This window comes from Schistocerca gregaria, chromosome 5, assembly GCF_023897955.1.
Source record: "Schistocerca gregaria isolate iqSchGreg1 chromosome 5, iqSchGreg1.2, whole genome shotgun sequence".
Classification (NCBI taxonomy): domain Eukaryota; kingdom Metazoa; phylum Arthropoda; class Insecta; order Orthoptera; family Acrididae; genus Schistocerca; species Schistocerca gregaria.
The window spans coordinates 14485955-14558043 of NC_064924.1; positions in this window are offsets into that span (position 1 = coordinate 14485955).

The following is a 72089-nucleotide window of genomic DNA, read 5'->3' on the forward strand; positions in this document are numbered from 1 at the left end:
AAAGGATCCTTCTTTCTATGTATTCGCAATACATTACATTTGTCTATGTTAAGGGTCAGTTGGAGGACTGCAGCCTCGTAGCAGTGGACTCCAAGATGGCAGAGGGCTTGATGAGCCTTTTCCATATTCTCAAGTTTCCGCTGGCCTTCCATGGCTTCCGTGATGCAGATGGAATGGCCACAATCTGGCAATGGTTGGAGGAAAGGCGAGGTTTTATGGCGTGATGCCACCATACTCGCGACGGAAAATACTCCCATTTTCTGAGACTGTCGGCGTCCTTGGCAGGCCTAATGTTTATTTGTGAGCTTCGCAACGCTGTTTTAAGAACGCAGCCTGAAAGGCGTTCTTGTGGCGTCCCTAGAGGTGGTTACGACACATAGCCCCGTTCACAGAATAGTGTTGCATCTGATGCGTAGTGCTGTGGAGGTTCTGAATCAGCGGAAGACACTCTCTCTCCAGCAGTCTGTAGCAATGAGTTCACTCCTTGTCTGTGTTTCGTCACTCCCGAGTGCTGACATTGGTTACACCAATGTTGCATATGCGACGGACGTTCTCCACTTATCGTCCTCCCTGTTAGTTTCAACAAAATGCTGCTGTGTAACAACGCTACGGGAATTTTCACTCACCATGCAGCTGCGTTCAGGGAAGCATAGTCGTAGTATGATGGCAGGAAATTTCATAACGACTTGGACAACATTTACGCTTAGTGTGATGAATACAGCTCTCCTTAATTGAGTATAAATGTAATTTAGTGACTGAAACGGAGGGAACGAATAGCATAGCGTCTCTGATTCCTAGGTTACTGCTGAACAAGTCCACTACGTCGTGTCTTGAAAGTATGAAGATACGACGGGAGTGGGACGATCAATCAGTACTTGAGATGACGAGCCGGCCACGGTGGCCGAGCGGTTCTAGGAGCTTCAGTCCGGAACCGCGCGACTACTACGGTCGCAGGCTCGAATCGTGCCTCGAGCATCGAGGTGTGTGATGTCCTTAGGTTTAAGTAGTTCTGAGTTCTAGGGGACTGATGACCTCAGATGTTAACTGCCATAGTGCTCAGAGCCATTTGAACCATTTTTTGAGATGACGAATAGAGTCCTCGTTGGAAGTGTTCTGGGATAGTGCAGTGACGCTGTAAAGGAAATCCAATACAAGACGATAATCGGAGCCATTGTAGAACATTATTCCAGAGTTCTGAATCTTTATGCAGTAGGTATGACGACAGACGTCGAAGAGATTCGGTATCATTACAGATGGATTGTGTAAGCGAAAGGCTGGATGTTAAACAGGAATTCTCGAACGACGCACTTCTCGAGAAATCCTGTTCTGTAAATGTGGCGGACCTGTATTCGGAAATGACTGAGCGATCATTATGCTGGTATATCTCGCTTAGGCATCGAGAGCTAGAAATAAGAGAAATAAAGACTCTTACAGAGACATACAGACTGACAGTTTCCTCGAAGAATACGTAAATGGAATGGAAAAGAGAACTCGTAATGTCGGTGGATGTGTCCACTGCTAAGACTGTACAATGGGTTACAGAATATTTACGTAGTATGAGATAGGATGAAAACCAATATCGTACTTGTCATAGGCGAAACTCAACAGTAGTACCCTTTGAAAGTGAGAAGTTTCGTCTTGTTCATTTCAGTGCCGCTACTCACAGAACTTAAGGCAGTAGAATTATGTCGCGCTTGTCGACATTTGCAAGCGCCTAGCTCCCTCGGCGGATGAAGCTTTTCCGCAGGCAGGAGAACAGAGGGCAGGTGGTCGGAGGGGGCGCTGCCACCGCCGCCCCCCCCCCCCCCCCTCCTGGCGCCGCCACGCAGCTGTACTCAGGCGTGCTGTTCTGTTCCTATGTAATGCAATGGGGTCCGCCCGCTCTGGCTTTCTGCCAAAAAGTTTTGTGCCCAGAGCGCTGTCATCAGACTTAACGACAATGCGACCCGTCAATTTGGCTACAAATGCATGGTGGAGGAAACAAAAGTGAGGCAGTGAACAGAGTTGCAGAGTACAAAGAAACACGACAGGGAGAAGGAAATATAGCACTAATCCGACCATAGCAGATGCTGAAAGTGACCACTATTCATCTCTTGGCGTTGTGGGGCCCTGGTCAGCAAGTTGATGAAGGCAGATCAAAGGTGGACTGCTGGAATTCCTGTAGCCTTATACATCTACATCCATACTCGGCAAGCCACCTGACGGTGTGTGGCGGAGGGTACCCTGAGTACCTCTATGGGTTCTCCCTTCTATTCCAGTCTCGTATTGTACGTGGAAAGAAGGATTGTCGGTATGCTTCTGTGTGGGCTCTAATCTCTCTGATTTTATCCTCATGGCCTCTTCGCGAGATATACGTAGGAGGGAGCAATATAATGCTTGACTCTTCGGTAAAGGTATGTTCGAGAAACTTTAACAAAAGCCCGTACCGAGCTAATGAGCCTCTCTCCTGCAGAGTCTTCCACTGGAGTTTATCTATCATCTCCGTAACGCTTTCGCGATTACTAAATGATCCTGTAACGAAGCGCGCTGCTCTCCGTTGGATCTTCTCTATCTCTTCTATCAACCCTATCGGGTGCGGATCCCACACTGCTGAGCAGTATTCAAGCAGTGGGCGAACAAGCGTACTGTAACCTACTTCCTTTGTTGTCGGATTGCATTTCCTTAGGATTCTTCCAATGAATCTCAGTCTGGCATCTGCTTTAACTGCGATCAACTTTATATGATCATTCCATTTTAAATCACTCCTAATGCGTACTCCCAGATAATTTATGGAATTAACTGCTTCCAGTTGCTGACCTGCTATTTTGTAGCTAAATGATAAGGGATCTTTCTTTCTATGTATTCGCAGCACATTACACTTGTCTACATTGAGATTCAATTGCCATTCCGTGAACCATGCGTCAATTCGCTGCAGATCCTCCTGCATTTCAGTACAATTTTCCATTGTTGCAACCTCTCGATACACCACAGCATCATCTGCAAAAAGCCTCAGTGAACTTCCGATGTCATCCACCAGGTCATTTATGTATATTGTGAATAGCAACGGTCCTATGACACTCCCCTGCGGCACACCTGAAATCACTCTTACTTCGGAAGACTTCTCTCCATTGAGAATGACATTCTGCGTTCTGTTATCTAGGAACTCTTCAATCCAATCACACAATTGATCTGATAGTCCGTATGCTCTTACTTTGTTCATTAAACGACTGTGGGAAACTGTGACAAACGCTTTGCGGAAGTCAAGAAACACGGCATCTACCTGTGAACCCGTGTCTAAGGCCCTCTGAGTTTCGTGGACGAATAGCGCGAGCTGGGTTTCACACGACCGTCTTTTTCGAAACCCATGCTGATTCCTACAGAGTAGATTTCTAATCTCCAGAAAAGACATTATACTGCAACATAATACGTGTTCCAAAATTCTACAACTGATCGACGTTAGAGATATAGGTCTATAGTTCTGCACATCTGTTCGACGTCCCTTCTTGAAAAGGGGATGACCTGTGCCCTTTTCCAATCCTTTGGAACGCTTCGCTCTTCTAGAGACTTATGGTACAACGCTGCAAGAAGGGGGGGCAAGTTCCTTCGCGTACTCTGTGTAAAATCGAACTGGTGTCCCATCAGGACCAGCGGCCTTTCCTCTTTTGAGCGATTTTAATTGTTTCTCTATCCCTTGTCGTCTATTTCGATATCTACCAGTTTCTCAACTGTGCGACAATCTAGAGAAGGAAGCACAGTGCAGTCTTCCTCTGTGAAACAGCTTTGGAAGAAGACATTTAGTATTTCTGCCTTTAGTCTGTCATCCTCTGTTTCAGTACCATTGTGGTCACAGAGTGTCTGGACATTTTGTTTTGATCCACCTACCGCTTTGACATAGGACCAAAATGTCTTAGGATTTTCTGCCAAGTCAGTACATAGAATGAAATCTTCTGCAGCAGTTCTTGAAGACTATGTGCGTTGTTGCGACACACCTTAGACTTGAGGTCTAAGGTGACCTGGGTGGCCTGCAACAGCTGCGACCAAACTGACATCTGCTAACATATCTGTCAGGTGGGAAGGTAGTGTAGCTGTGCTCGAAGGCTTGGCCAGCTGTACGGGCAATTGTTACACCCTGTTGGAAGTAACTGTAGGTCTTTTCCTCCTCTGTTAATGCTGCCACAGATTGCTATAAAATGTTGGCAATATTACATGAACATGCCGAGGTCAGCGCCAGACGAAATAAGATATGACCAAATATGCAGCGTGCAGAAACTGCACACCAAACCCCAATTACTGATCATGGAGTGCTGTTTCATGGAAGTTACGTGATTTCCCTGCTGCACAGAACCTGTGTTTCTGCTAGGTGACGTAACCACTCTGGTGAAACCAGGCTTCATCACACAGAAAGAATAGATCCATGTTCAAGCCATTCATTGTTACCTCAGTGCAAAGCCAGTTACAAAACTGGAGCGCTTAGGAGCATCTGGTCGTTACAATCCATGATCAACACTCGGCAGGGATTGATGTGCTGTTGCAGTTGGAGTACTCGGATGTTTGACGTTTTTGTGTCATCTCGTTGTCACTGCAGGCAAGTACCATGTGAAGCAAGGAGAGAGTGTTGTTGGTGGCCAGCCCAAACTGCACACATGTAATAGTAGGGTTCTTTATTCATAAGAACAAGATGTTAGGATAGATCAGGTGTTGTGGTGCAAGCTCTTCCGTGGTCTATGTTAGCCTCACTGTTGGTGAAGCACAAGTCCCATTGTGTACACTGCTCTGGTCGCTAGGTACTGACTGACTCTGAGCTAGAGCCTGAGCTAACTGTGACTGCGACTCCCATTGGACTGCGATTGATGACTCGACTCGTTGACCGAGCGTGGTGGCGCAGTGGTTAGCACACTGGACTCGCATTCGGGAGGACGACGGTTCAGTCCCGCGTCCGGCCATCCTGATTTAGGTTTCCCGTGATTTCCCTAGATCACTCCAGGCAAATGCCGGGATGGTTCCTTTGAAAGGGCACGGCCAACTTCCTTCCCCATCCTTCCCTAATCCGAGCTTGTGCTCCGTCTCTAATGACCTCGTTGTCACGGGACGTTAAACACCAATGCCCTCCTCCTCCTCGACTCGTTGACTCACTGGATGACTGACTGACTGGGCCCTCTGTTCAGCGGCGGCGATGTAAATACTGTCGGTCGAAAGTGCGCTGGAGGCTCATTCTTTGAGAGCTAGTCTTTGGCCTCTCTCCTGACAGGCATGTTGCTTGTGCCTACTATCGATCTTCTCACAACCTCTTTCATGTCTAGCGTGCCGGCAACTTCTTTCACTAGCACATTCCTCCCCCTCCCCCCTCCCTCCGCCCACATTCCGCACTGCTGTCGTGTAGTGAGGCTGCATATGACGACGGGGAGGCAGGCAGCATGCTGGATGTGGAAATAAACCAGGGGTTGAAGCTGTGGAGGACAGTGTACTCTTGACCGTACCCTGATATCTGGGTTGTGAGGCTACAGGAACATCCTCTGGAAAACTGCTGCGGAAGGCACATGTTCAGGCTGAATGTGCGTTCTGGGGCGATGACGGTGATGGCGACGGCGACAGCGATGGCGGGTCCAAGTCTGTCAGGTCAGCGAGGGGGACGACAGGGACAAGGACGTATCGTCCATCCACTCCTCCCGGAGTGGCTGCTGCTGAGGCCAGGTGGTGCCGTGAGGCTGTGGTATCAATACTGACGGTCGAGTGAGCGTTGGTGGCGCGCTTCTTGGGAGTTTGTCTTTGGCCTCTCCCCTAATAGTCGCGTTGCTTGCGCCTACTATCGATCTCGCAACCTCCTTGCCACCTGGTATTCTGGCGGCAGCTTATGCCAGAACAGACATGATGTGCCAGTCCCTTCCAAAGAGACTTTGAAGCATATTCTGGTGTGTGGGCATGTTTTGGAATGTTTTTGGACTTGTTCAAAACAGATCCCGTCTTCCGTCGTTTTCGGACGAAGCGTTACATGCCTGTCTTTGCTGGCACTTTGACACTGATAAATTTCACAGAAACAATGGACCACGCCGTTTCCACGACTTTGTTTCCATGTAACTTTCCACAACGAACACTCACTGCCCCACTGGATCATTGGCCCTTTGCACTGCTCCACTTACTCTGACACAGCCCACACTATGCTCCGAATTGGTGTGAATGATGTGTCGTGCATATACGTGGCGTGCGTGTGACGGAGCGTGGTTGTGTGCATACATTCACGTCCAATAGTACCCACTCGTCTGGGCCACTTTTATTTCTCACACACTATATTTATTTATTTTTCACCAAAAAAGGAATCTATACACTTGCATTGTTTGATCTGTATATTTTATCAAATCATACAGTTTTTGTTCCATGTGTTAGGTGCATAACTGTAGAACATTTTTTTTCTTTTAGGCACATAATGCGGAATTCTCTCAATTAAATGTTAACTATAAAAGGTTGCCTGAATAAGAATATATTGTTATGTAAATCTTTATATCCCTGGAAGCAAACAGTGTCAAAAGGAAAGTTAAAAACGGTGGGATGTATTTTTTAATTAACTAGCTACACTGACAATTTTGTGTTTAATTATTTTTTTCATTGGATATAAGATTAGGACACAAGACGGCGAAAGCAGTAGATGAGTTTTGCTGTTTGGCTGTATAATAACGGTTGATTGCCGTGGTAGCGAGGATATAAAATATAGGCGGAAAATGGCAAGAAAAGCGTTTCTGTAGAAGAGATATTTGTTAACGTAAAATAAATTTAACCAGAAATCTTTTCTGAAAGTACTTGTATGGAGTGTAGCCACGTACAGTAGTGAATCATGGACGATAAAAAGTTTACCCAGGAAGATAATTGAAGACTAAGGACTCTCATGGATATGATGGCATACCTAGCAGAATATTAAAGTAGTGTGCTGCATATCTTAGCCCTGTATTTAGCCATATTTGTAATTTTCCCTGTAGGAATGGTCGGTATACTGAAAGATTAAGGTACTCAGTTGAAAAGCCCCTTTATAAAAAGGGAGAAGGGCATAATGTAGACAAATTTAGACCTATTTCTATGCCATCAGTGATTGCTAAAGCTATTGAAAAGGCTTTGTATTTAAGGATAATTGATCATTTTATATCACATAATTTGCTATCAAATGTACAGTTCGGCTTTAGAAGTCATTTAACACACTGATAAATGCTATATTCTCCTTTCTGTGTGAGGTACTGGATGGGTTAAACAAAAGGTTTCGAACGCTATGCATGTTTTAATTTATTTAACTAAGGCATATGATTGTGTTGATCTCAAAATATTGCTCCAGAAGTTGGACCATTACAGAATATGGGAAGTAGCTCACAACTGGTTCACCTCTTATTTTAACAACAGACAGCAAAGTTGGGTACGGTCAATTGGGGGGAGGGGGGGAGGGTGCTCCAGCGATCAGTTCTGGGGCCACTCCTGTTCCTTATTTCTAAAAATGATATGCCCTCTGGTATTATGGGTAGCTCTAAGATATTTCTGTTTTGCTGATGGCACTAGCTTGGTAGTAAAGGATGTTGTGTGCAACATTGGCTCGGTTTCAAATAGTGCAGTTCATGACATAAGTTCATAACTTGTGGAAAATAAACGCTAAATTACAGTAAGACTCAGTTTTTGCCGCTTCTAACACACAATTCAACTACACGCGTCGTTTTAATTTCACAGACTGGTCATATGAATGGTGAAAATCAACAGTTCAAATTTCTAGGTGTTCAGATAGATAGTACATTGTCATGGAAAGCCCACGTTCAGGATCTTGTTCGAAGACTTTATACTGCCATTTTTACTATTCGAACGGCATCTGAAACAAGTGATCGTTCGACACAAAAATTAGTCTACCTTGCCCATTTTCATTCACTTATGTCGTTTGGCATTAAATTTTGGGGTAACTCTTCCCATTCTAAAAGAATATTTTTCGCCCAGGAACTGGTGGTTTGGGCAATCAGTGGTGTAAGTTCGCGAACCTCTTGTCGACCCCAGTTCACTACTCTGGGTATTTTGACATTGACACCTCAATATACATATTCTTTACTGTCGTTTCTCGTTAACAATATTAGCTCATTCCCAAGAATAAGCCGCTTTCACTCGGTTAATATTGGGCAGAAATCCAACCTGCATTTGGATCTAACTCCGTTAACTCTTGTGCAGGAAGGTGTACAGTATACTTCTGCATTCATTTTCAATAAGCTACCATAACAATTCAAAAATCTTAGCAGTAATCCACACCCTTTCAAATCGAAACTGAAGAGTTTCCTCCTGGGTGATTCCTTTTATTCTATTGAAGAGTTTCTTGAAAAATTAAGCTGATTCTTATATTGTTGACTACTTTTACTGAAACTGATGGCTAGACTTCTTTTTGGATTCATAAATATTTTATTCTTGTCTTTTATTACTTTTATGTTGTAAAACCACGTAGTGACAAATTTCATGACCATGGAATTTGCTCTTCAATTTGGTCCTACAGAACTTGACGTGTAAATAAATAATTAAAAGCGTTTGAAACGTGAAGCTACAGAAGAATGCTGACGATTAGACGGGTAGATCAAATAAAAAATGATGGGGCACTCGATAGAACTGGGAGAAAAGAGGTTTGTGGAACAAATTGACTAAAAGAAGGGATCGGTTGATAGGACACAATCTCAGACGTGAAAGTATCGCCATTTAGTATTGAAGTGAAGTATGTGTGTGTGTGTGTGGGGGGGGGGGGGGAGGGGGTGTAAAAATCGTAGGAGGAGACCACAACAACAACAACAGTAAAGCTGATTGCTCCTAGCTTCTTTTACACGGCCTTAGGACACACGTGTAGAGTCTATATCGGTTTTAAAATATAGCTGTATATGCAGCCGATCATGCCGATTGGGAGCGTGAGATGTACGTTGTTGTGAGAAGAGCAGTTAAAAGTGGTTCAAATGGCTCTGAGCACTATGGGACTCAACTGCTGTGGTCATTGGTCCCCTAGAACTTAGAACTACTTAAACCTAACTAGCCTAAGGACATCACACACATCCATGCCCGAGACAGGATTCGAACCTGCGACTGTAGCAGCCGCACGGTTCCGGACTGCGCGCCTACAACCGCGAGACCACCGCGGCCGGCTGGAAGAGCAGTTAGTCTCGCTTTCTGCTTCCAACTGCGGATTGTCTCCAAGGCTTGCCAGTTACAACCGAAGCAGCAGCTTGAAGAACACGCGGTGGATACGGCACGCGTTCGGCCATTCCCATGTGAACCATCAGCTGGTAATGGGGCAAGAGACTGCTGTTGACAAGCGGTTCGGCAGTCTATTTTCTGTCTTTCCTTTTCTTTTCCGTTCATTCGGATTTTCTAATCACGTGTAACAACCAGATGAAACTTATTTCCCCGACCGTGGCAGCTATATGAGTCTTTTCACTCACTCTCCAGCATTAAGTAATTTCATTCACATACATTTTGTAGCCGCTTCAGCGTGCCTAGGGATTTCAATTTTCTTTTAGACAAATAACGTATCTTCCATCAAGGAGAGAGGAATAAAAGTATATCTCTAAAAACGAAATATTTATATGCAGGTGGTTTCTGTTCTATAGTACATGCCCGAAATAACAGATACCATCAGTGACCATTCTGGTTGTTAGAAAGAACTTACAATGAAATGAATACCCCTAGTTGCATACAGGCGTTGATATAAGTCAACAGGGACAGTTGAAAATATGTGCCCCGACCGGGACTCGAACACGAAATCGACTGCTTACATGGCAGACGCTCTACCCATCTGAGCCTCCGAGGACACAGAGGATAGTCCGTCTGCAGGGGCTTATCTCGGACACGCCTCCCGTGTGACCCACATCCCTAACTTACTGTCCCGCACTATATTCATTATACTCAATACTCTCGGCTTTTTGACGATTCCCATAAGAGTTCGGACAGTTTGTGCATCCGCACAGAAGAAGATTGTCAAATGGCCGGTGAGCCTTGTCCGAAAGAACAGATACCATCGATGACCATGCTGCTTGTTAGAATGAAAATGCACTGAAATGAATACACCTAGCTGCAAACAACTGATGTGCGGTTGCACAAACAGTGCCCGAACTCTCAAAGGATTCGGCAAAAAGCCGCGAGTGCCGAGTATATTGGGCAGTGGCACTATGAATATAGTGCGGGGAAATAAGTTGGGAATGTGGGTCTCGCGGGAGGCATGAAAAAAGTACGTCCCTGCAGTCGCAATATCCTTTACATCCTTGGTGGCTCAGATGGATAGAGCGTCTGCCATGTAAGCAGGTGATTACGGGTTCGAGTCCCGTTCGGGACACACATTTTCAACTGTCCCCGGTAAATTACATCAACGCCTGTGTGCAGCTAGGGGTATTCATTTCTTTGTAATTTCAAATGAAGTAATTTCAAAATTTATTTATTTATTTACATAAATAATTTTTTTCGTAATTCTGGCATTAAATTTGGAGTTTTTATTGGGTTTAAAAGGCTAATAATAATGCTACTTTATAAATTTGTGCATAATTAAATCAATATTAGTTATTTATTTAAATTTATTGAAGCTCTGTCTCTCTTTTGTTCTGCTTTGCACGCTTAGTCGATAACGCTATGGCGGTAAATGGGAAGGACGGAATATAAGATACAGATTTTTTTAATTGTTTGGTGAGTCAATCACTTGATTTTTAAGCATATATTGTCACTTGTCGGAAGTATTCTTTTTCGCGAAAAATATTCGTCATCATTGTTCACTTTCCTTTTGAATTTTTTTAATTAACATAGTTTCAAATTACGAATCATCCTTGCAGATAATACATGTCACACTAGCTTTATTCTGAGGATCACATTTTATCCAGTCACACGATTTCTTGCATCTCCACACCACTGTGCGTTTTGGCACGCTGCTTCGGAGACGAAGTTCGCTATGAATAAAACGTCCTTTCATAAACATGGACGAAAACGTAAACCAAAATCTACTCATTGAAACTTAGTGATAAGCAAATGTCCTAAGGGCAATAACAGTGACTTCAGGCGACATCAAAAGCGCGGTCAACAAGAACGGTTTAACGCGACTAAACGATCGAACGTTCACGTTCATAACTGAAAGCGCAGGATTTCCCCATTTGGTTTCACTCAAAACAGTTAATGAATAATTTAACCGATACGTGAAACTACAATCGACTGTGTTTTGCCGGCCCTTCACGACAACACTTAAGGCTCTCACCGTTTGCTTTGCTGCGCAGCCTTTCGCTGCACAGTACGATATTGTTAGTTTTCGTTTTCACGATATCAGGACTCAGCAGTTATATTATTTTTTGTAAAAAAGTGAACAAAATTCGAAATAAGGATGTCAAGAGTTGGGAGGAAGAGGTAGGCATCGTTCTGCTTTCCGTGATGCCCTACATCGGCGTAAGGCTTCAGAAATGGTTGGCACGTTACGGAAGCATTCACCATACGAGCACGACACAATGCATTCAACTGCAGAACATTATTCGGACCACAAATGACGATTCCAAATAATTGAGGGCATTGAACAAGCGCCGTTCGTGGTCAGGTACGACGGTGTAGCTTGCCTTGAGTGACGGCTGCCCGCATTTACCTCGAAGTGCGCATTTCGCTCGATATCCACCCACTGCCCCCTCCCCCCTCCCCCCATAAGTTCTGAGCAACTCCTGCTGTGTTTCTCCACAAACTAAATTGATATTGGAAAAACGTTTGGTGATACAATTGGTGGACCACACACCATTTCAACTCAATGCAGTTGATATGACCCCAAATTAATGGCAACATTGAAAAGAATAATCATAAATTTATCCTCTCTGCAGTCAAAGCAGTCACAAAAGGAGCTATAATGATGAACGGGAAAAATTGACGATGATTCAAAAGCAGCAGGGGAAGAGAATGGTGGAATGAAACTGATTTGATAAATTCAGCATCATTATTTCTTCAAATAACCGAATACAAGGTTACTTCGTTCTCGTGTGGTAGCGATGCAAGTCATGTCACGAGAGTTTTTCTACTGGCACCACAGAAATGATTAATAGACATATTCAGCAGAATGTTTGGAATCCGATACACAACAAACTTATATCTTTGACATTTTAATAAGAATGCAAAATTCAGGAAATAATTCAAATGAAGTTCATCGCAATATTTCATTCTAAATAACACGAAAGGAATATAACAATTTAATAGAATTGTCTGTATCAATACAGCTCACTGTAGTATAGCACCGATAAAAAAAAGCTCATACTTTCTGAATACATAAGGTTGCAGCAAGTATCATCGCGGCTGTACACCAAAAAGTGTCCTCTCATGAAGCCTATTAGTGGCTGGTGCATCCTGGTTATTTCAAACCGCTTACATCCCCTCCATTTGTCGATATGGAGAATAATACACTCCTGGAAATGGAAAAAAGAACACATTGACACCGGTGTGTCAGACCCACCATACTTGCTCCGGACACTGCGAGAGGGCTGTACAAGCAATGATCACACGCACGGCACAGCGGACACACCAGGAACCGAGGTGTTGGCCGTCGAATGGCGCTAGCTGCGCAGCATTTGTGCACCGCCGCCGTCAGTGTCAGCCAGTTTGCCGTGGCATACGCAGCTCCATCGCAGTCTTTAACACTGGTAGCATGCCGCGACAGCGTGGACGTGAACCGTATCTGCAGTTGACGGACTTTGAGCGAGGGCGTATAGTGGGCATGCGGGAGGCCGGGTGAACGTACCACCGAATTGCTCAACACGTGAGGCGTGAGGTCTCCACAGTACATCGACGTTGTCGCCAGTGGTCGGCGGAAGGTGCACGTGCCCGTCGACCTGGGACCGAACCGCAGCGACGCACGGACGCACGCCAAGACCGTAGGATACTACACAGGCCGTAGGGGACCGCACCGCCACTTCCCAGCAAATTAGGGACACTGTTGCTCCTGGGGTATCGGCGAGGACCATTCGCAACCGTCTCCATGAAGCTGGGCTACGGTCCCGCACACCGTTAGGCCGTCTTCCGCTCACGCCCCAACATCGTGCAGCCCGCCTCCAGTGGTGTCGCGACAGGCGTGAATGGAGGGACGAATGGAGACGTGTCGTCTTCAGCGATGAGAGTCGCTTCTGCCTTGGTGCCAATGATGGTCGTATGCGTGTTTGGCGCCGTGCAGGTGAGCGCCACAATCAGGACTGCATACGACCGAGGCACACAGGGCCAACACCCGGCATCATGGTGTGGGGAGCGATCTCCTACACTGGCCGTACACCTCTGGTGATCGTCGAGGGGACACTGAATAGTGCACGGTACATCCAAACCGTCATCGAACCCATCGTTCTACCATCCCTAGACCGGCAAGGAAACTTGCTGTTCCAACAGGACAATGCACGTCCGCATGTATCCCGTGCCACCCAACGTGCTCTAGAAGGTGTAAGTCAACTACCCTCGCCAGCAAGATCTCCGGATCTGTCCCCCATTGAGCATATTTGGGACTGGATGAAGCGTCGTCTCACGCGGTCTGCACGTCCAGCTCGAACGCTGGTCCAACTGAGGCGCCAGGTGGAAATGGCATGGCAAGCCGTTCCACAGGACTACATCCAGTATCTCTACGATCGTCTCCATGGGATAATAGCAGCCTGCATTGCTGCGAAAGGTTGATATACTCTGTACTAGTGCCGACATTGTGCATGCTCTGTTGCCTGTGTCTATGTGCCTGTGGTTCTGTCAGTGTGATCATGTGATGTATCTGACGCCAGGAATGTGTCAATAAAGTTTCCCCTTCCTGGGACAATGAATTCACGGTGTTCTTATTTCAGTTTCCAGGAGTGTAATTTCGGTATTATTTAATTTAATGTCCAAGATATATTTTAAATGCCTATAAAATTAAAAAATCTGTAATAATGTTAAACTACAATGTGTATGAATTTCATACAAAATCGAAGTAATAACACATGCGAGATTTCCGCTAAAAATATTTTGATGCCGGTACCACAGTTAGCCGGTTTTCTGTAACTGGCTTGCTGTAACCCTCGAGATCTCACATTGACGATGGGCCACAAAAATTGCTTCGCTATTGCGTGCTACAGGCTCTCTGCCGACGTCTTTCCAGCTATGGTCAGTGGATGGAAACTTTCCTGAGTATCCAGCGTCTTGTAAACGATGCACCGCTGCCGGTTTACTGTAATCCTCGAGACCTCAAAATGACAATGAGACACAAAATTGCTTTGCCCTTGCACTCCACGGGTACGGTGTGGACAACCCGCCAGATACGGTCATCGCAGGAAAGCCTTACTTGGTGTTAAGTGGCTTGTGAACGATGAACTGATGACACTTTACTATAATACTCGTGACTATACATTGACAATGAGCCACAAAAATTGCTTCGCTATTGCATACTACAGGCTCTCTGCAGACATCTCTTGATCTGCGGTCACCGCATGGAATATCTCCTGGGTGTCCATTGGCTTGTAAACGATGCAATGCTGCCTGTATACTGTAATCCTCGACACAACAAAAACGCCATGAGACACGAAATTAATTTGCCCTTGCACTAGACGAGCACTCTTCCGGCATCTCTCCAGTACGGTCACCGCATGGAAGCTTGTTGCTTGTCCTGATTCTTGTAAACGATGCACTGATGCCCCTTTACTATAATCCTCGTGACCACACATTGACGATGAGCCACAGAAATTGCATCACCATTGCATACTACAGGCTCTCTGCCGCAGTCTCTGCAGCTACGGTCACTGCATGGGAACTTTCCTGGGTGTCCGAGTCTTGTAACTGATGCACCGCTACCAGTTTACTGTAATGCTCGAGACCTCACAATGACAATAAGACTCAAAATTGCATGGCTTTTGTACTTTATGAGCACTCTTGCAACATCTCTCCCACTACGGTCATTGCATAGTAGCTCTGTTTGGCGTTGTGGCTTGTGAATGATGCACTGATGCCTCATTATTATAACCTTCGTGACCACACGTTGACGATGAGACAAGAAAATTGCATCATCATTGGATACTACAGGCTCTTTGCCAATATCTCTCCAGTTGCGTTCACCGAATGGAAAATCTTCAGGGTGTCCAGTATCTTGTAAACGATGCACAGCTGTCCCTTTGCTATAACTCTGGAGATCTCATATTGACGATGAGACCCAAAGATTGCTTTGCCATTGCATACTATAGGCTCTTTGCCGCTGTTTCTCCAACTATTGTTGAGAGGTGGCATGCCTTTGCGGTGCACACATTGACTTGCCCACTCTCATATTTATATTTTACTCTGAGTAATTCGATTTGGTGTAGTATAGCAGAGTATGGTCATGACAAGGCTAATATTGAGAACTCAGAAGATATGAATATTTTCCTCTCTAATTGCATGTGGTGAAAAGTTACTACTGCTTCACACGCAGACTTCCCACACCTGTACTTGAGTATTGCTCATTAGTGTGGGATCCATACCAGGTCGAGTTGACAGAGGAGATGGAGAAGATCCAAATAAGAGAGGCGCGTTTCGTCACAAGGGTTATTTGGTAAGCGTGATAGCGTTACGGAGATATTTAGGAAACTCAAGTGGCAAACTCTGCAAGAGAAGCGCTCTGCATCGCGTGTAGCTTGCTGTCTAGGTTCCGAGAGGGTGCGTTTCTGGATGAGGTATCGAATATATTGCTTCCCCCTACTTATACTTCCCGAGAACATCACGAATGTAAAATTAGAGATATTCGAGTGTGCACGGAGGCTTTCCGGCAGTCGTTCTTCCCGCGAACCATACACGACTGGAACAGAAAAGGGAGGTAATGTGAGTGGCACGTAAAGTGCCCTTCACCATACAACGTTGGGTGACTTGCGGAGTATAAATGTAGATGTAGATTATGTAATCCTAAAGACCTTACAATGACAGTGAGACAAAAAATTGCTTTGATTTGCACACCACGGGCACTCTGCCGACAACTCTCCAGCTACGGTCACTGCATGGAAACTTCCCTGGGTGTCCAGTGTTTTGCAAACGATGCACCGCTGCCGGGTTATTGTAATCATAGAGACCTCACAATGATAATGAGGCACAAAATTAGTTTGCACTTGCGCTCCACTGACGCTTTGCGACAACTCTCCAGCTATGATCACCGCATGGAAGTTCTATAGGGTGTCCAGTGGACAACAGCGATGCATTAGTGCCGCTTTTCTATAGGCATCGTAAACACACACTGAAGCTGATAAAATAAAACTGCATCGCCGATGCATACTACAGGCGCTCTGCCAATATCCCTCCAGTTGAGGTCATCTCATGGAAAATCTCCCTGTGTCCAGAGACTTGTAAATAATGCAGTGATACCGGTGTAGGATAGCCCTTATGACCACACATTGGCGGTGAGCCACTAAAACTGTTTCTCCATTGCATACTACAAGTTCTCTGCTGATGTCTCCCCAGCTATGGTCATTGCATGGAAGAACTGTTGGGTGTCCAGTGGCTTGTAAGCGATGAATTAATGCCACTTTACGCTGACCCACGTGGCCCCACATTGACGATGAGACAAGAAAATTGCATCGCCATTGCATACTACAGGCTCTCTGCCAGTATCTCTCCAGTTGCGGTCACCGCATGGAAAATCTCCTGGGTGACCAGTGCCTTATAAACAATGTACTGATGGCCGGTTGCTATAAACCTTGAGACCTCACATTGACGATTATCACAAAGATTGTTTCGCCATTGCATACTACAGCCTATCTGCCTACATCACCCCAGCAACAGTCAGTGCATGGAACAACTATATGGTGTCCAATGGCTTGAAAAACAGTGCTTTAATGCAGCTTTATTATAACTCTCGTGACCTCGCGTTGACGATGAGAAACAAAAATTGCTTCACCATTGCATGCTACAGAGTCTCTGCTGACGTTTCTACAGTTACAGTCACTGCATGGAAACTTTCCTGAATGTGCAGGGTCTTGTAAACGATGAACTGCTACCCGGTTTCTGTTATCCTAGATACCTCACAGTGACAATGAGACACAAAATTCTCTGTACTTGCTCTTCACAAGCACTCGGCCGACCACTCTTCAGCTACAGTTACCGCATTGGAGATCTATTGGACTTCCAGTGGCTTGTAAACGATGCACCGATGCCGCTTTACGATAACCTCCGTGACAACATAAGTGATGAGGCACAAAACTTTCTTTCCCTTTGCATACTACAAGCTCTCTGCCGGCGGCTCTCCACCTAAAGTCACTGCATGGAAACTTTGCTGGGTGTTCAGTGTCTTGTGAATGATGCACCGCTGCCGGTCAACTGCAAAACTCGAGACCTCACAATGACACTGAGACACAAAATTGCTTTGCCCTTGCATTCCACGGCCACTCTGGTGACAACTCTCCATCTGCCGTCACCGCCTGGTAGCTCAATAAGTTGTCCAGTGGCTGTAAACGGTGCACTGACGCCACTTAACGATAGCTCTTGTGACCACACACTGGCGATGTGCCATAGAAATTGCTTTGCCATTGCGTACTACAGGTCTGTGCCAGCTACGTTCACTGAATGGAAACTTTGCTGGGTGTCCAGGGTCTCCTGAATGATGGATTCTTGCCAGTTTACTGCAAAACTCGAGATTACACAATGACAATGAAACACAAAATTGGTTTGGACTTGCACTCCACGGGTACTCTGCCGAGAACTCTCCATCATCAGTCACAGCATGGTAGCTCTATAGATTGTCCAGTGGCCTGTAAATGGTGCCCTGATGCCCCTTTACGATAACCCAGCCCCAGAAATTGCTTTGCCGTTGCGTACTACAGGGTCTGTGGCGTCTGTACAGATACGTTCACTGCATGGAAACTTTGATAGGTGTCTAGGGTCTTGTGAATGATGCATGGCTGCTGGTTTACTGTAATACTCGAGACCTCACAATGTCAAATTTAACTCCAAATTAAAAGATTACGATTCACATAGATGTTCACAGTCGGTGGCGCATCGCGAGCGGCTTGCCTGCGGACCCCTGTTTACTCGCAGTTTAGCCTGCAGCGTGTTCCAAAAGCCCGTTTGTGATAATGCCATTGTTCAGGGGATCGTATATCGGTTTCTACTGATCACAGAGGAATTAAGGAATTAAGTGGAGCCGGCTGCGGTGGTCTAGCGGTTCTAGGCGCTCAGTCCGGAACCGCGCGACTGCTACGGTCGCAGGTTCGAATCCTGCCTGGGGCATGGATGTGTGTGATGTCCTTAGGTTAGTTAGGTTTAAGTACTTCTAAGTCTAGGGGACTGATGACCACAGCAGTTAAGTCCCATAGTGCTCAGAGCCATTTGAATTAAGTGGACTGAGCAGCCCCTCCGCCTATCGATCATTTAAAACCCTATGGGAAATAAGGCACACAGTAGCTATCCTGCAGCATCGGTCGAAATTTAAACATTACACACTTCGTCCAGCCCACGAAAATTGAGCAAACCACTAAGCCTTGGATGAACCTTACGTGGCTCATAAAAAAGCACCTTATGTTCATGGGTTGCTGAGAACGTCCCGAAATATCATGTGTTTGGTTACATAAAGTACCAGTTATGGGAATTGACAGTTCGCAAATCTTGTCCATGGCATAACGCTGAAATTTTACCGTATGTTCTTAGGATGATACTTATCGGCGAACTTCTAAATTTTTTGTGATATAATCATCAGTTGCAGAGATCCAGAGGTTGAAATTAACCATAATTATGAAACTAACATAAGCATGTAACATCTGGTCTGAGGTGTAAATGTTTTAGCTGATGTAGTAAACAAAGGGCAATGGTTCTAGGGTTATCACGAGGGTTCAGCGGTCACCAAATTATATGTTTAGTCTACATTTTTCACCAATAAAAATTACGACATGCTGTTTCTGTGTAATGGATACTTCACGGCTGTACAAATTTAACTAAAGTGCTACAGCAGTTACGAAAAAGGTCTAAAAGGCATCTTAAGATGCCTTGAAAGAACTTAAAAGTCACAGATAAAAACTACATAAAAGTGGAAAAACTAAAAATTCGGTAAAATATATCTAATAGCATTTTCTCTCTTTTCAATGAATCGTGATCGATGGGAAAAGTATTCAGGAAAGTGTGAAGCAATCTATTTCGTGTTTAGCTTTTATTATGCATACTTATTTGCAGTTCATATGTGTGAAGCGACATACATCTACGTAAATAAACTGTCGAACTGTTACTGACCTACAGAATTCGTTTTACATGTAAGGTGGCAGAATAAATGAAGGTCAGATTCGCACCTTACATGAGAGCTTTATACATCGCAACGACAAAGTGAATATGACACCTAACGTAATTCGGTGGCTATGAGCAAATTTATCTACCAGTATGTAATGCAAAAAGAGATGACAGTCAATCGACAGTAATTAACACACGGTTCCTATATAATGCATATCTTTGAGCGGAAGGTAGAACAAGCAGCGCGAGTCGTTTTAGTTTGAAAGCCGAAGGGACAAGGGCAGAAGTGAAGGCACGCCGGAGGGGTTACCACAGAAACCACTAAGAAGTGTGGCAGGAGGAAAGTCAGCGACCCCAACCAGGTGAGTGAGGCTTGAGAAACACATGCAGCGGCACATCTGCAGAGGGACTGGGGCAAAGCTTTAGAAAGCTGCGTTTCGGAATTCCAAAGGGATACGAACAAAAACCAGTGATGTAATTCGATCATGTGCCCAGCAAGTGCCACACATGTGAAGGTCAATTTACGCCTTTAGACGATCAGAATGGGCATAAAATGTCCGATTGACGGAAATGCAATAGGAAGGAGAAAAATACTGAAGTTTCAACACAGTTTAATAGAACAGACATTGCGATTGGTAGAGAGTTTCTACAAAATTAGAGGAATTATTAACAGTTTTTCTCAAGCATAGAATAAGTAACACGTTACAAATGGTGACCCTGCCAGGATGGCAAGTGGTCTGCCTGGATGACAATTAGTCATATTAACTTATCTCTACACTGCCTTTCAAAAATCATCTCTATTGATCTATTTTATTGCTTTTAAGGTTTTGTTGATATCTTTTCTCAGTTGTAGTTATCTCTTCCTCCTTTTTTCTCGACATCAAACTTTTATTCTACTATCTTCTCTCATCATACTCTTCCATATAGAAATCTTTTTTGGGGTGACCTGCCATCCTACTACTTTACCTCCTTCCACGAAATAACATGTTTCTTGCTTAGCTTAATATCTCAGTTCTCTTTCATAATTATTACCTCCTAATGACTTGTTATATGTATTTCCCTCACAGTTCTGTTTCAATATCAGATTGTGGTACCTTCAACAAATCCTATATGTTTCACATACTCCCCAAAATATCTCCTCAATTATTTGTTCGCTGCCTTCGATAGCACAAATTAAAATGCCTATCTCCTTCTCTCCTAATTATATATTTCCAACCTGCTTCTTCGCTTACTTTCTTCTACAAAATGAAATTTATCCTCCTTTACACTACGTCTTTAAGAGAGAATCTTCTACTATTTCATTAAACTATTCACATGCTGATCTCTAATTTTTTCCTTACTTTCAACTCTCCCAGAATACACTCTCCCCAGAATACGTTTCGTTGCAGAAGAGTTACTTTAGTTGTTACTTTCCTGTCTTTCCATTATAATTATTCTTTTACCTTCTTCTGAAATTTATTTTATTCAGTTAACTGTGATAAGTACAAGTTAAAAGTTTTATCTGTGTATTTTGCTGTCTTTCCTACTCTTTGATTTCAGGGCATTCAATACAACTAAATTCTTGAGTGGACTCGTGTTTCTTTTGTCTAACCTTTGTATACAGAAACGAATTTATTTTCAGCGCTGTAATCATCTTATTGCTTGGTGCTAATTTTCAAATTTCGATGTTTCACTTAAGTTACTGGGGGGACTTCACTTCTAACTTAAGTATCACTATTCATGTTATCAATGGTGATTTATCCTCATGGCTTATTTCTCCCTCCTGTCCACATAAATACGCTATATCTTTTACAATTTGGTCCTCATCAGTCTTTTTACCACCGTCTATATTCGCCGTTTCGAAGTCCTGTTCCTCATCATCGTCTGTCGATTCCCGGTCAACTGAGTCCCAGTATGCTGGTGTCTCTATTTGATCTCCCTTTAAGTCTTGCTTATCAAAACTAAGTCTATTTACATGTTTGTTTATACATTTAACTTCATTGTTCGATCGATTGGTGGTGGTGGTGGTTAGTGTTTAACGTCCCGTCGACAACGAGGTGATTAGAGACGGAGCGCAAGCTCGGGTTAGGGAAGGATTGGGAAGGAAATCGGCCGTGCCCTTTCAAAGGAACCATCCCGGCATTTGCCTGAAACTATTTAGGGAAATCACGGAAAACCTAAATCAGGATGGCCGGAGACGGGACTGAACCGTCGTCCTACCGAATGTGAGTCCAGTGTGCTAACTTGTGATTGGTCTTCGCGCCATTCATCTCGTCAATTTTGTTTTTTACCTGGGTTTGGTGGCCTCACCTCGACTTCCTCTACCGGTTCATATTGCATGTTTTGTCCCGCTAAAGCTTGGTTTTCCCAACATTTCTGCATTCGAGCCATTCCACTTCCACCTAGTTAACCTGGACATTGCTGCTGAAAACGTCCAAACCTTCCGCCTTCGTTTGCACAGGGGTTGAATCTCAGATCATAGCTACAATCGTAGTTTCTAGGACCAAATACCCCCTTTGTAGTTCCGCAGTCCACCAAAACCATAATTGTTACGTTCCCTGTGTGCGTTACCAACACCATAGTTATTATTGTTATCCCATGGGCGATTACCACTCTTTCCAAAACCATTAACTTTTCCTACGACGTTATTACCATTGGAATTATTATTAAAACCTGATCGGTTGCTGTCATTCCCCATACCATTATTTTCTCTGATTGTACATTGTTTTCTTTCGTAATCCTCACTGCATATGTATTCACGTGTTCTTAACATTCTTTTAAATGCTTGTATATTATCTCCTGCCCTACCAACCAATGACTGCTGATAACGTGACGGTAACTTCATTGTGCACATCAGTATCAGTTCCCCATCACTGTATGGATTGTCTAAACACTGATTTTTCTTTGTCATATCTTCGAAAAATCTAACGGGTTTCTTTTCTCTGGAATTTTCGAACATCTCTTTCTGTAACCACTCATACTTTATTCTGTTTTGTGTTTCTGTGGACCAGTAACACTCCGAGAATGCACATTTAAATTAAATGACAGTTCGCCGTTACTCTTTGCATGGTTTGCGCTATTACGCCGTCCATATGCCGACAAATGAAGTCAAGTTTATGGCTAAGTGGCCAATGCTCTCGTAAACCGATCTGAAATTGATTTATAAACATGCTTTGATGTAAGCCGTTACCGCTTTCTTTGTAATGTTCGACTTTTCTGACTGTCCAAACTGATCATTCTCAAATTTTTCTCTTCCACCATACAGCTTTTGTGTTTTCACAATATTACCCGTTCCTTTTAATTGTGTCATGTTTTCTTGTACTCGTCCAACAACATTTGGGTCTTGAACTGACGTATTTATGTCCAATTTAGTATCATATCTAAGCAGTGGTGTGCAGTTGTCTACACCGTACCGTTCCTCGTGTATCGGACTGAAAGATTCGTATACATTTCCCGTTAATGGTTCCGTGTTTTGCCTTCCTATTACAAAGCGGTATGTAACCTGTTATGCTGTAATTGGAAATTGCGGAGTTGGTACAGGTGTCGTCGCAATTTGCTCATCTCCTTCGTCACCCGCGTACTTTCAGAGGGTCGGCTGCCACTCTGTTGGAATGCTTGCTTTTACCGTTTCTCGCTCCCTTGTCTGCCGTGACCGCACAGGACCTACGTCGCTCTCCTGTGTTAACTGTTCTTTTCCAGTTAGCTTTTGTTTCGTTTCGGTGATTACTGATGCAACCTCTTGTGGATAAACGACTGGAATCTCATGACGTTTTTGTGTTTCCGCTACTGCTACGGAAGATTCCCCAACTGACTTCTGTACCTCTGGATATCTATCCATTACTTTGTCGGATGAATAGGCCTACTACCGATTCTGTCACCTCGCTACTGCTTTCTGTACGATTCTCGATACATTGTTTCAATTCTGTGCGAAGGTCTTAAAACTGTTTCACATTTTTCGAGACTACGTTTTCAATACGTGTGTCGAATTTTTAATGCTGCTCGCGTGACATGTTTTCCGAATTAAACTCTTCCACGATTAGTTGCACCTTACCAGACGTCTTACAGGCTAACTCTCTCACTCCTTGATTGACGTTAGACACTGCATCCTGCAGCCGCATCTTTTTCTGGTCATTCATTAACGCTTGTATCAGCTCGCGTGGGTCTATCGCCTCTCTCCGGAGTTCAGTAACTCAGTAATTCAGTAATTGATATTCGAGGAACTTTTCGAACCCAGCATAAGTTTCAAATTGGAGTTCTGCCGTTTAGCTCTTTAAATCTTCTAACCTTGCATTTTTTTCTGTTTTTAAATTTGCAGTTGCGGTCGTTCGATCCACCGTTTCAGTTTTCAAGTCTGCTAAACCTGTATTTGTTTCAAATCTCAAATCTGCTAACCCTGCATTTCTCTGCTTTACGACCGTAGTGAGTTGCATCAATAATGCGAACTCCCTATCTGATTCTTCACCCTCGTCACCTACCACCATTACATGAAAATTATCACGTTCGCGTCTTTCATGTGGCGTTTCACCGACTTCCGTGCACAGTGCGCACGCACTTACACACATTCTTTCTGGTGGAAACTGTCCCGTTTGGTTCCAGATTACTATATTCGGTTCAGCATACCGAAGTTGTTCGACCTCTGATTCTATTTCTGACTCACTAGATCAGTCATTTGCTTGTTTTTGTGCATTTTCAGATTGTGATACCAATCTTGAATGTGTTATCAAAGGTTTTATATAGATATAAAAGGAAAACAGAGTAACTCCACTCGAGAACTGGTTGTGTTATTTATCCTACATATATTAATGAACACATTTCATTTTGGAGGGTTAAGATCCTAGTGTAGAGTCCAGGGGAAAAACTGAAAGTCAAAAATTCCAAAATTACTGTTTTTTTCATAATTTAATAGACCAGCCAGTGTAGTTTTAGCTGGTTTTACAGAACTGGTCAAAAACGTGATGAATCAAGAGATATTCTGATACCTTGTAAGCACGTGCAGGCGAAAAACATTATAAGTCCACCCAAAACAGGGGAATATCCTGAAAAGTCCAGAGAATACAACGATAAAATTTTATGACTTAACGATTCCCACCCTGCGCAAGACTGTTTTCACTAGTGTTATCGTTGTTTTATCATTGCTGCCACAGTCGTTGTTGTTTATAAGTTAACCATTGTTGTTAGCTTTGTGGAGTTTGTGAAGGAAGATAGAACTAGCATTGTATTCTGTCAGTGTAAAATGAATAAAGAAGACAGTGACTCATCTACTTGTGAAGAAAACTATAGAATGTCATCAAAGAAGCCGACAAAGGAAAGGAAGAAGTATGGTCACGTTAGAGATGCCTCCAAACGTTTAAGATTGCAGTCACATGAAACAGGAGAACCATGTAAGTGCAAAAACAATCGTTTTGATATTTTCAGTGATGAAAATAAAAGGAATATTATTAATAACATGAACCTCTTTCAAAATCATGATGAAATAAATCTCTATTTAAGTGGTTTCATTACAGTGGTCCCTGTACAGCGCAGGCTTCCTAGAAAAGAAGAGCAGGAAGCAAAGTAAGTGATGCATCATATAAATTAAGTGTTTGCATAACCGTTAACGGAAGTGTCCAAGAAGTACACGCGTGCAAGCAATCATTTAAGTCGTTACATGGAATAAAGAAGGGCAAGGTAGATGATTTACTGAAGAAACTTAAATCTGGAGACCAACCTCTACGAGACGGCCAAGGGAATCCCAGATCCCGGCCACAGGCTTTGAAAGACGAAGCACGTGCAATAATAAGAGGGCACATTAAATCATTTAAAGGTCGCAACAGCCACTACAGTTTGACGAAGTCAGGAAAAATTTACCTGCCAGAGCCTTTGAATATTTAAAAAATGCTCCATATGTTCAAGGAGAGGCTTCAGGACCAGAACGTGTCATATGAAACATATCGCACTATATTCCATTCAAATTTCAATATAATTTTTGGATATCCACGATCTGATACTTGTGGCTCATGGGATGAGTATCTAGCCAATAAGAAAAATTTGGAAAAGGAACTGACTTTAACATCATCTGTTGAAAATAAAGTAATGGTTCATTTCGAACTTCGATCCAATGAAATAGCCCATGAATTGCATCTCAGAAAACAAAAAGCGTACTAGGACAGGAAAAAAAAGGCAAAGATGGAATCTCAAAAAAATCCATCAAAGGTTGCAATTACGATGGACTATAGCAAATCTTTCCTTGTCCAAATATAATGATAAATGAAGTTTATTATAAAGGACAGCTATCTGTATTTATATTTAATGTTCATGTTTTGGCAACAAGGGACAGCTAATTTAACATGTATCCAGAGAGCACAGGCCGAAAAGGGGCAGACGAAGTTTCATCATTCCTTCATCATTTGTGCACAACTTTCTAAATCCAGAAGTCAGACATCTGGAGATCTTGTGTGACCCCTGCGGAGGGCAAAACAAGAATGCTACTGTGTTGAGATTCCTTCACCATCTGGCCCATACAGAAAAACTGTTGGACTATGTAAAGATGGCATTCTCAATAAGAGGTCATTCGTACCTCGAATGTGATAAAAGTATTGGTATGACAGGGCAAACTCAGGAAGTCACACGCCACCATCCAGCACTGATTCGGTATAGAGGGAGCTACAATGGAGCATATGAGTAAGCTTCATTACTTCTTCGTGCAAAGAAAGGGCAAGATTCTAGCCTGAAAGGCCTACCTTTTGCTAAATATGAAGGTATAGTAATTCTTTTACAGCAATTGACATGAAAGGTTTTTTATTTTGCACAGATCATAACTTAAACATAGCTAACACTTGGTTCAAGAATCATAAAAGAAGGTTGTATACATGGAAGAATCCTGGAGATACTAGAAGATATCAGATAGATTATATAATTGTAAGACAGAGATTTAGGAACCAGATTTTAAATTGAAAGACATTTCCAGGGGCAGATGTGGACTCTGACCACAATCTATTGGTTATGAACTGTAGATTAAAACTGAAGGAACTGCAAAAAGGTGTGAATTTAAGGAGATGGGACCTGGAAAACTGCCTAAACCAGAGGTTGTACAGAGTTTCAGGGAGAGCATAAGGCAATAATTGACAGTAATGGGGGAAAGAAATACATTAGAAGAACGCCCCCAGAATTTTATCACCTGCCGACGTATGGTGGATGCAGAGGCATTGGGAAAAAGAGCAAAAAGAGACAAAGTAAGTGGGAAAGCAGATATGAGAGACGCATGTGTTGCCAATCAGTGTTAGAGAAGGAGACACTGGAAGGGAGATATATAGACAGTGGCAATAAGAGCGAGATGCCGAGTATGGTGACTTCAGTACAAAGAGAGATTGGCGGAAAGTATTTACATTAGGAACAGCACTGCAGAGCTATCATGGTAGCTCGTGTTAACCTGAAATATGTAAACAAAAAGAAAAGATTCTGGTGACTGATTTCTTGTTCAAAATGTTTTTCCGTTGTCCAGAACCAGTAATAATACGTATGACACCAATTCCAAATGTTTTAAGCATCGCTATCAGCAAGCATGTGGCAGGGAGTATCGAGTCCGGAACAGAAAAACTGCACTGCACAGCCGGTCCACCTAATTCCCGAAAACACTCGGCAGCAGGTTCCTGCATGAGCTGCTGGGATGTAGGAGAGACGTGGCTGCTCTCTTTGATCGATGGGACCGGGAAGTACTGTACCATCCACCATACTCCCGGGTCCAAAGTCCTTGCGACTTTGATTTGATTCTGAAGGTGAATGAACCGCTTCGTGGAATTCGTGGAAGAGATTCGATAGGCAGTATAAAGCTCTATTCACACCATCAACAGAAAAGACACTGCTAACGGGATACTATGCCCTCCACATCGCTGGCAATGGGTTCTACACAACGCTGGTGACAACTCTGTAAGACAGTAACAAGTTCCATGTCTCGTCTACACACACACACACACACACACACACACACGTTTGATGTAGCTCTCAATACTAGCCTATCCTGTGCAAGCTTCTTCATCTCCCAGTACTTATTGCAACCTACATCCTCCTGAATCTGTTTAGTGTATTCATCTCTTGGTCTCCCTCTACGATTTTTATACTCGACGCTGCCCTCCAATGCAAAATTTGTGATCCCTTGATGCCTCAGAACATGTCTTACAAACCGGTCTCTTCTTCTTGTCACGTTGTGCCACAAACTCCCCTTCTCCCCAATTCTATTCAATACATCCTCATTAGTTATGTGATCTACCCATCTAATCTTCAGCAATCTTCTGTAGCACCACATTTCGAATGCTTCTATTCTCTTCTTGTCCAAACTATTTATCGTCCATGTTTCACTTCCATACATGGCTACACTCCACACAAATACTTTCATAAACGACTTCCTGACACTTAAATCTATACTCGATGTTAACAAATTTCTCTTCTTCAGTAACGCTTTCCTTCTCATTGCCAGTCTACATTTTATATCCTCTCTACTTCGACCATCAACAGTTATATTGAACCCCAAATAGCGAAACTCCTTTACTACTTTAAGTGTCTCATTTCCTAATGTAATTCCCTCAGCATCACCCGACTGAATTCGACTACATTCCATTATCCTCGTTTTGCTTTTGTTGATGTTCATCTTATATCCTCCTTTCAAGACACTATCCATTCCGTTCAACTGCTCTTCCAAGTCCTTTGCTGTCTCTGACAGAATTACGATGTCATCGGCGAACCTCAAAGTTTTTATTTCTTCTCCATGAATTTTAATACCTACTCCGAATTTTTCTTTTGTTTCCTTTACTGCTTGCTCAATATACATATTGAATAACATCGGGGAGAGGCTACAACCCTGTCTCACTCCTTTCCCAACCACTGCTTCCCTTTCATGCCCCTCGACTCTTATAACTGCCATCTGGTTTCTGTACAAATTGTAAATAGCCTTTCGCTCCCTGTATTTTACCCCTGCCACCTTCAGAATTTCAAAGAGAGTATTCCAGTCAACATTGTCAAAAGATTTCTCTAAGTCTACAAATGCTAGAAATTTAGGTTTGCCTTTCCTTAATCTCTTTTCTAAGGTAAGTCGTAGGGTCTGTATTTCCTCACGTGTTCCAATATTTCTGTGGAATACTAACTGATCTTCGCCGAGGTTGGCTTCTACCAGTTTTTTCCACTCGTCTGGAAAGAATTCGCGTTAGTATTTTACGGCTGTGACTTATTAAATTGATAGTTCGGTTATTTCCACATTTGTCGACACCTGCTTTCTTTGGGATTGGAATTATTATATTCTTCTTGACGTCTGAGGGTATTTCGCATGTCTCATACATCTTGCTCACCAGATAGTATTTTTCAGGACTGGCTCTCTCAAAGCCGTCAGTAATTCCAATGGAATGTTGTCTACTCCCGGGGCCATGTTTGGACTCAGGTCTTTCGGTGCTCTGTCAAACTCTACTCGCAATATCGTATCTCCAATTTCATCTTTATCTACATCCTCTTGCATTTCCATAAAATTGTCATCACGTACATCGCCCTTGTATAGACCCTCTATATACTCCTTCCCCTTTCTGCTTTCTCTTCTTTGCTTAGAACTGGGTATCCATCTGATCTCTTGATATTCATACAAGTGGCTATCTTTTCTTTAAAGGTCTCTTTAAGTTTCCTGTAGGCAGTATCTATCTTACCCCTAGTGTGATAAGCATCTACATCCTTACATTTGGCCTCTAGCCATCCCTGCTTAGTCATTTTGCACTTCCTGTCGATCTCATTTTTGAGACGTTTGTATTCTTGTATTCCTTTTTGCTGCTTCATTTACTGAATTTCTATATTTTCTCCTTTCATCAATTAAATTCAATATTTCATCTGTTACCCAAGGATTTCTACTAGTCCTTGTCTTTTTGCCTACTTGATTCTCTGTTGCCTTCACTACTTCATCCCTCAGAGCTACCCATTCCTCTTCTAATGTATTTCTTTCCCCCATTACTGTCAATTAGTGCCTTAAGCTCTCCCTGAAACACTGTACAACCTCTGGTTTAGTCAGTTTATCCAGGTCCCATCTCCTTAAATTTCCACCTTTGCAATTTCTTCAGTTTTAATCTACAGTTTATAACCAATAGATTGTGGTCAGAGTCCACATCTGCCCCTGGAAAATCTTTCCATTTAAAATCTGGTTCCTAAATCTCTGTCTTACAATTATATAGTCTACGTGATACCTTCTAGTATCTCCAGGATTCTTCCATGTATACAACCTTCTTTTATGATTCTTGAACCAAGTGTTAGCTATGATTAAGTTATGCTCTATGAAAAATTCTACCAGATGGCTTCCTCTTTCATTTCTCTCCCCCAATCCATATTCACGAACTATGTTTCCTTCTCTCCCTTTTCCTACTCTCGAGTTGCTGTCACGCATGAGTATTAAATATTCGTCTCCCTTCACTACCTCAATAATTTCTTTTATCTCATCATACTTTTCATCAATTTCTTCATCATCTGCAGAGCTAGTTTTCATATAAACTTCTACTACTGTAGTAGGATGGGCTACATGTCTATCTTGGCCACAATAATGCATTCACTATGCTGTTGGTAGTAGCTTACCTGTGCTCCTATTCTTTTATTCGTTATTAAACCTATTCCTGCATTACTCCTATTTGATTTTGTATTTATAACACTTTATTCACCTGACCATAAGTCTTGTTCCTCCTGCCACCGAATTTTACTAATTCCCACTACATCTAACTTCATCCTATCCATTTCCCTTTTTAAATTTTCTAACCTACCTGCCCCATTAAGGGATCTGAAATTGCACTCTCCAATCCGTAGAACGCCAGTATTCTTTCTCCTGATAACGACGTCCTCTTGAGTAGTCTCCACACGGAGATCCGAACCTCAAACTATTTTACCTCCGGAATATTTTATCCAAGAGGACGCCATCATAATTTAACCATACAGTAAAGCTGCATGCCCTCAGGAAAAAATACAGCTGTAGTTTCCCCTTGCTTTCAGCCATTCGCAGTACCAGCACAGCAAGGCCGTTTTGGTTAGTGTTACGAGGCCAGATCAGTCAATCATAGAGACTGTTGACCCTGCAACTACTGAAAAGGCTGCTGCCCCTCTTCAGGAACCACACGTTTTTCTGGCCTCTCAACAGATAACTCTCTGTTGTGGTTGCACCTATGGTACAGCCATCTGTATCTCTGAGGCATACAAGCCTCCCCACCAACGGCAAAGTCCATGGTTCATGGGGGCAGGTGACTTATTAAACTGATATCTCGGTAATTTTGACATGTGTGATCGGCCGGCGAGGCCGTGCGGTTCTAGCCGCTTCAGTCTGGAACTGCGTGAGCGCTACGGTCGCAGGTTCGAATCCTGCCTCGGGCATGGATGTGTGGGATATCCTTAGGTTTGTTAGGTTTAAGTAGTTCTGTTCTAGGGGACTGATGACCACAGATGTTAAGTGCCATAGTGCTCAGAACCAATTGAACTATATCACATCTGTCAACATCTGCTTTCTTTGGGATTGGAGTTGTTATATTCTGCTATAAGTCTGAGGGTATTTCGCCTGTCTCATACATATTGCTCACCGGATAGTAGTTTTGTCACGACTGGCTCTCCCAAGGCTGTCAGTAGTTCTAATGGAATGTTGTCTATTCCCGGGGCCTTGTTTCAACTCAGGTCTTTCAGTGCTCTGCCATTTCCATAGTATTGTCCTCAAGTACATCGCCCTCTATATACTTATTCCACGTTTCTGCTTTCCCTTCTTTGCTTAGAACTGGATTTTCGTCTGAGCTCTTGATATTCATTCAAGTGGTTCTCTTTCTCCAAAGGTCTCTTTAATTTTCCTGTAGGCAGTATCTATCTTACCCCTAGTGAGAGAAGCCTCTACATCCTTACATTGTCCTCTAGCCATACCTGCTTAGCCATTTTGCACAACCGGTCGATCTCACTTTTGGGGCGTATGTATTCCTTTTTGCTTGCTTCATTTACTACACTTTTATAATTTCTCCTTTCATCAATTAAATTCAATATTTCTTCTGTTACCCAAGGATTTCTACTAGCCCTTGTCTTTTTACCTACTTGTATTCTGCTGCCTTCACTACTGCATCCCTCAAAGCTACCCATTCTTCTCCTACTGTATGTCTTTCCCCATTCCTGTGAATTGTTCCCTTATGCTCTCTCTGAACTCTGTATAATCTCTAGTTCTTTCAGTTTATCCAGGTCCCATCTCCTTAAATTCCCGCTTTTTTTCAGTTTCTTCAGTTTTAATCTACAGTTCATTACCAATAGATTGTGGTCAGAGTCCACATCTGCCCCTAGAAATGTCTTACAATTTAGAACTTGGTTCGTAAACCTCCATCTTACCATTATATAATCTATCTGATCCATTCTAGTATCTGCAGGATTCTTCCACGTATACAACCTTCTTTCATGTTTCTTGAACTAAGTGTTAGCTATGATTAAGTTATCCTGTGTGCAAAACTCTACCAAGCGGCTTCCTCTTTCATTTCTTAGCCCCAATCCATATTCACCTGCTATGTTTCCTTCTCTCCCTTTTCCTACTCTCGAATTCCAGTCACCCATGACTATTAAATTTTCGTCCCTCTTCACTACCTGAATAATTTCTTTTATCTAATCATACATTTCAATAATTTCTTCGTCATCTGCAGAGCTTGTTGGCAAATAAACCTGTACAACTGTAGTAGGCGTGGGCTTCGTGTCTATCTTGGCCACAATAATGCGTTTACTATGCTGTTTGTAGTAGCTTACCCGCACTCCTATTTTTTTAATTTATTATTAAACCTATCATATGGTTCATGGTGTGGATTCCTATAGTCATGTTCTAGATCATCAACCACGGGAAACGTATTAGTGGCCAAGTGAGTGGTCCCGACAGTCGGGATATCAGTTACTTTGGAATAAGGCTGGGCATCTCGGACATATTGTGAGTTGTGGTCACCTTTGTGCTCATACGGCAAAGACTACCAAGTGCAACGGTTAGTCCCTCAACCGATAGGGGTAAAACTCAGCGGGACTCGGGGCAAGTAAGGCTAGCAAACTGCTTCCCTGGTACTTTAAATACGATGCTGGCAACAGAGTTAAATGTCTCGGACCTTTGGAGGTTACAGAGTCCCACCTCTAACTTACAAACCAGGGACTCCTAAGATACGACTCGGCAAACAAATGGTAATGAGATGGGGAGCTATTAATATCAATGGGGGCTACTCTGGGAAGAATGTAGAGCTGGCAGAGGCTGCAAGTAAGATGGGGCTGGATGTTTTAGATGTTAGTGACATTTGGGTAAGGGGTGAGAAAGAAGAGGAAGTGGGAGAATACAAGGTCTACCTGTCAGGAGTCAAAGCAGGAATAACACAATGGGGTGTAGCGCTTTACATCAGGAAAGAAGTGGAACCCAGCGTAGTTGCAGGAAGGTATGTAAACAAACTACTTATGGGGATAGATTTGTCAGTGTCTGGCAAGACAATTAGGATTATGTCAGTATATTCGCATTGTGAAGGGACAGATCAAGATAAGATGGATAGTTTTTGTGAGGCACTCAGTGATGTAGTTGTTAGAGTAAAGGACAGTGTTCTGCCAGGATTGGAAATCGAACAGAAGGGTATGAGAAGGTTATGGGTAAATTTGGAGAGGATATGGTGGCCAACTTCCCCCCATGAACCATGGACCTTGCCGTTGGTGGGGAGGCTTGCGTGCCTCAGCGATACAGATGGCCGTACCGTAGGTGCAACCACAACGGAGGGGTATCTGTTGAGAGGCCAGACAAACGTGTGGTTCCTGAAGAGGGGCAGCAGCCTTTTCAGTAGTTGCAGGGGCAACAGTCTGGATGATTGACTGATCTGGCCTTGCAACATTAACCAAAATGGCCTTGCTGTGCTGGTACTGCGAACGGCTGAAAGCAAGGGGAAACTACAGCCGTAATTTTTCCCGAGCACATGCAGCTTTACTGTATGATTAAATGATGATGGCATCCTCTTGGGTAAAATATTCCGGAGGTAAAATAGTCCCCCATTCGGATCTCCGGGCGGGGACTACTCAGGAGGATGTCGTTATCAGGAGAAAGAAAACTGGCGTTCTACGGATCGGAGCGTGGAATGTCAGATCCCTTAATCGGGCAGGTAGGTTAGAAAATTTAAAAAGGGAAATGGATAGGTTAAAGTTAGATATAGTGGGAATTAGTGTAGTTCGGTGGCAGGAGGAACAAGACTTCTGGTCAGGTGATTACAGGGTTATAAACACAAAATCAAATAGGGGTAATGCAGGAGTAGGTTTAATAATGAATAGGAAAATAGGAATGCGGGTAAGCTATTACAAACAGCATAGTGAACGCATTATTGTGGCCAAGATAGATACGAAGCCCACACCTACTACAGTAGTACAAGTTTATATGCCAACTAGCTCTGCAGATGACGAAGAAATTGAAGAAATGTACAATGAAATAAAAGAAATTATTCAGATAGTGAAGGGAGACGAAAATTTAATAGTAATGGGTGACTGGAATTCGAGTGTAGGAAAAGGGAGAGAAGGAAACATAGTAGGTGAATATGGATTGGGGCTAAGAAATGAAAGAGGAAGCCGCCTAGTAGAATTTTGTACAGAGCACAACTTAGTCATAGGTAACACTTGGTTTAAGAATCATGAAAGAAGGTTGTATACGTGGAAGAACCCTGGAGATACTAAAAGGTATCAGATAGATTATATAATGGTAAGACAGAGATTTAGGAACCAGGTTTTAAATTGTAAGACATTTCCAGGGGCAGATGTGGACTCTGACCACAATCTATTGGTTATGACCTGTAGATTAAAACTGAAGAAACTGCAAAAATGTGGGAAATTAAGGAGATGGGACCTGGATAAACTGAAAGAACCAGAGGTTGTACAGAGTTTCAGGGAGAGCATAAGGGAACAATTGACAGGAATAGGGGAAAGAAACACAGTAGAAGAAGAATGGGTAGCTCTGAGGGATGAAGTAGTGAAGGCAGCAGAGGATAAAGTAGGTAAAAAGACGAGGGCTGCTAGAAATCCTTGGGTAACAGAAGAAATATTGAATTTAATTGATGAAAGGAGAAAATATAAAAATGCAGTAAATGAAGCAGGCAAAAAGGAATACAAACGTCTCAAAAATGAGATCGAGAGGAGGTGCAAAATGGCTAAACAGGGATGGCTAGAGGATAAATGTAAGGATGTAGAGGCTTATCTCACTAGGGGTAAGATAGATACTGCCTACAGGAAAATTAAAGAGACCTTTGGAGAGAAGAGAACCACGTGTATGAATATCAAGAGCTCAGATGGCAACCCAGTTCTAAGCAAAGAAGGGAAGGCAGAAAGGTGGAAGGAGTATATAGAAGGTTTATACAAGGGTGATGTACTTGAGGACAATATTATGGAAATGGAAGAGGATGTAGATGAAGACGAAATGGGTGATACGATATTGCGTGAAGAGTTTGACAAAGCACTGAAAGACCTGAGTCGGAACAAGGCCCCCGGAGTAGACAACATTCCATTAGAACTACTGACGGCCTTGGGAGAGCCAGTCATGACAAAACTCTACCAGCTGGTGAGCAAGATGTATGAGACAGGCGAAATACCCTCAGACTTCAAGAAAAATATAATAATTCCAATCCCAAAGAAAGCTGGTGCTGACAGATGTGAAAATTACCGAACAATCAGTTTAATAAGTCACAGCTGCAAAATACTAACGCGAATTCTTTACAGACGAATGGAAAAACTGGTAGATGTGGACCTCGGGGAGGATCAGTTTGGATTCCGTCGAAATGTTGGAACACGTGAGGCAATACTGACCTTACGACTCATCTTAGAAGAAAGATTAAGAAAAGGCAAACCTACGTTTCTAGCATTTGTAGACTTAGAGAAAGCTTTTGACAATGTTGACTGGAATAGTCTCTTTCAAATTCTAAAGGTGGCAGGGGTAAAATACAGGGAACGAAAGGCTATTTACAATTTGTACAGAAACCAGATGGCAGTCATAAGAGTCGAGGGGCATGAAAGGGAAGCAGTGGTTGGGAAAGGAGTGAGACAGGGTTGTAGCCTCTCCCCGATGTTATTCAATCTGTATATTGAGCAAGCAGTAAAGGAAACAAAACAAAAATTTGGAGTAGGTATTAAAATTCATGGAGACGAAGTAAAAACTTTGAGGTTCGCCGATGACATTGTAATTCTGTCAGAGACGGCAAAGGACTTGGAAGAGCAGTTGAACGGAATGGACAGTGTCTTGAAAGGAGGATATAAGATGAACGTCAACAAAAGCAAAACGAGGATAATGGAATGTAGTCCAATTAAATCGGGTGATGCTGAGGGAATTAGATTAGGAAATGAGACACTTAAAGTAGTAAAGGAGTTTTGCTATTTAGGAAGTAAAATAACTGATGATGGTAGAAGTAGAGAGGATATAAAATGTAGACTGGGAATGGCAAGGAAAGCGTTTCTGAAGAAGAGAAATTTGTTAACATCGAATATAGATTTAAGTGTCAGGAAGTCATTTCTGAAAATATTTGTTTGGAGTGTAGCCATGTATGGAAGTGAAACATGGACGATAACTAGTTTGGACAAGAAGAGAATAGAAGCTTTCGAAATGTGGTGCTACAGAAGAATACTGAAGATAAGGTGGATAGATCACGTAACTAATGAGGAGGTATTGAATAGGATTGGGGAGAAGAGAAGTTTGTGGCACAACTTGACTAGAAGAAGGGATCGGTTGGTAGGACATGTTTTGAGGCATCAAGGGATCACAAATTTAGCATTGGAGGGCAGTGTGGAGGGTAAAAATCGTAGAGGGAGACCGAGAGATGAGTACACTAAGCAGATTCAGAAGGATGTAGGTTGCAGTAGGTACTGGGAGATGAAGAAGCTTGCACAGGATAGAGTAGCATGGAGAGCTGCATCAAACCAGTCTCAGGACTGAAGACCACAACAACAACAACAACATGGTGGCCAACAGGAACGGGAAACAACTCTTGGATTTCTGTGCCAATATGGGCTTAGTAATCACAAAGTCCTTTTTTAAACATAAGAACATTCACTGGTATACTTGGGAAGGCAGGGGAACCAGATCTGTCTTTGACTATATAATAACAAATCAGGAATTCAGGAAGGCTGTGAGGGAGACACGTGTATTCAGGGGATTCTTTGATGACACTGATCACTAGTTAATCTGCGGGGGATTGGTATTATGAGGCCGAAAGTGCAGGAGGTCAGGTCCATCTGTAGGAGGATAAGAGTGGAGATACTTCAGGATAAGTAAATCAGACACAAGTACATAACAGTGATGTCAGAAAGGTACCAATTAGTTGAATGCAGTCAGTTACAGTCATTGGAAAAGGAATGGACAAGATACAGGGACACAGTACTAGAAGTGGCTTAAGAATGTCTTGGAACTGTAGTGTGTAACGGTAGGATCAAGCAAACAGCATAGTCGAATGACACAGTCAAGGCAGCCTGTAAAAGAAAAAAGAAGGCGTATCAAAAATGGCTACATACTAGAACTCAGGTAGACAGAGAAAATTATGTTGAAGAAAGAAACAAAGCCAAACAGATAATTGCAGCATCCAAGAAGAAATCTTGGGAAGACTTTGGAAACAGGTTGGAGACTTTGGGTCAAGCTGCTGGAAAACCATCCTGGAGTGTAATTACCAGTCTTAGAAAGGGAGGTAAGAAGGAAATGACAAGTATTTTGGACAGGTCAGGAAAACGATTTGTGAAACCTGTGGATTCCTTGAGCAGATGGAGGGAATATTTTGAAGAGTTGCTCAATGTAGGTGAAACTACGATCAGTAATGTTTCAGATTTCGATGTACAATGGGATAGGAATGAGGATGGAAATAGGATCACATTTGAGGAAGTGATGAAAATGTTCAATAGATTGCAGTGCAATAAAGCAGCTGGGGTGGATGAAATTAAGTCGGAACTGATCAAATACAGTTGAATGTCAGGTCTTAAATGGCTACACAGGATAATTGAAATGGCCTGGGAGTCGGGACAGGTTCCATCAGACTGGACAAAAGCAGTAATCACACCAATCTTTAAACATGGAAACAGAAAATATTGTAACAATTACAGAGGTATCTCTTTAATCAGCGTTGTGGGTAAAATCTTCTCAGGTATTGTTGAAAGGAAAGTGCGAGTATTAGTTGTGGACCAACTGGATGAAAATCAGTGTGGGTTTAGGCCTCTTAGAGGTTGTCAGGACCAGATCTTTAGTTTACGTCAAATAATGGAGAAGTGTTATGAGTGGCACAGCGAACTGTCTCTTTGCTTTATAGATCTAGAAAAGGCATATGACCGGGTCCCTAGGAGGGAGTTATTGTCTGTTCTACGAGATTATGGAATAGGAGGCAAACTTTTGCAAGCAATTAGAGGTCTCTACATGGATAGTGAGGCAGCAGTTAGAGTTGACGGTAAATTGAGTTCATGGTTCAGAGTAGTTTCAGGGGTAAGACAAGGCTGCAACCTGTCTCCACTGTTGTTCATATTATTTATAGATCATATGTTGAAAACAATAGACTGGCTGGGTAAGATTAAGATATGTGAACACGAAATAAGCAGGCTTCCATATGCGGATGACTTAGTTGTGATGGCAGATTCGATTGAAAGTTTGCAAAGTAAAATTTTAGAGCTAGATCAGAAATGTAAGGACTATGGTATGAAGATTAGCATCTCCAAAACGAAAGTAATGTCAGTGGGAAAGAAATATAAACGGATTGAGTGCCAAATAGGAGGAACAAAGTTAGAACAGGTGGACAGTTTCAAGTACTTAGGATGCATGTTCTCACAGGATGGCAACATAGTGAAAGAACTGGAAGCGAGGTGTAGCAGAGAGTGCTTAGCTACGATCTACTCTCTTCTGCAAGAAGGAAGTCAGTACCAAGACTAAGTTATCTGTGCACCGTTTAATCTTTCGACCAACTTTGTTGTATGGGAGCGAAAGCTGGGTGGGTTCGGGGTACCTTATCAATAAGGTTGAGGTTACGGATATGAAAGTAGCTAGGATGATTGCAGGTACTAGCAGATGAGAACAATGGTAGGAGGGTGTCCAAAATTAGGAAATCAAAGAAAAACTGGGAATGAACTCGATAGATGTAGCAGTCAGGGCGAACAGGCTTAGATGGTGGGGTCATGTTGCATGCATGGGAGAAGCAAGGTTACCCAAGAGACTCATGGGTTCAGCAGTAGTGTGTAGGAGGAGTCGGGGCAGACCAAGGAGAAGGTACTGGTATTCGGTTAAGAATGATTTTGAAGTAACAGGCTTAACATCAGAAGAGGCACCAATGTTAGCACGGAATAGGGGATCATGGAGGAATTTTATAAAGGGGACTATGCTCCAGACTGAACGCTGATAGGCATAATAAGTCTGAAATGATGATGATGATGATGATGATGAAGATGATGATGATTAAAACTGTTCGTGCATTACTCTTATTTGCTTTTGTATTTATAACCCCATAATCACGTGACCAAAAGTCTTGTTCCTCCTGCCACCGAACTTCAATAATTCCCATTATATCTAACTTTAACCTATCCATTTCCCTTTTTAAATTTTCTAACCTACCTGCCGGATTAAGGGATCTGACATTCCACACTCCAATCCGTAGAACGCCAGTTTTCTTTCTCCTGATAACGACATCCTCTTGAGTAGTCCCCACCCGGAGATCCGAATGGGGTACTATTGTGCCTCCGGAATATTTTACCCAAGAGGACGCCATCATCATTTAATCTTACAGTAAAGCTGCATGTCCTCGGGAAAAATTACGGCCGTAGTTTCCCCTTGCTTTCAGCCATTCGCAGTACCAACACAGCAAGGCAGTTTTGGGTTTTGGTTATTGTTACAAGGCCAGATCAGTCAATCTTCCAGACTGTTGCCCCTGCAACTACTGAAATGGCTGCTGTCTCTCTTCAGGAACCACACGTTTTCTGGCCTCTCAACAGATACCCCTTCATTTTGGTTGCACCTACGGTACGGCCATTTGTATCGCTGAGGCACGCAAGCCTCCTCACCAAAGGCAAGGTCCATGGTTAATGAGGGGGGGGGGGGGGGGTTGGGTGGCATATATATACACTTGTGTGTGTGTTTACTACAGTTATTTATATACAGGGTGATTCAAAAATGCATGTAAATATTTTAAGGGTGTATTTGTGAGGTAAATATAAGACAAAAATGTTCTATACAATTTTTGCTATACTTGGCTTATTACAGAGTTATGAACAAAACATGATAATACATTCAATACAACGTAAAGTATTTACTTCCCAGAGTTCACAGTTTAATTACAGTGCATTTGGACTAAAAACGGAAACTGGTAAATAAACGTGACGTAACAAACTGAAACAATTCCTCGCGAATACTGTATTACTTTAGTTCCTGTTGATTGAACTAAATCAATGCAAAATAACTAAGGAAAATACGTGAAGAATTTACAGACTGTACTGTACTGTATTTGCACAAATCTTAATGCAATGCATGTTCAAAATGCTGTCCCTGAACTTGCAGACAGACCCGTGTTCGTCGCCGCAATGATCTCTGCACATTACACAGTCCGTTCAACTCTCCACGAATAATTTCACAACCACCTTCAATTCTTTGTTGTAGCACTTCTCTGTTCGGTACTGCAGAAGAATACACCAATGTCTTTAGTCGGCCCCATAAATAAAAGTCTAAAGGGTTCAGGTCAGGTGATCTGGCTGGCCAAGCAATTGGTCCTCCGCGACGTATCCATCGATGTGGCTACGCATCATTGAGGTACGCCCTTACGTTGCGGCTGTAATGGGCAGGAGCACCATCGTGCATAAACCACAAGGTGGCTCGTGTTGCAAGAGGGACATCCTGTAACAATCCAGGCAATTCCCCCTCCAAAAATTCGCGGTAAGCGTGCCCAGTCAGCCTTGGAGGTAGAACATGAGGTCCGAGTAAGTCATTCCCCACAATACCACACCAAATGTTTATGGAGAATTGATGTTGATATCCACGCACAATTCTCGCGCCAGGATTCTCGACAGCCCACTGGTGCATATTATGCGAATTGATTTCACCCGCACGAGTAAACATGGCCTCATCTGTGAATAATATCCTCCGAATGAACATTGGATCATTCAAATGACGCTCTTGTAACCACTGGCAGAATTGCTGACGGCGAGGATAGTCTGCAGGTATCAATTCGTGCACTTTGTGCAGGTGAAATGGATGCAACTGTTGTCTCCGAAGCAGCCGCCATACAGTAGATTGTGGAAGTCGTACAGCTGCACTAATTTGTCTCGTACTGATGGCTGGATCTTGGTCTACCAGGTCCAAAACATGTTCCTCGACGTTCACTGCATGCTCAAGTGGTCGACCTGAATGTGGCCCAGGACGAATGCCATACTCCCGCATACGTCTGTCCACAGATACAAACGTCTGATGACTTGGTAACCGTCGTCTTGGAAACAGCTCACTGTACCTTCGTCTTGCTGCAAGTGCGTTTCCATCTGCTGCACCATACACAAGGTGCATATCAGCACACTCACTGTTTGAGTACATCATGTGCACGAAACCTGTAGCCTTCCGACGATGAATGAACGACAGGAAGTACGTTTCCGTTACCAACAACATCAGCGCCATCTTCTGTACAGTAGGAGTAAACAGCAATTGCAAACACAAACAAACACTATTCATGCAGTTTCGAATCAACTGTTGGGAGATACGTATGTGCATTACGTACCAGAATATGGCATCCTGCTGCTTGCACTGACGTCGTTTTGATACGGACATGACTTTCGTATTTTAACGATAACTCTGGAATTAAACGTTTATGGAAAAACATTTATAGAACATTTTTCTCTTATATTTACCTCACAAATACACCCTTAAAATATTTACATGCATTTCTGAATCACCCTGTATACCTGACACTAGACTGGTTTCCTCTGAGATCGTCCGTCTTTATACAAATGTCTTTGTCGACGTAACCATAGCCCTTGTAAAAGAAGAATCTACTAAAACATAAAAAACTATGTGAAATTCAGATTGCAGAAATGATTAGTTTGCTTAAAGTCGTTTTGAAATAGAATAAATCTCGTTCAATGGGAAAATGTATATACAAGCAGATGGTTTAGCAATTGGTAGTCCCCTCGCTGGTATTTTGGCAGATGTTTTCATCAATGCTCTGGAAGTAACGTTCTTCAATTTAAGTTCAGAATTATGCCAAAAAAATCGTTATTATGCACGTTATCTTGACGACATTATCATTGCTTTTGATGGTACTGATCATGGGATAGAGCTTCTCTTCAATACTTTCAATGGTTTACATGAAAAAAATTCCTTCACAAGAGAACTTCAGAATGATAAAGGTGAACTTAACTTTCTTTCTTGATGTAACAGTTTCTATACAGAATAGGTCCTTCAACATTTTCCGTGAGGAAACGTATTCAGATAATGTCATCACTGGTGACTCAACTCATCCAAAAGCTCATAAACTGGCGTTTTTTCTTTCTGCCATTCACCGCATGGTAACTACTCCTTTATGACCTGCTGATCAACAAAAAGAATTGAATGTCATCAAAGGGATTGCGGTTAATAATGGGTACAATCATAATATGATTGATTACATGTTCAGTAAGAAAACTTCCCAAAACATTTCGACTTCGAGCAACAACCTCCCCACTCATAACAAAGAAGCTAAAAAAATTATTTCTATTCCTTTCTTCGACAATTTATCATATAGGATTAAACGTCTTCTAATGAAAAAATATAACTGTAACGTCTCCTTCTCTACAGATAACAGTTTAAAGAGAAATCTTGTACATTCAGTATAGAACGCCGGCGATTGGTTTTCCAATTCAGGTGTTTACAAACTAACCTGTAACAACAGTCTTTCATGTTATATTGGTCAAACGGGCAGAGCTGTTAACACAAGATATAAAGAACACCTATTAGGTAAAAAAGGAGCGAATATACACAATTATACTCTTAACACCTCCTGATAGCCAGTCATACGCCAAAACATTTAGAAGACACTGTTATCTTACACGGAGAAGACAAAGGGCGTAGATTAGATCTGTGGGAAGAGTTACAAATTTTCAAACATTTTGAGCTTATGGATGGTAGTATACTGAAACACCAGTTGAACCTTGCTTGTAGACAATTTTGTGAAGGCTTTAAACCTGCACTGTTTACGGTATAACATTAATGTTGGTAACCTTAGTGGTTTATTTCCTCAGGAAGCTATGATGCACTTTCAGGGCTTTAAGCTCTCTACCTTTTATGTAATGGTGGTTTTGTGACGATGTATGTTTGCTACTACATCGGCCATTATGTGATTTTACCTTTCTATGAAATATTGTTTTTCCTGTGAATGTGTATTAACAGGATCGTGTACCAATTTTTGTAATTCTTTCTTGACAAGAGCCATTAGTGTCAATTTTAAAGTTCTGACATGTATACCGTTTGTGGGCTTCACTAATATAGTTATGTAATTTTTTATATTATGGCTGGGCGTAAGTTTCTCGGCGTAAGCGCCACCTGCCTTTTTTGATGTATAACTACATTATTTGTACCAACGCTCCCATACTGTTATAATGGGAGTGTTAATTCCCTTCCTATTTTATTGTTACTCTACCTAAGGACTTTATTAATACTGATAATTTATACGTTGCCTTTGTACGCCAATTGGCACATGTTTCTCGGCACGAGTGCCACCTGTCCTGTTTTCAGAGTAACTACACTCGCCGATTACACTCAGTCGGTTGTGAGCTCTACAAAATCCAGGAGCTATTTTATATTAACGTGACAAACTCTAATTCTAGGGCTATATTTTATTTTTGACACATGGATCTATGCCGACAATTGTAAAAACGGCGATGGTACGTTAGAACTTACTATTGTAAAATTGTAAGTACCAGTCGTCGTTATCATCCTTCAGTAATGCAAGAGTTCTCTAATTTGTCTTAAAATTTATTCTTGGCTCCTAGGTTTCGTACTTTCTAATGTAAGCTATGATGTTCACTGTCCTCAGGTTACCTTCTGAAGAAGACACGGAGTATTAGGAGGACATTATGTTCAGCATAAATAAAACAGACTTTCTATGGATCGGAGAGTGGGATGTCAGATCCCTTAATCTGGCAGGTAGATTATAAGATTTAAAAAGGGACATGGACTGGTTAGAGTTAGATATAGTGGGAATTAGTGAAGCTCGGTGGCAGGAGTTACAAGACTTCTGGCCAGGTGCATATAGGGTTAAAAATACTAAATCAAATAGGTGTAATGCAGGAGTAGGTTTAATAATGAATAAAGCAATAGGAATGCGGGTAAGCTACTACTAACAACATAGTGAACACTTTATTGTAGCCAAGATAGACACGAAGCCCACACCTACAATAGTAGTTCAAGTTTATATGCCAACTAACTGCGTAAATGAAAAGATTGAAAAAGTATATGGTGAGATAAAAGAAATTATTCAGATAGTGAAGGGAGGCGAAAATTGAATAGTCATGGGAGACTGGAACTCTATAGCAGGAAAGGGAAGAGAAGGAAAAGTAGTAGGTAAACATCGGATGGGGTAAGAATGAAAGAGGAGGCCGCCTAGTAGAATTTTGCACAGAGCAAGGGGGGGGGGGGGGGCGTTATTTATTAGAGCAGGATGTTGATCTTGGTATCTGATTTGCAGCATTTTGAGGAAAATAACCACGTTTACTAAACATGTGCAAGTGGTAAGAATTAGGAATTTGCTTCCTAATTTGTACCAGTGGGTGCATAAATTGTTCCATATTTCAATTTCTTATTTTATACAACAAAATTTTGAGGCATTGGAATAGAAGTTTTTCTCTTCTTTCCTGCACTCTTTGCATGAATCCATATTTTGAATTTCATACATCTGATCATTGCTGACATTCTATTTTCCTTACACAACACGCAATACCATTCCTCCATTACGAATGAGTTTCTGTGGTGGCTCTTCGGGAGGCTCCAGAACACTTCCTTTGCACTGGTCCAGCCGCAGCTACAGATGTATTCTCCTTGACGTTTTGCTCGGAGCTTTCGCCATTTTCCTCGCACTCGGCACTACTTCGCGGACGGGCTCCCTCAGCCTGCTCTTTGCCTGCCACAGCTCCCACTGCGGTGCGCCACGTTTCGTTCCTGAGTGTTGAACTTCAATTGTCTTATATACGACAAACTTAAACCGATCACATTTTCAAATGTAAGAATATTCGTTTCAAATTTGTTTCCAGTTTCGTGAGCTGATGCTTTATTGTGACCAACACTTTCTTCCCCGTTTGCATATTTGATTTTATTTTCTGTATGCCTGTTACTTCTTAGTTTAAAGCGCCCTGAATAAGAGGCAGACACATGAAAACGATACAAATGTTAAATGTAAGTAAACTGATTATTATTTCAAAAATATTGCCCATAACTGTTAATAATCTTATCCCACTTCCAGACAAGACGCTGAATACTTTTATGGAAAAATGTTTCTGGTATCCGGCGGAAAGTTTATTGTATGGAGGCGTGCACCTCTTCCTCCGACGCAAATCGACGGCCTCGAACGTCTTTCTCCTGAGCTCCAAAAATATGAAAATCGTTTGGGGAGAGTTCGAGACTGTACAGAGGTTGTGTAAGGGCTTCCCAGCAAACCCTCCGCAGCATAATAAAAACAAGAAGAACTACAGCTCCGGGACAGTAATTATCTCTTTCTTTCCGTGGAAGAGTCCATTGGTCATTGATCTGCTAGATCACGGCGCCACAGTTTACGCACAGCGGTACGTTGACACTTTACAGACACTGCAGCACGGCTTCAAGTCCAGACACCCAAGACTGCTGACGGACTGTATCATTCTGTCGCAGGGTAGTTCCCGCCCACATTTTGCTGCAGAAATTTCGGTGAGAAGACCTTACTCATCCTCTGTACAGTCCGGATCTCTTACTACGCGCCAGCCGGTGTGACCGAGCGGCTCTAGGCGCTATAGTCTGGAACCGCACGACCGCTACGGTCGCAGGTTTGAGTCCTGCCTCGGGCCTGGATGTGTGTGATGACCTTAGGTTAGTTAGGTTTAAGTAGGGGACTGATGACCTTAGAAGTAAGGCCCATAGTGCTCAGAGCCATTTGAACAATCTTACCATGCAATTGCGTATTTTTGGAGCCGCGAAGAAAAACATGTGTAACTCGCATTTGCTGGCTACAATCGTGATTTCTTAGGCAATTGTAAACATTTCTTCATAAAGGCATTTATCGTCTCGTCTCACAAAGGGATAAATGTTTTAACAGCTGTTTTCATTATTTTTGAAATACACTCCTGGAAATTGAAATAAGAACACCGTGAATTCATTGTCCCAGGAAGGGGAAACTTTATTGACACATTCCTGGGGGCAGATACATCACATGATCACACTGACAGAACCACAGGCACATAGACACAGGCAACAGAGCATGCACAATGTCGGCACTAGTACAGTGTATATCCACCTTTCGCAGCAATGCAGGCTGCTATTATCCCATGGAGACGATCGTAGAGATACTGGATGTAGTCCTGTGGAACGGCTTGCCATGCCATTTCCACCTGGCGCCTCAGTTGGACCAGCGTTCGAGCTGGACGTGCAGACCGCGTGAGACGACGCTTCATCCAGTCCCAAATATGCTCAATGGGGGACAGATCCGGAGATCTTGCTGGCGAGGGTAGTTGACTTACACCTTCTAGAGCACGTTGGGTGGCACGGGATACATGCGGACGTGCATTGTCCTGTTGGAACAGCAAGTTCCCTTGCCGGTCTAGGAATGGTAGAACGATGGGTTCGATGACGGTTTGAATGTACCGTGCACTATTCAGTGTCCCCTCGACGATCACCAGAGGTGTACGGCCAGTGTAGGAGATCGCTCCCCACACCATGATGCCGGGTGTTGGCCCTGTGTGCCTCGGTCGTATGCAGTCCTGATTGTGGCGCTCAACTGCACGGCGCCAAACACGCATACGACCATCATTGGCACCAAGGCAGAAGCGACTCTCATCGCAGAAGACGACACGTCTCCTTTCGTCCCTCCATTCACGCCTGTCGCGACACCACTGGAGGCGGGCTGCACGATGTTGGGGCGTGAGCGGAAGACGGCCTAACGGTGTGCGGGACCGTAGCCCAGCTTCATGGAGACGATTGCGAATGGTCCTCGCCGATACCCCAGGAGCAACAGTGTCCCTAATTTGCTGGGAAGTGGCGGTGCGGTCCCATACGGCACTGCGTAGGATCCTACGGTCTTGGCGTGCATCCGTGCGTCGCTGCGGTCCTGTCCCACGTCGACGGGCACGTGCACCTTCCGCCGACTACTGGCGACAACATCGATGTACTGTGGAGACCTTACGCCCCACGTGTTGATCAATTCGGCGGTACGTCCACCCGGCCTCCCGCATGCACACTATACGCCCTCGCTCAAAGTCCGTCAACTGCACATACGGTTCACGTCCACGCTGTCGCGGCATGCTACCAGTGTTAAAGACTGCGATGGAGCTGTGTATGCCACGGCAAACTGGCTGACACTGACGGCGGGCGGTGCACAAATGCTGCGCAGCTAGCGCCATTCGACGGCCAACACCGCGGTTCCTAGTGTGTCCGCTGTGCCGTGCGTGTGATCATTGCTTGTACAGCTCTCTCGCAGTGTCTGGAGCAAGTATGGTGGGTCTGACACACCGGTGTCAATGTGTTCTTTTTTCCATTTCCAGGAGTGTAATAAGCTATTTTCTCACTTTGCTGCTTATGTCTGGTTTTCATTTGAGTGCCCCTTATATGGACAGGCACATTTATTTAGTCCGTGACATCAGTCTACATATACTGTTTCAGACATACGCAATTCCTCTTAGCTCCACCCGGCATAATTTTTTTCTCTTCGTATGCCGTAACACAAAAAACTACTTAGATGATAACAGGATAAGAACCGATCAAAACTCACCATATCGTATCTATACATTTTATTGCATTAATAAAGCTAAATGAATTTTTGAAGCTGTCTTCACAAGCAAGATTCTTGATTTGTACCGGTGCAACTGCGAAAAGTTGGAGATGTACGTTATAGTCATCGTCGATAAGAACAACAAAATCAACGATTTATTGATACGGTCTATTCCTCAACACACAGGTCTATAGCTGACAATACAGATCCAAGAACTTAGTAAATGTCGGACAGTGCAGAATGTATGCATTTTGCAGGAGTGGTTCAAATTTGCAACCGGAAAATTATGGATAGCTGTGTCCCGTTGTACACCTCTGTCACTCGTATGGTAGGCAGCTCCTACTCTATTCCTTCATATACCTATTTTAAAAATCGAGTGTCAATACAAGCTGAAAGTTCAGTAAACTATCAAAACTGAAAACAAAGAATCTGTTCGGCATCGAAATCACGTTCTGTTTCTGGTGGAGGTAACGCATCACGCAGGCCCGTCGCACAGTAAGCTGCACCAGTTCTCGAGTTATTTCCTGGGAATCTTTAGTCCCTCACGCAGTAAGTTGCAGTCTGAAGTTTGACGGGTACGGCACGTAACGGGCATGCGTGCTGTTGGCTGGTCGTTTCTTTCCACGGTGCCACCAAATACCTTCTTACATTGCAATGATGTAGGTGTCTTTCTTTCACATTGGAGTAAAGATTTTGGAATTTTGGGGCTTTTTATTTTTTGGTCATTCTAAAGCATAGTGCGAACAATGAGAGGACGAGGCTGCCTCTTGTAGATGGTTGTAACCAGGAGAGTACTTGGGTCTTCATCTTGGATCGAATAGTCTCTTTCGACTTTTGTGTCACTTTTTTAAAAAATACGTCATCACTGCAGTGCAAGTTCGGATGTTTCCCGCTCAGTGCGATATAAACAGAGACAAGTGTGTAATTCTTCTGTTGACCTCCATTTGTGAACGTCTGACGTAAGTGCAAACATATTTGGTGACTACACTCGGTGCTGTTTTACTAGGTATGGCTCTTCCTTCCAACAGAAAATGCCCGCTCCACTTGCTTGTTCGGGTGTGGTCAGATTACACACTGCTGGTTTGTCCATAACGTCGTTTGGAGTGAACAACACAGCTACTTTATTAAAGCTTTCAGCCTCAATATTTGAATCGCTACGTGCTAACTTTCCTATTCTATTCGCTGGGTGTCTTTGGAGCCCAGTGTGTTAACTGTAAATGTTTATCATGAGCACCTTGCTTCAATAGCTTCTTCTCCTCTAACACCGAATTAAATGTGGTGCACTTACTTTATTGTTCTTTCTCCTGCCTATAGACCCGTGACTATCCGTCCTCGAATATTTGAAGGCTGGTTGAATGAAAAGCAATGCCTCCACCTACGTTACTTGGTTTCTGATGAGGATATTTTAATAAATCAAACGCAGAAATAATCGTTAGAAAGTGATCTTTAACTACCAATATCCACTTTTCCACATAATCACCAGCCAACTGATACATTTCTACCAACGACGAACATGTTTTCTGAAGTCTTCACTGTTCTGAAGTCGACACTGTTTCTGCAACCACAGTCTCACAGTTCTCCCACCTCTTCGTCACAAGCATAATGATGTCCCCTCAGATCTTCTTTCATTATCGGTAACAGATAGAAGTCAGACAGTGATAAATATGGACTCTACGGAGGACGCCATACAGTCTCTGAAGCTCTGCTGTGGTATCATCCAGGGTATCCATTGTGCACAGATCTTCCGATAGTCAAGCAAAGCAACAATGTGACCCACGCGTTCTTGTGAAATGCCGATTGTGCTTGCAGTTTCTCTCTGAGAGAAAGGACGATCGTTCTGAATCAATCTGTCAACGTTTTGCTTTTGGAAATCGGTGGTTGCTGTCACAGGCCGTCCAACTGTTTGTTTGTCGCGCAGGTCAGATGTTCCCGCCTCAACATCTTTAAACTCACTCGCCCAACAACGCACAGTACTCACATGAACACAATCACCATAAACTGCTTTCATTCTCTGATGAATCACCTTTGGGGTGACACCTTCTACTGTCAAGAATTCAATCACTGCACGTTGCTTCAATGGCATTGACCGACCATCTGCGCAGGGTTCCATACTTTACACACTGTAACAACACAAGCGTTCACCGCTAAGGCTTCCCGCCAACTGGAGCTGTATACAGAGGCTACGGAACAAGCCAGTACCTGCCGCATACCAATGCTGCCAACTGTTGACGAGTTACGAAGGTCGAGGCATTACTTTACAGTCAACCCTCGTAGTTTGGACCAGGCGTTGGCTTGCAATTTTTCTCATCACATTTCGCTTTATAGTCGTATGTTACTGTAACATACATTGCAGATATTTTCTTGTGAACTGTAGTGTGTGTAGTGTGAATCTTCTTTAGGGAAACTGAGGATGTGTTGCCCTACATGGTCAACATCAATCCCTGACGTCTCGTTATGCGGCCTCCGTCTCCCGCTTTGTCTTGCACGACAATACACTGACAGCATTTTGAAAGAGCTCAACACGCTGTAGCTCCTGTCACATTTAAGCTACATAGGAAGAAATCACGACATGCACTTATAAGCCAAAATATTATGACCACTGCCCACCGCGACGTTGGGTGCCACTGCATGGCGTTGTAGGCACATAACGCTGTAACAAAAGTGTGTAAGCGGAGCAAACACGAACGGGCGATCACCCCAGATAAGATATGAGATGCATATCGGCAAAGCGATTGAGACAAGCGAATTTCACAAAGGTCAGACTATTGTTGCGCAGAGCCTGTGAGCGAGTATCTTGAAAACGGAGAAGCTGATCGAACGTTGACATACTACTGTCGTGATCATCTAGAAAGAAGCAGAAGGACAGAGAAAGTACCTGTAGGTGCTAAACGATTAGACGTCCACGACTCTTCACAGAACGTGTGTGTCGGAGGCCTGCCTGTTCTGTAGGTAAGGACAGATGGTGATCTGTGATATCTCTGCCAAAAGAGCACAAGGCTGGTGCACGCATTAGTGTTTCGGAGCAAACCGTCCATCGTAAATGATCCAACATTGAGCTCTGCAGCAGAACACACCTACGTGTTCACATGTCGACCCAACGACATCGTCAGTTACGGTTGCAGTGGCCACGGGACAATCGAGATTGTACCGTCGATCAATGGAAACGCGTCGAATCTTCGGGTGAAGCTCATTTTTGCTACACTAGGTCGATGGTCGTCTCCACAATTTCCGTCATCGGGGTGAACGGCAGCTCGAAACGTGCAGCTCGCCACGGACGCAGGCTGGTGGAAGCAAAATTACACTATGGGAGACGTTACCCTGCGATTGCATGGGAGCTACGGTGTTAAACGAAGGATAGCCGACAGCTGCAAACCTCCTGCATCTCTGCTTGGTGTCCTCCCCGGCGCCGACTTCGACTTTCAGCAGTGTAGTTGTCCGTGTCTCGTAACCCGGACCGTCTTACCGTGGTTTAAAGATCATTATAGTGAACTCACGTTGATTCCTCGGCGATAAAATTCGCTTGATTTAAATGGTATGGAACCCGCCTGGGTCGCTATCGGGCGCCATAACCACATACATAAAATCAGCGGCTCGTTATTTAATTACATGATCCAAGCGTAGACATCTAATGGCACATACTTTCACACACCTACCAACTAACTGCCGGCTCCATGATACGCTTAATCAGCGATGTATTTCGTTACAAAGACGGACAAAGAAGCTATTAAGCAGGCGGTCATAATGTTTTGGCTCATCAGTGTACACTTTATAGAAGTATGCACTTGATAGGGGTGAGTGTAACGCCTTTAACTAACTTGTGCAGTCTTCACCGTTCGCTCTTACAGTCTCTTCTGAATATTATTTGTAGCAAATTAGCGCTGTCTGTCTGGCTTGGCATGTTCCTGAAAACTCTGCATATTTTGATTCACTAGTGTTCACCGACTCAGACTGAAACATATGCGAATAGTCTGCCTCTGTGGTAACGTTGAGCACGTGAAGGGGTTCGTCCAGGTCACGCTCTTCCTCTGAATTCAACTTGAGAGGTGGCCATTGTCTTCGGCAATGGCAACTCTAACTTATATTTCTAATAATGTAACAATATTTAATGCAATTGATCGTCGTGTTCTTCTGAGAACACGAGTTTGATCGTAATAATGTAGTTTTTCATCGTAATAATATCATTTAATTTACTTAGCACAGACGTACTGTCGGTGTCTGAAAACAAACACCAAGTTAAAAAAGAATGACCAGAGAAATCGAACTGTTTGTATTGATAGAATAAGTTAAGAATGCCCACTGTTTCCTATATTTTCTTATCCTATCGAGTGCACAGCAGGAGGGAGAAAAAATGAATGTACGAAAATAATTGCAGTAAGAATGTTTAGGGAGAGAATAAGGATCGAACGATATTTAGCGATTGTGGGTGGACGATAGGGAACAACTAGTCGATAGGCAGCGATTATGGAAGCTCTGAAACTTCAGCCTTTGGCTGTAGCGAGGTGTAGGAAGGTTAGATAGTCTGCAAAGCTTACGTTTCAGTCTTTGGGAAGCAAAGCGCCGTATCTCTCACACTGTGAAGAAGAGAAGCTTTACCGGCAACTTTAAACCGGAGAATATCTGAACTGATGATTGGTTGGGAGCCACCTCCACCATGAGCGGTAAGGCGAGTAGAAATGTAGCGTGGGTCCGAGTAGTGGACTCCTGATGAAGACTTGGACGAGAGAGGACGCTTTTCTGAGATTGGTCGAGCCGTGCTCGATTTGAGTGTGGGAAATGTGCTATATTTATGATTAATGGTTTCTCATTAGGTGAACAACCTTTTATTGCAGGTAGACGTAAAGTAGTATTAATACTTTGGGGGAACGAAATATACTTAGGTAGGTGACGTAAAATTGTTGCTTTCCTTTGTGATAGTAATTTGGAATTTTGCGGTTTTATAGCAATTTCGCAGTGAATCACTTAATCTTATTTGTTTGATCAAGTATGTTCATTAGGAAAAATAAAATATTTAGGTGCGTGTGGCAATGTATTTAGTTTTACACCTGGTATTCACCACGTGGGGCTGATCAAGAATGTTAAAAATGACATATCTGCAATCTTGAAAGACGTAGTAACGTGGATCCTTTGTTAAGGACACGTGGTATCTCGTGTGAAAGCCTTCATTACCATGAAAGTGAAGTCCTCGAAGGTGTTTTTATGTTCTAGAAACATATGATAATCGGATGGAGCCAAGGCGTCGGATTATAGCGGATGACGGATGGCTGGTGTGCAGTAGGTCAGTCTCATGATGGGGATGCTCTATATGTGGACGATCTCTTCGAATCCGAAACTCAATTACAGCACTCACACAGCCACGTTACACTCTGCAGTTCGGAACCGTCTAGCGGCAGATGGTTGCATATATGTAGACACGAAGAATAGCGGTTGGTTGGTTGGTTTAAAGGTTAAAGGGACCAAACTGCATAGGGCATCGGACCCTTTTTCAAAAAAAACTAAAACCACCCACAGAGAATAAAAAACGAACAACAGAAAAGACGACAGAAGACACAGGGCAAGAAATCCTTATAGATCAAACAAAATAAATTAAAATCACACAGATTGTGACGGTGGTTGGCCGACCACAGAGATAAAAAAGGAAAAGCCAACCACTGAGAACACATTAAAAAACACAGTTTAAAATCGGAGGCCAAAGGCCAGAATCAACACAATAAAACAGGAACACTCAGATTAAATGATAAAAAAAACCTGCCAGAATAAAAAACAAAACTAAGTCCACCAAGGCAGAGTCATCTCTTAAAACGGCAGGGAGCGTGTCAATCAGTGCGAGCGTCTGCCTGAGCACAGCTAAAAGTGGACAGTCCAATAAAAGGAGGACCACCGTCAAAACGGAGCCGCAGCGACATAGAGGCGGGTCCTCACGACGCAGTAAATAGCCGTGCGTCAGCCGGGTGTGGCCAATACGGAACCGACAAAGGACAACGAAGTTGCTGCGAGGAGCTCGCATGGAGGAATGCCACACAGTCGTTGTCTCCTTTATAACACGGAGTATATTGGGCATGGTTAGCGTCCCAAAGCGTCCCAAAGCGAGAAAATTAGTCGCCGGAGGACTGCTCGCAAATCAGTCTCCGGGAGGCCAATGTCCAGAGATGGTTTACTGGTGGCCTCTTTCGCCAGGCGGTCAAAAGTTTCATTGCCGGGGGCTTGGGGTCCACACAAAGACCACAGAGCGGCCGCAACGGGCAAGAGTATGCAGGGACTCCTGGATAGCCATCACCAGACGAGAACGAGGGAAACACTGGTCGAGAGCTCGTAAACTGCTCAGGGAGTCGCTACAGATAACGAAAGACTCACCTGAGCAGGAGCGGATATACTCTAGGGTACGAAAGATGGCGACCAGCTCAGCAGTGTAAACGCTGCAGCCAGCCGGCAATGAACATTGTTAGGTCCCGCATAACCGACACGACCAGCAACCATCGAGCCGTCAGTGTAAACAATGCCAGAGCCCTGATACGTGGCCAGGGTGGAATAAAAGCGGCGGCGGAAGGCCTCTGGAGGGACTGAGTCCTTCGGGCTCTGTGCCAAGTCGAGCCGAAGGCAAGGGCGAGGAAGACACCATGGCGGTGTACGCGGCCCGGAAAGGAGGTGGAACAGGGAAAACCCTAAGCCCGGAGAGAAGCTCTTTGACGTGGACCGCGATCGTACAACCTGACCGGGGCCGACGTTCTGGCAGATGGACGACCGACTGCGGGAACAGAAGACGATAGTGTGGATGCCCGGCAAGGTAAAAACATGGGCAGCATAAGTGGCCAAAATTATGGCGCCTTAACCGCAGTGGAGGGACACCTGCCTCCACAAGTATGCTGTCCACAGGGCTGGTCCGGAAAGCACCAGTGGCAAGGCGTATTCCGCTGTGTAGGATTGGGTCCAGTACACGCAGCGCAGATGGGCATGCTGAGCCAAAAGCCAGGCACCCATAATCCAGACGCGACTGGATTAACGCCTGGTAGAGCCGTAGGAGAGCATATCGGTCGGCGCCCCACCTGGTGTGGCTCAGGCATCGCAGAGCATTTAGATGCCGCCAACACATCTGTTTAAGCTGCCGAATATGAGGCAGCCAAGTCAACTGGGCATCAAAAACTACACCCAAAAACCTGTGTGTCTCAACCACAGCAAGAAGTTCGTCATCAAGATATAGCCGCGACTCCGAGTGAACAGTGCGTCGCCGGCAGAAATGCATAACGCAGGTCTTGGCAGCCGTCTGCTACAGCCCAAAACTGCGCCTTACAGACAGCGCCCTGTAGCCGACATTCAGCAGCTGCAATGACAATAGAGCTGTAGTAGAGGCAGAAGTCGTCAGCATACATTGACGCTGAGACTGAAATCCCCACCGCCGCAGCGAGCCCGTTAATGGCTATTAAAAACAGATCCCTGTGGCACACCGTTCTCCTGGACTCGGGAGGAACTATGGTATGCCGCGACTTGCATGCGGAAGGTACGATACTACAGGAAATTTCGGATAAAGATCGGCAGAGGGCCCCTAAGATCCCATCCATGAAGCGTAGAAAGTATGTGATGACGCCATGTCGTATCGTACGCCTTCCGCATGTCGAAAAAGACAGCGTCCAGGTGCTGATGGCGGGCAAAGGCAGTAAGGATGGCTGAATCCAGTCTCACCAGATTGTCGGCAGCGGAGCGGCCTTTAGGGAGCCCACCCTGAGACAGAGCCAGAAGGCCCCGAGACTCCAGTATCCAATTCAACCGCCGGCTCACCATCCGAAGCTTGCAAAGAACGTTGGTGAGGCTACTGGGGAGGTAGCTGTCCACCTCCAAAGAGCTCTTGGGCGGTTTCAAAACGGGGATGACAACGCTTTTGCGCCATTGCGACAGAAACTCACCCTCGACAAAGAGACGGTTGTAAAGATCGAGGAGCCGTCGCTTACAGCCCACTGAAAGGTGTTTCAGCATTTGACACTGGATGCGATCTGGCCCAGGAGCGGTATCAGGGCAAGCGGCAAGGGCACTGTGAAGTTCCCACTCACTGAATGTAGCATTGTAAGATTCAAAATGATGGGTGCGAAAAGAAAGGCTCCGACGGTCCATCAAATCTTTAATGGAGCGGAAGGCCAATGGGTAATTGGAAGAAGCGGAACTCAGAGCAAAATGCTCTGCCAAGCTGTTGGCAATTTCGTCGGAGTCTGTACAAACTGCTCCATTCAGTGAGAGTGCAGGGACGCTGACAGGAGTCCGATAGCCATAGAGGCGCCGGATCTTGGTCGAGACCTGCGATGGGGAGACATGGAGGCCAATGGTGGACACATACCGCTCCCAGCACTCCTTCTTGCCTTGTCGAATAAGGCGGCGGGCCTGCGCCCGTAGTCGTTTGAAGGTGATGAGGTATGCAATGCAGGGATGTCGCTTGTGACGCTGTAGCGCCCGCCGGCGATCTTCAATCTCCTCAGCGATGTCAAGCGACCGCCAATGCACAGTACGCCGCCGAGGGGACGCAGAAGAACGGGGAATAGCAGATTCGACGGCAGTAACGATGCCGGTGGTGACCGATTGAACCACCGCATCAATGGCATCATTAGGGAGAGGCTCAATAGCGGCAGTGGAGGAAAACAATTCCCAGTCAGCCTTATTCATAGGCCACCAGCAAGGGCGCCCAGAAGACTGACGCTGTGGCAGTGACAGAAAGACCGGAAAGTGGTCACTACCACACAGGTCGTCATGCACTATCCATTGGACAGACGGAAAGAGGCTAGGGCTGCAAATAGAAAGGTCAATGGCGGAGTACGTGCCATGCCCCACGCTGAGGTGTGTGAAGAAACCATCACTTAAAATTGAAAGATCGAGCTGTGCCAATAAATGCTCATTGGCCCACCCCACAGAGGGTTTTGGGCATTCAAGTCGCCCAGTAACAAGAAAGGTGGCGGCAATTGGGCTATCAGCGCAGCCAGGACATGCTGCACGACATCACCATCCGGTGGAAGGTAAAGACTGCAGACGGTAACAGCCTGTGGCGTCCACACCCGAACAGCAACGGCCTCTAAATGCGTTTGTAGAGGGACAGACTCGCTGTGAAGAGAGTTAAGGACATATATGCAGACGCCACCAGACACCCTTTCATAAGCTGCCCAGTTCTAAAAATAACCCCGATAGCCACAGAGGGCGGGAGTTCACCTAGCTGGAAATCAAGTTTCCTGATTTGCAATTCAGAAGAAAGGGTGAAGGCTGATAAGTTGGCGGAGCTCAGCTAGATGGTGGAAGAAACCGCTGCAGTTCCACTGGAGGATGGTATTGTCCCTGTCTGAGAAAGGCGTGACAGGACTTGGAAGGCAGATTACTCCGCTGGGTCACCTGCTGCCTCCCATTGAGCACCTGTGCTAGTGCTATCCATGGTGTCTGAGGGACCGGCGAGATCGAGGTCTTCAGCGGACGCCAGAATCTCCACCTCATCCTCAGACGCAGAGCTTGTAGGAAGCGGTGGGACAGGCGCCACCGCAGTTAGTCTTGGGGACTTTCTTCTTCTTCTGCTTCTCTCGCTGTGCCTTCGGTTGTTCAGACTTGGAGGGCTTCACTTGGTCAGTCTCAGGGACGGACGACGACTGTGAGGCCCTACGACCAGGGACTGGCGGTTGTTTCAGCCACTTGCGGGTGTCTGTTTTTCCGCTGGTCGGAACTTGCGTAGGGAAGTCCCCAAGGGACCCCTTCCTGGCGAGAGTAGCCGAAGATGTCTTACTCTTCTCCGGCTGGGAAGGGGGAACACATGTCCCCGTAGGCCGACGTCATTGCCACAGGACGGAGCCTCTCATACTTTCATTTAGCCTCGGTGTGTGTCAAGCGATCCAGTGTCTTATATTCCATTATCTTTCGTTCTTTATGAAATATCTTACAATCTGGCGAGCAGGGGGAATGGTGTTCCCTGCAGTTAACACAGATGGGAGGCGGAGCACATGAAGTATTGGGATGCGAAGGACGTCCACAATCTCGACATGTGATGCTGGAAGTACAGCGCGATGACACGTGCCCGAACTTCCAGCATTTAAAACACAGCATCGGAGGAGGGATATACGGCTTCACATAGCAGCGGTAAATCATCACCTTGACCTTTTCGGGTAAAACATCACCTTCGAAGGCCAAGATGAAGGCACCGGTGTCTACCTGATTATCCCTCCGACCCCAATGGACGCGACTGACAAAGTGATCACCTCGTCGTTCTACATTGGCGCGTAGTTCATCGTCGGACTGCAGAAGTAGATCCCTGTGAAATATAATACCCTGGATCATGTTGAGACTCTTATGTGGCATGATGCTGACAGAAACGTCCCCTAACTTATTGCAAGCGAGCAACCTCCGGGACTGAGCATAGGATGCTCTCTGGATTAGAACTAAACCAGAGCGCATTTTAGACAAGCCCTCCACCTCCCCAAACTTATCCTCTATGTTGTTGTTGTGGTCTTCAGTCCTGAGACTGGTTTGATGCAGCTGTCCATGCTACCCTATCCTGTGCAAGCTTCTTCATCTCCCAGTACCTACTGCAACCTACATCCTTCTGAATCTGCTTAGTGTATTCATCTCTTGGTCTCCCTCTACGATTTTTACCTCCACACTGCCCTCCAATACTAAATTGGTGATCCCTTGATGCCTCAGAACATGTCCTACCAACCGATCCCTTCTTCTGGTCAAGTTGTGCCACAAACTTCTCTTCTCCCCAATCCTATTCAATACTTCCTCATTCGTTATGTGATCTACCCATCTAATCTTCAGCATTCTTCTGTAGCACCACATTTCGAAAGCTTCTATTCTCTTCTTGTCCAAACTATTTATCGTCCATATTTCACTTCCATACATGGCTACACTCCATACAAATACTTTCAGAAATGACTTCCTGACACTTAAATCTATACTCGATGTTAACAAATTTCTCTTCTTCAGAAACGCTTTCCTTCCCATTGCCAGTCTACATTTTATATACTCTCTACTTCGACCATCGCCATTTATTTTGCTCCCCAAATAGCAAAACTCCTTTACTGCTTTAAGTGTCTCATTTCCTAATCTAATTCCCTCGGCATCACCCGACTTAAATCGACTACATTCCATTATCCTCGTTTTGCTTTTGTTGATGCCCATCTTATATCCTCCTTTCAAGACACTATCCATTACATTCAACTGCTCTTCCAAGTCCTTTGCTGTCTCTGACAGAATTACGATGTCATCGGCGAACCTCATAGTTTTTATTTCTTCTCAATGGATTTTAATACCTACCCCCAATTTTTCTTTTCTTTCCTTTACTGCTTGCTCAATATACAAATTGAATAACATCGGGGAGAGGCTACAACCCTGTCTCACTCCCTTCCCAACCACTGCTTCCCTTACGTGCCCCTCGACTCTTATAACTGTCATCTGGTTTCTGTACAAATTGTAAATAGCCTTTCGCTCCCTGTATTTTACACCTGCCACCTTTAGAATTTGAAAGAGAGTATTCCAGTCAACATTGTCAAAAGCTTTCTCTAAGTCTACGAATGCTAGAAATGTAGGTTTGCCTTTCCTTAATCTTTCTTCTAAGATAAGTCGTAAGGTCAGTATTGCCTCACGTGTGCCAGTATTTCTACGGAATCCAAACTGATCCTCCCTGAGGTCGGCTTCTACTAGTTTTTCCATTCGTCTGTAAAGAATTCGTGTTAGTATTTCGCAACTGTGGTTTATTAAACTGATTGTTCGGTAATTTTCACATCTATCAACGCCTGCTTTTTTTGGGATTGGAATAATTACATTCTTCTTGGAGTCTGAGGGTATTTCACCTGTTTCATACTTCTTGCTCACCGGATGGTAGAGTTTTGTCAGGACTGGCTCTCCCAAGGCCGTCAGTAGTTCCAATGGAATGTTGTCTACTCCAGGGGCCTTGTTTCGACACATGTCTTTCAGTGCTCTGTCAAACTTTTCACGCAGTATCGTATCTCCGATTTCATCTTCATCTACATCCTCTTCCATTTCCATAATATTGTCCTCAAGTACATCGCCCTTGTATAGACCCTCTATATACTCCTTCCACCTTTCTGCTTTCCCTTCTTTGCTTAGAACTGGGTTTCCATCTAAGCTCTTGATATTCATACAAGTGGCTCTCTTTTCTCCAAAGGTCTCTTTAATTTTCCTGTAGGCAGTATCTATCTTATCTGTAGTGAGATAATCCTCTACATCCTTACATTTCTCCTCTAGCCATCCCTGCTTAGCCATTTTGCACATCCTGTCGATCTCATTTTTGAGACGTTTGTATTCTTGTATTCCTTTTTGCCTGCTTCATTTACTGGATTTCTATATTTTCACCTTTCATCAATTAAATTCAATATTTCTTCTGTTACCCAAGGATTTCTACTAGTCCTTGTCTTTTTACCTACTTGATCCTCTGCTGCCTTCACTACTTCATCCCTCAAAGCTACCCATTCTTCGTCTACTGTATTTCTTCCCCCCATTGCTGTCAATTGTTCCCTTATGCTCTCCCTGAAATTCTGTACAACCTCTGGTTCTTTCAGTTTATGAAGGTCCCATCTCCTTAAATTCCCACCTTTTTGCAGTTTCTCCAGTTTTAATATACAGGTCATAACTGATACATTGTGGTCAGAGTCCACATCTGCCCTGGAAATGTCTTACAATTCAGAACCTGGTTCCTAAATCTCTGTCTTACCATTATATAATCTATCTGATACCTTTTAGCATCTCCAGGGTTCTTCCATGTATACAACCTTCTTTCATGATTCTTAAACCAAGTCATATATTCGTATAGACTTGAAATGAATGCCAACATGCTGGAGGGAGACGGCGTGCATGTGATGTAGATAGCGATCTGCGATCTCATTGGTCAACGCTAAGACGCAAATTCAGAATATCTGACATGCCAGATATTGCTCTACACGTTCGAAAAGACTTCCAAACGAACTGTTCTACGTTACGACGTTAGAAACTCGGCACGCTCAATGCTCAACGTTTGGATGCACGTTCCGGGTGCCGAGGGCTTAAGGTGTGATGTCATGCCCTCGCTGTAACATGGCACATTATCACTGATCTTGGCGTTGGAATGAAGGGACTTGCTGGGGAGATTTACAAAAATGCTGAAATGTGTGTGAATTCCTAACGGACCAAACTGCTGAGCCCATCGGTTCCTTCACTTACACACGACTTAAACTACCTTAAAGTAACTGATGACTGATGCTGAGAACGACACACACACACTCATGCGCGAGCGAGGAGTCGAACTTCCGTCGGGAGGGGCCTCGCAATCCGTGACACTGTTTGTGTTGTGTTGGCAGAAGAACCAACACAGTGTTACTAGTGGAGGCCGAAATGCACGCTTTTCAGCTCACGCAGGCTGGCGTGAGGAGAGAAGGACTATACTGACGTGAGGTCTGGAACATGACAAGGAATTAGAATTCAGAAAGCGGACGTAATTAGTTTGATACTTAACCTTAATCAAATATGATGAACGTCTCTCTTGAAGGTACATGATTCACAATATTATCTGATCAGAATACATGCAGGAACTCAGTATGGCGCCTTGCTAGGTCGTAGCAACTGACGTAGCTGAAGGCTATGCTAAACTGTCGTCTCTGCAAATGAGAGCGTATGCAGGCAGTGAACCATCGCTAGCAAAGTCGGCTGTACAACTGGGGCGAGTGCTAGGGAGTCGCTCTAGACTAGACCTGCCGTGTGGCGGCGCTCTGTTTGCAATCACTGATAGTGGCGACACGCGGGTCTGACGTATACTAACGGACCGCGGCCGATTTAAAGGCTACCACCTAGCAAGTGTGGTGTCTGGCGGTGACACCACAATATGCATACAGAAGCGTAAGAAGCAGCCTTCTGTTACAATTTAACAGAAGTATAAGTCCCAAGTAAAGTGTACTGTGTTTTAAAGCTCCTCAGTGTCGTTACTACGAACTAGCAGTGTCTTAGCCATTGAGGAAAGCTCCCAATTCGTCGTTGGTGCTACTTGAAGATACTAAACTAAACTTTCTCTGTCCCATAGTATTGCTGGACAATCAATCCGTTTGCACCTTGTGAGGGGCGCTTCAGTGACTTTGCTCAGTTTTAGCTGTTACGAATAGCTTGGGAAGGCTAAGTTGTGTTAATTGCGCCTTAGCTGGCGGGGAAAACGGTCAGAAAAGACCTGTCTTAGGAACTTGTAGCCTTCCTACAACTTTCCGGAATTAAAGGACGACAGCGACATTTTCATATATAGATAGTGCTAATATTTTTGGTCTAGAATGTTTTGATTTGTTTGTTTTAAGCGTTCAGGACAATATACTTTTAGTTTTTTTTCCTTTAATCCTCAGGAGAGCGTTCCTAAGTTATGTACAGAATTTCACGATTTGTTTTTTTAAGGTTTAGAAAAAGCCAATAATTTGTTGCCCGTGTCTCAATGAAGAACAAGTACACAGCCAAATTTTGCTCCAACTCGTCTCCTCTCTGAGGGTTTACGAGAGCAGGTGGAGAACTTACTGCTCCAAGCGAGAGTGGGCTCATAGCACCCGTTAGTACCAGTCAGTAGGCGTCATATATGGTTATTCTAAAGAAGCCGTCCGGCAGACTCTAGCCGTGCGCCGATTTTAAGAGAACTGTGAATCCTCAAACAGTCAATGACAGCTACCCCAATCGCGCTCGGAGCCAGTCAGCGACGTCACGCTACGCAGACGCCGCCTGGTCACGGCTCAAGGTCTTCATCATTCTTGCTTTCGTACAGGCAGACATCTCCTTGTACGCATTGTGTCAGGTGTTTCTTGTTCCACTATTTGTACTGAGTTTTTATACGTTTAGTGAAATACAAATTAACTAAATCTTCTGTTCATTGTGGTAACTTGTTCGCTAATCAGTTTTGCTCCTGTCCAGCTTTCCTGCGACGACAGCTGCCGCGTCACCCTGCTGCCGACCTGTCCTTACCGTTGTGTACAATTTATGTACAACGATGTGGCGCTACAGCCGCTGTCCCCCAGCGATCGCCAGCCCTGCACCGACGTACTCTGAATATATTGTAGCCCTCTAAGGATTCAGTCTTTTGAGCCCTCTCCACATTTTCTCCCCATTTCAGATGTAACTTGCGCCAGTATCTTTTCTGCAGGCCTCTCTCTCGCACTTTTAACTGGATGTGCATGATGGGTGTGAAGACAGACAGACAGAGACAGAGAGAGAGAGAGACAGACAGAGAGACAGACCGACACTGGAAGACGGATGGCGGGAGGGGTTGGGGGGGGGGGGGGGGGAAAGCAGGTGAACCCGCCTCTCCCCTACCTTCCTCTCAGCCTACTCCCTCTTACAGTTACACACTTCTCCTAAATGCATTCCTTCTCTTTTACGCCGGCCGGAGTGGCAGAGCGGTTCTAGGCGCTTCAGTCCGGAACCGCGAGACAGCTACGGCCGCAGGTTCGAATCCTGCCTCGGGCTTGGATGCGTGTGATTTCCTTAGTTAGTCATGTTTAAGTAGTTCTAAGTGTAGGGGACTGATGACCTCAGATGTTAAGTGCCATAGTGCTCAGAGCCATTAGAACCATTTTTTTCAAGATTAGGCAAATACTATTTCATTACTTTCTGGCTGAGTGGCGCCACAGTTTTGAGGAAACCTGAGGGCGAGGAGCAGAGGGTGCCCTCTATCTCCACCTGTGTTCCGTGTACGCAACTGGTTGCGTATGCATTGTATCGTGTACGAATATACAGAGGGGTCTAAAAATATTTATGCGGTGTGTAAAAGTCTATAACTGGCAAATTAATTGACGGAGTTGTCTCATCTTTGGTAGTGTAGTAGTTTGTAGTTCTGGCAATCGTCACACAAGCGTTGTGTTGTTTTAACAGATGACAGTCGCCAGATAATCAATGTTTTGTTCTTAGTTGAACCTAGTTACTCGAGTAAACATGGCTGGCGCAGGGCTTACATTAGATGAAAGGAAGTTAGTTTTGAAGTGGTATTTTAAGTACGAAAATATTAATGAGTTTCAACGGCAATGGCGAAATATCAAACAGAGCCACCGACACGTTTAACGATTCGCTGCATTCGAGACAAATTTGAAGTCGAAGGCTGTGTTAAAGATGTACACAAACAACGACCTGTAACACTAACAAGTCCAGCTAACTCCCATCATGTGTTACAACAATTCACTCACTCACCACAAAAGTCTGTGAGACAGTGTGCCCGTGAAACTGGAGTGAGTCGCTCAAGTGTTAGGCGAATTTTGATGACAGCAAAATGGAAGTGCTACATCCCAGGATTCCTACACGCAATGTACGAGGACGACCCAGATCGTAGAATGGAGTACTGCGAGTGGTTTACAACCATGTCGCGCAACGATGAAGAGTTTGCAGAGATGACTGTGAGGTTTGATGAGGCACAGTTCAAACTCAATGGTACAGTAAATCACCACAATTGCATCTCCGGGGCCCCCGAAAATCCGAACGTTCATGTAGACAAAGCCGTGAATTTGCCAGGAGTAAATGTGTGGTGGGGTTGTCTTACCGGGGTCTTGATTGGGCCATTCTTCTTTGACAGCACAGTTACCAGTGAGATTTACCTTCAGAAGCTTCAGACATCCATTTTACCTGCCGTACGAGACTTGTATGGATACGGAAGAGTTTACTTTCAACAAGATGGGGCCCCAGCCCACTACCAAAACCGTGTTAGGGCCTAACTCGACTACAATCTACCAGGAAGATGGATAGGCCGTAGAGGTGCTGTGGAGTATCCACCACGTTCCCCAGACCTAACTCCTCTGGACTTTTACCTGTGGGGAACACTAAAGGACGTCTTTATCGACAAAAGCCATGCACATTGGATGAACTTCGAGAATCCATCGTACATTAACGTGCATATATCCGAACACGTTGCAGTCAGTAGTTCGTGCTGCAGTTCGGCTGCATCGTTTGTGTGTGGATGTCAATGGTGATCATTTTCAACGCCTATAGTGATATCTTTAAGTTGGACTTTAAGCTACACTTTCACCAAAAATGACACAACTCCGTAGATTAGTTTGCAAGTTATGGAATTTTAAACAGTGGATACATTTTTTTTTTTTGGACCCCTCTGTATTATAATCTTAATATGTCACACTGAAACTTGACGTACCAATTTTTAATGTTACTTAAACAAGGAAGCAAATGAAAGCTACTTAATTCGAAAGAGAGACATACACACATGCGAAAACGTTTACTCTGTCTCTCATATTGATCCCTACTTCTGCCTCGAGTAACGATCAGGCGTTATGGTAGAAACGATACACGAATGTAACAGCGTTTCGTAAAATCGCTTTCCAGATAGGTTCGTGTTTAAATGTTTAGTTGGTCCATTTTCAGGAACGCGCGCATACCGGACAGCTGCAGGGCCGCAGCTGCTAGGTCGTTGGTGTTGTCTGCAGCCGAAAACAAAACGTAATAGTAAAACAGACTGTACACACCGTTGTTTATTCTGCGTACTGTTTTACCTTCTGAGTTTCAAAAAACAATTCCTAGTTACTCCCGCATTTCTAATTAACATTAGTAAGTTACAGGGACAAAAATAAGAAACTGTTGGAATTTTATTAAAGCAACCAGTTGTTAGACATAGCATAGCATATTGAATCTAGCACTGTTCGATCTTTCGCCTATTTGAAATATTATATTTCTGAATATAGCGAACGTATCGAACAAGGTCATTTAGCGAATGATGGAAGAACATCTATGAAAAAAGTGGTTTACACCGAAGTTGTGTGCGCTAAATTGTAAGATAAAATAATAATTTCCATAATTTCTGTCCGTTATCCTCTCATGCTTGCTGTTCGTACTTTCTTACACTTTTCCTTATAGCGTTCAGGTAAGAACTAAAAATCTGCGTTACTTAAGTAAAAACTATGATCTTGCATACGAGTAAATACCAATCATTCTAAAAAAAATTGGCTTTTGATATTTTATAAACGCAATTGGTAGAATTCCGATTACAAGCGATAATAGTACTATGTAATATGAGAATACCACGTTATCCGTTTTTTGCTATTGCTTTGCAGCATTGCTCAAATTTTTATCCTGCACTAGTGTGTGTCTTTGAAACAATAAAGGAAGTATAGCAAATCTTCATAATATGAATAAACATACGAAAGAAGCAAGTACCAATGCAATGAATCGTATATTACATATACCTTGTGGCTTAAAGCGAGGGCGATTCTAAACAGGTGGGCCAGAATCTATGGCCCACTTATCATAACTTTGGGTTAAGGATAAAAGAAAGCAATGATGGGTTTCATGTACAACGGTAGACAGGCAGAAGCTGTAGTGGTGGATTAATCCTGCTATTTCGGAAATAGCAGTCCAAGACAGTGGAAGAAGGTCAATATGCAGAACAGATAAGGAGGAGTCGCGCTGATGAAGCATTCTAGAGAAAGGAGCTTTACTAATGCCCAGTTACGGCTTGAGAGTGAAAAGAAGTTTTAGATCGAGTTCACATGTTTTTGGGCGTTACAGAGGTGGAAAAGGGAATGGCAGAAATTTGAAAGCAGAACGATATCGAAGGATATGAAAACTTAATTGGACAAGGAAGGTACGAAGTGCAGAACGAAAGGAAGGAATAAGCGACAGAAAATGATCCTAAAAGTCCCACACATGGCGAATGGACGTCCTTTCTGAACAAGTTACCACGGAACAGTTCACTTGACACCGTGAAGTGAACTGTCAAAAAGTGGGATATGTATATATCGAGGATGTCAAGTATAGAAGATGTGAGAAGTGGCAGGATTAAAAGAAAATGTGAAGAAGTATGTCATCAATCCAGTACAACATAGGCAACTTAAACGGGAAAAGACTTGGAAGAGACACAGTAGCACATTAAGATAGAAAAGGGGGAGGTATGTAAGATGAGAAAGAGGGCGAAGGAGAGACATAAAAGAAGAAAATGAGTATGGACTAGAGGTTTAAGCGAAGGGAAACAAGAACAAGAAGATATCGCATATAGGACAAATACAGAAACATTATAATGGAATAGAAAATTTGAAGTCAATGTATCACTGGTATAATTCTAAGGACCTGATGCTCAACATAGCACACAATATCGGCAAGATATTTTTCCTGTTCATAATCATCTAGTAGACCAAAAACGCTGAGAGGGTGTCGACACTGGCTTATCCATTCGTATCTCTAGTTTGTCGGTAATGAGATGTACACAAAAATATATAACAGATTGCAGTGCAAAACCACAATAACATGCCTTTAAGCTCTACAACAGAATCGTTGAGCTCCTGTACGTATATAATTAATGACCGAAGAGATATTATAGTAAGCACGCAATGAGCAACGAAGGCTGGAGTGAGTGACTATCGCTGTTTGTCCAGCAGGGACTGCGTGTGCCGCGTGTTTAAGCTACCCTCCGCCGCACACCGAGCGACGGCTTACGAGCCATAAACGCCTCGCGGCTGGAGAGCACCGGGGTGGAGCCTGTGACGAAGCACCCACCTGCCACCCACACAATACCTGCGCGGCCGGCGTTATCTCATGGCAATCCTATCGGGCACCGCTTTTATCTTCGATTCGGACCGCAAAACCGCAGTTCTTTATTGATCCCGGCCCAGAGCGCTTGCAATCGGTCGCCTGCTGCGCGTAATACAAACACACGATATTGATGGCTTGGCCCTCGTCTGCCATGTTTCCCATTCTCCGCCTCTTGTGTATGCTGTACTGCGGAGATCAGTCCATTGTGTTACCGCGACCATGTAATCGTGTATGGACTCATGTGCTTGTATGCGTGTGTGTGTGTGTGCTTGTTTGTTTGTGTGTGTGTGTGTCGTGCGTGGTCTGAGCGTGTCGGAGTTGTTGATTGATGGGTAATAGCGGGGATAACAGGGCGCAGAATAGTAAAATAGAGAAGTGCATTTCGCTTCATTGCCTCTGCTGCGCAGATGGAAACCTATCCATAGTTATTATGTTTTAAACATCTGGACAATTTTACTGTGTTATTCTTCGCTTTCTCGCAGCGTATATAAAGAGAAATTAGTTCACAACTGCACTCCACTATTTCTGTGTCCAAAGCGAACAATATTATGACAGCCCACCAAGTTGCAATGAATGTTGTACACACAGATCTGGAAGTACACATTTGTAAGGATTTCTTAATCTTAATTTGACTGACTTGTGTGCTAGAAGCTTTGCGAGAATTTCCATTGCTCGTTATCGTGCAGTAACTGCTTTCTTTAATTCATGTGCCTGGTTGCTTGATTATCGCTTGCTTCAACAAGAAATTGCCATTTACCAAGTAGTAGACGGTTGACAGCACAAGCCCACTTAAGCAGAGGTAGCATTCGTAGCTTCCTAGCAGCTCTTTGTTTTGAAATGAAGATGACGCAAACTGTAAAATTCATATACGTTGTCTGACTCCCTCCTAAAGAGATTTCAATATTGTGTAACGCTGTCGTTGTTACCAAGTGTGTAGAATGAGATGTTCAGTAAATATAGAATATGAAACCAGACTTTTAGTAAATACACGGTTACAAGTCCATACATCCACGTGATACACGTTACGTTTTTATTGTCAGACACGTATCAGAAGAAATGAATGACCTTTGTACTAGATTGTGTCTCGAAATCATGTTAGTAACTGTCAACAGTCGTCCGTTTGACATCTGTTGCTGGAAAAAGGACTCTTCTGGTAAAGGGTTGCCTCGTCCTTTGACCATCTCTTGTAACCCAGAAAACCTGTTCCTCAGTTGCCCAACACATCCTCTCGCTGGCTATCCCACCCACACCTCCAACTCATATTCGTGACAGTCCTAATCTGCTCCCTGGTCTGTTCGCTTCTCTTGCTGTCTCAACACTCCATTGCTTACTGAGCAGCCATCTGCTTTTGAATGCTTGTCGCATTACAATTCCAAGTATCGCTGCCATTACTTACTGATCTCAATTTTATTTTATTTTGAAATAAATTGGAAATAAGATTTGAAAAGTCTGTGTATTTGACCAAAAGCACTCCACACCATATCCAATCTTCTGTTTAGTAACTTTGCTGTCAATTTAGGCGTTGTCTGCTTCTCTTATGAACATCAAGAGTCGTCAACTATTTCTATGATTTCGTTGCTAATTTCCACCATTTTCTTTTAGGTGTTTCCAAATACATCCTTTCAGTCTTATAACTGATCATCAGGCCCATTTTAAAACTTTTTTGTGTCTGACACTCATCCACTATTTGCACTTAAAGCAAGTATTTCAACGTCATTATGAAAACAAGAGGTGTTCAGATGTGTTGGACCAACATGATATTCTAATTTTGGTTTCGGAAGATTTCCCCTATAGCTGCTGAGAGTAGGTTCGTGTCTAATGGGATATCCTTGCTGGCAACCGCTTTCGATTCTAGATTTCTGACTTTGCTGTCGAAGATCACAAAATTATCCAGTGCAATAAATAAAACTATATTTTCTGCTGGGTCACTTCTATTATTTTATCGTTAGTGGCTATGCGCTGTCAGCTTTAGTACACAATGAAGTTGAAAATGGCCCACAGTTAGGTGTAAATAAGCCTAGTTGAATGGAAACTGCCTTGCTTCTAATTAGATAACATTCCCCATTTAGCAAACTTAATGCAGTTCTGTACCAGCAATAAACTACAAGTCAGTACCAATCACGTTCAAGTTAAGTTGTGTACTCATTCACGCAATTATTAATGGTAACTAGCTGTTCCCTATTAGCCATTATTTGATGTAGTATTTAAATAAGAATATTAACATGGCATTTAGAATTAGGCCTTTCTCGATCCTTGGGCTCATCCCCATGAATGCACACTTACAATTAAAAGTAACCTTAATTTGAAGGTTGGTTTTCACATTGCACAGGTTCACTTGCGAAATCCTGCTAATGTGCTTGCTAGCCTTCCTCAAACTGGTGATGTATAGGAATTTATTAAGAAATATCACTTTTTCCTTTTTTCAGTGGTACATGCAAAAATTTAGGAAAAACAAATAAATCAAGAGGATGGCTTGTACTGAAGTTAAAATTCCAACATATTAACGAAAAAAAAATTTTTGCATATACAGGGTGATTCAGAAATGCATGTAAATATTTTAAGGGTGTATTTGTGAGGTAAATATAAGAGAAAAATGTTCTATAAATGCTTTTCCATAAACGTTTAATTCCAGAGTTATCGTTAAAATACGAAAGTCATGTCCGTATCAAAACGACGTCAGTGCAAGCAGCAGGATGCCATATTCTGGTACGTAATGCACATACGTATCTCCCAACAGTTGATTCGAAACTGCATGAATAGTGTTTGTTTGTGTTTGCAATTGCTGTTTACTCCTACTGTACAGAAGATGGCGCTGATGTTGTTGGTAACGGAAACGTACTTCCTGTCGTTCATTCATCGTCGGAAGGCTACAGGTTTCGTGCACATGATGTACTCAAACAGTGAGTGTGCTGATATGCACCTTGTGTATGGTGCAGCAGATGGAAACGCACTTGCAGCAAGACGAAGGTACAGTGAGCTGTTTCCAAGACGACGGTTACCAAGTCATCAGACGTTTGTATCTGTGGACAGACGTATGCGGGAGTATGGCATTCGTCCTGGGCCACATTCAGGTCGACCACTTGAGCATGCAGTGAACGTCGAGGAACATGTTTTGGACCTGGTAGACCAAGATCCAGCCATCAGTACGAGACAAATTAGTGCAGCTGTACGACTTCCACAATCTACTGTATGGCGGCTGCTTCGGAGACAACAGTTGCATCCATTTCACCTGCACAAAGTGCACGAATTGATACCTGCAGACTATCCTCGCCGTCAGCAATTCTGCCAGTGGTTACAAGAGCGTCATTTGAATGATCCAATGTTCATTCGGAGGATATTATTCACAGATGAGGCCATGTTTACTCGTGCAGGTGAAATCAATTCGCATAATATGCACCAGTGGGCTGTCGAGAATCCTGGCGCGAGAATTTTGCGTGGATATCAACATCAATTCTCCATAAACATTTGGTGTGGTATTGTGGGGAATGACTTACTCGGACCTCATGTTCTACCTCCAAGGCTGACTGGGCACGCTTACCGCGAATTTTTGGAGGGGGAATTGCCTGGATTGTTACAGGACGTCCCTCTTGCAACACGAGCCACCTTGTGGTTTATGCACGATGGTGCTCCTGCCCATTACAGCCGCAACGTAAGGGCGTACCTCAATGATGCGTAGCCACATCGATGGATACGTCGCGGAGGACCAATTGCTTGGCCAGCCAGATCACCTGACCTGAACCCTTTAGACTTTTATTTATGGGGCCGACTAAAGACATTGGTGTATTCTTCTGCAGTACCGAACAGAGAAGTGCTACAACAAAGAATTGAAGGTGGTTGTGAAATTATTCGTGGAGAGTTGAACGGACTGTGTAATGTGCAGAGATCATTGCGGCGACGAACACGGGTCTGTCTGCAAGTTCAGGGACAGCATTTTGAACATGCATTGCATTAAGATTTGTGCAAATACAGTACAGTACAGTCTGTAAATTCTTCACGTATTTTCCTTAGTTATTTTGCATTGATTTAGTTCAATCAACAGGAACTAAAGTAATACAGTATTCGCGAGGAATTGTTTCAGTTTGTTACGTCACGTTTATTTACCAGTTTCCGTTTTTAGTCCAAATGCACTGTAATTAAACTGTGAACTCTGGGAAGTAAATACTTTACGTTGTATTGAATGTATTATCATGTTTTGTTCATAACTCTGTAATAAGCCAAGTATAGCAAAAATTGTATAGAACATTTTTGTCTTATATTTACCTCACAAATACACCCTTAAAATATTTACATGCATTTTTGAATCACCCTGTATATTCGATCCTTTGTATTTTTCTTGTCTTTCGATGTTGTGAAAACAGTATTATCATCTGTCACTCCCTCTTAAAACACTTCTTTCAGTCTCTTTATGATTGGGCCTGCAGTGAAATATATATCTTGAAAGGACATTAGTACGAATCCAGTATCACTACTTAAGACATTTATCGAGTATTACGACAGGTGTTTTGGAAAATATCCACTTGCAAGTGCGTCTATGTTGTCCTGATGTAAAGAAAACATCTGGTATCACTGTATCTGGTGACAACTGTAGTTAAATGTCACGTGAAATATCGATTTCACGTCGATTTCGTACTGTTTCATACAATGTGGCGCCAGTACCGTAGCTTTCGTGGGCTAAGCGGGGAAGTGCCCCGGGGCCCTTAAGCTCAAGGGGCCCATCGACCTCGAGAAAATTTGGTAATATCTAAGTTGAATCAACAATTTCTGACTTACCTTTTTGGACCCTGACCAAAAGACCTCGAATGGCCCTAGCTGAAGTCACAAAAATGTCTTGCACCACCACAACATAAATATAACAGCGTGCATTGCTTGTCCGCTAAGGGTTAGGGTGTTGTCGGTCGATGTGGGAGTTGGCGTGGCAGGCAATCTTTACCAACTAACAGTGAGTGGCGCGGAATTACTAGCAGTGTGTTTGACAGTATAGTATGTGACCACATTTGAATATGAAGTCACTACGATGTATTGTTACGGGGTACTGTTGCTGCCGCGCGTCCTTTCCGACGTTGAAAACGATAGGTACTGCGTGCGAGACTGCAGGCCTCGCAAAGCGACTGCCGAGGCCTTGCTCCGCACTGTCCCAGAATTCTCAGCGACAGCGGGCGGCCACGTCGCATTAAGCGTGGTAACTCAGCTGTTTGCGAAGGACCCTGAATGACAGATCCCAATAACGTTTTATAAACAACTGGACATTGAGTCTCATAAAAAAGAGAAAATTTCGATCTTCTTCCTGGATGGTTTTGTGGATTCTTTTAGTGATAGGTTCGTTATCAGTGTAGTAAATAAGAGCTCCATTGGTGACCTGTATAGTTCTATCCACCAAATTCAGATTTCGAAGAAGTTATAAGGCTACCGGATGAGTTACTGACATACGCTTTCCACTTGGCTGTTAAAGTGCGTATTCCCGAAATTTTACCATATTTTAATTCATTGTCTTAAAATTAGTTAGCATTTGTTCTTTTGTTGTTTCTCTGTCAGTCGTTGTTTCTACACATTATGTGTAGCTATTCACTTTACTATGAGGTA